This window comes from Lactuca serriola, chromosome 7, assembly GCF_051521515.1.
Source record: "Lactuca serriola cultivar US96UC23 chromosome 7, Lser_US96UC23_V15, whole genome shotgun sequence".
NCBI classification, from domain to species: Eukaryota; Viridiplantae; Streptophyta; class Magnoliopsida; order Asterales; family Asteraceae; genus Lactuca; species Lactuca serriola.
This window is the reverse complement of record NC_136414.1, coordinates 152,075,545-152,147,633: the sequence shown is the minus strand read 5'-3', so window position 1 is coordinate 152,147,633 and position 72,089 is coordinate 152,075,545. Positions and strand designations below refer to the sequence as shown.

The 72,089-nt window shown below is 38.7% G+C and overlaps 2 protein-coding genes across 2 annotated transcripts; both read right to left on the bottom strand.

Moving 5' to 3' along the window:
* Positions 1-15,835: 15,835 nt before the first annotated feature.
* On the bottom strand, positions 15,836-21,054 carry LOC145061406 (protein DWD HYPERSENSITIVE TO UV-B 1-like). Its single transcript, XM_079008862.1, has 9 exons — positions 20,581-21,054; positions 20,209-20,275; positions 19,882-20,135; positions 19,215-19,797; positions 18,472-19,107; positions 16,679-17,116; positions 16,334-16,585; positions 16,198-16,260; positions 15,836-16,121 (listed from the first exon to the last, which is right to left on the bottom strand). The coding sequence occupies exons 1-9, from the start codon at positions 20,610-20,612 to the stop codon at positions 16,035-16,037; spliced, it is 2,412 nt and encodes an 803-aa protein (XP_078864988.1). The 5' UTR covers positions 20,613-21,054; the 3' UTR covers positions 15,836-16,034.
* Positions 21,055-29,535: 8,481 nt separating this feature from the next.
* Positions 29,536-31,142, bottom strand: LOC145064458 (uncharacterized). Its single transcript, XM_079011907.1, has 4 exons — positions 31,021-31,142; positions 30,566-30,693; positions 29,983-30,201; positions 29,536-29,897 (listed from the first exon to the last, which is right to left on the bottom strand). The coding sequence occupies exons 1-4, from the start codon at positions 31,140-31,142 to the stop codon at positions 29,536-29,538; spliced, it is 831 nt and encodes a 276-aa protein (XP_078868033.1).
* Positions 31,143-72,089: the final 40,947 nt, after the last annotated feature.

Genomic DNA, 72,089 nt, shown 5'->3' with positions numbered 1-72,089 from the left:
ATGTCTACATAATAAGACAATATTACCATATATTGAAATAACATATAATCACATAAAGATATACACCTTACTCAACATGTTACAAGGTGAAATGAAATTGATAGCATTTTTCTGTTATTAACATTTTGATTTGCTGTTCTTAGAAAATTTTTAGAAAAATCATCAAAGGTCCAAATCAGAATCCAAAATTTATGAGGGTTTGGTAAATGAGTCTGTTTTTCCATAATTTTTCTCATGATTTTTGATGACCTCTAACTTGTGTGAATAAGTCCATAATCACAGACTGGTCCGGACTGATGTTTGAAATGATAGACAGTTTTGTAAAAATCACCATAAATTGTAGAAAAATCGTATGGAGATGAGCAAGTAGTCATTTTAAATCTAAGAACTGGAACTACTTGCACCTAAAACAGTTTTGAAAACAAAAATGTTTAGTTTGTCCAAAACAGTCCGTGAATGGAGCCCAACTTTTCTGATGAAAGTTGTTAGAAAAGTTTAGTTATATTCTTGGTGTTTTAACTTGTATTCCCCCACCCCCCCCCCCCTAAAAACTTAAGAAAACATGAAAATGTAGGGGTATGAACTCACCTTGAGTGATGTAAGTGGGTGGATGTTGAAAGAGAGAAGTGTTCAACTCAAGAACACTTGAAGATGCCTAGAAGATTTTCGAGAATCAAACACCCAAGTGATGGAATTTGTGTAAGAATTCTATGATATGAGTAAAGGGGAGTATAATAATCATAGAGAGGATGAATTATACTTACCAAGAGTGTGAGAAAGCTTGATAATCAGCCTTGAATCTCGAAATATGAGTGAGAGGGCTTGAGAGAAAAGTGATGTTTGATACTTGGTGGTAATGAGGAAAATGTGTGGAGTGAAGAGTGAAAGAGGGTTCTCCAGCTCTTTTTGGATGTGAGTTTGCTGGGGAAATGAGTGGGGTAAGGCCTTGAGGTGACTAGGAGTAGAGAGGAGTACAAGGATTGGTCAAAGGAATGGGCATGGGGTGGTGGTTTGTGTCAAATATTATGACAAGATCCACACTCCACCTCAAGATCTCACTTAAAAGATTTTATTCTCAAATAAATATTTTCATGGAAATATGCCCAGATTATGATTATTTAGGGTCTTATATGTTAAATTATGATTTCTGGAGAAAATCCCGCGTTAAAATAATTAAAAACGGACTTAAAACGAAGAATTAGCCAAAAACCGGGTGAAAAACGTAAAATCCGAAGTCTAGGGCCGGAGTCTCGGTCATCAGTAGCCAAAACCGGAGTGGCTTAGTCGCCTGGTGCGGTCCGAGGAGAAGGAGTTGCGGTCCGAGGGTCCTGACGCGGGCGTGGCTGCGGTCGGGGCTGCGGCTCGCTACTGCGGCTTGCCTGCTGCGGCTCGCACGCTGCGGTTCCAACCCAAGAGGGTCCGGCCTCTAAGAAGCTTCGGCCCTAGGGGGAGGTTTCGGGTCCTTTGGGGTATTTTACCCGTTCTAACCTCGTTTTAAGCGATTTTTGACACGGTTAAGGGTCGGGATGGCTCAAATGATCAAAATAAACCGAAAGGGGTTTTGAGAGAGATTTTGGGAGAGATTTTTCAACCTTGGAGAGATTTCTCATATGGAGAGAGATTTGGGAGAGATTTCACATACTTGGAGAGATTTCACATACAAAGAGAGATTTGGGAGAGATTTGTCGTTCTTGGAGAGATTTCTCATACAAAGAGAGATTTGGGAGATATTTCGCATAAAGAGAGGTAGATTGAAAACGATTAAGAGAGGTTTCGTGTGAGACACTTGTGAGTGTTTGGCTCCGCAATGCAAGGTCCATAAACCCCATTATGTCATGTTTAAGGATCTTACACACTCCCAATGAGTATGTAACAATGTTTTATCGGTTTGGTTCGTTACTTTCCACAGTTTTAGGTTAAGGAAATCTAGATGTACGAGCTTTTCGATTTATGATCTCCCATTAGAATATCGAGTTGTTTAGTAATTACATAACGTAAACCCTAGTACCCACGGGCTAATTGAGTCGACCGGTTTGACTTGTTGACTTCAGTTGACTTTGACTTGACCGGGAATTGACGGTTGTCACAGTTGTTAACATCAAGCTGGTGGAGTGGCCAGTTATTAATAACAGTTATAGTCAAGACAACCCGGACAGTTGCCGTCTTCACCACCGGGCTAAAAGTATGAGAAAAGTCGAGACTGGGAATTTGACTAAAACCTTGAGCAACAAGGCGAGCTTTATGTCGATCAATAGAGCCATCGGCTAAGTACTTGATCCGAAAAATCCAACGGCACCCCACCACATTCGTGTTAGCAGGACGGGGAACCAAAGACCAAGTTTGATTCTCTGAAAGTGCATGCATTTCGGAGCGCATGGCATCAACCCATTTGGAATCCCTAAGAGCCTCAATATGCGTTGTCGGGTCAGCAGAGGCAAACAGAGGAACATAAAACCCACCATCAGATGTATGAGAAAGGTCTGCCCAATGCCTTAGTTTAAAAATCCTAGATTTTGCTCGACTGGTCATGGGGTGCCCGATAGGAGCAACAGGAGTCGGTGTCGATGGAGTAGAGGGCGAAGAGGAAATAACCTCAACATCGGGTAGCGACGGATCCGAATCAGAACCTGATGCAGGTTCAATGTCGGAGCCGTGATCAAAGTCTGAGGCAGCGGAAGAGGAGTCCGAGGTAGACACTGTAGAAGCAGGATCGGGTTGGGGGGATCGACTGGTGATGACGACATGGGAGGATCATCGCATACAGTACATGGAGTTGGAGGCGAGGCTGGTGGAGCGGGGTTTGAGACAGCATCGGGCACGGATACACCCGGAAAATCATCCAAAAAGGAGTGAAGCGGTAAATCAACGATTGCAGTGTGCGTGGCAGTGGTGTCAAAAGGAAAACACGACTCATCAAACCGAGCATGGCGTGTGGTATAAATGTGTGAGGATCTAGGATCAATACATAAATAACCTTTGTATTGGGAGTGATATCCAAGAAAGACGCAGGGAATGCTCCGGGGAGACAATTTATGAGCCGAATAATCCCACAAATAAGGGTAGACCCGGCACCCGAACGGGCGAAAATTATCATAAGATGGAAACCGACCAAACAACATCTCAAAAGGAGAACGATAGCCAAGAACTTTTGAAGGCAAGCGATTAATAATATACACTGCAGAGCTAAAGGCGTGAACCCAATAAGAGGCGGGTATGTGACCTTGAGACATCATGGCAAGGCCTGTTTCAATTATATGGCGATGCTTGCGTTCGGCTCGTCCGTTTTGTTGCGGGGTGTACGAACAAAAAATCTGATGAAAAATGCCACGCGAGTTTAATTAGCCCTTCACATGATCGTTTAAAAATTCTGTACCCCCATCACTTTGAAAAACTTTAAGTTTGGTGGAAAATTGATTTTCCACAAAAGTGAGAAAGGAGACGAAAACATCATAAAATTCTGATTTGGCCTTGAGTGGATACAATCATGTAAAACGCGAATAATCGTCCACAAAAGAGACATAGTAGCGAAATGAATTAACCGATGAAACGAGTGACAACCCCCATAGATCACAATGCACCAAATCCAATATATGTAAAGCGCGTTTATTCTTATTAGAAAATGGCAAGCGACGAGACTTAACAAGTTCACAAGAAGAGCAAATATTCGGTTTCGGCAACACACTAGAAACAAATAAAAGTCCAAGTTTATTTAACATAGAAATAGTGTCAAAAGACACATGTCCCAATCTGGAGTGCCAAAGTTCAAAAGAGGCACGCGGCTTGGATCCGGCAAAAAACGCATAAGCTTTGGGAGAAGTGGCTAGAACATAGAGGCCACGATCACATTTTCCTTGTGCTAGGACCTGCTTCGTTGTTCGATCCTGAATAAAAAACGAAGAAGCGGAGAAAAGAACATCCACAGGATTGTCACACGTTAGTTTACTAATGGATAATAAATTTTTGGTGAGGCGGGGAACCACCAAAACATCCCACAAGTGAATACCATTAGCAATTTTAAAAGAACCAATAAAAGAGATGCGGAGTGTATTACCATTTCCAAATTGGACCGAAGAGTCACCACCATACGGCTCGACATTAGACACCGATCCGGCGGAAGACACCATGTGATCGGAGGCGCCGGAATCAACAAACCAATCTGGGCCGGAAGGTGTAACTTGACACTTGGCTAAAAAAGCTTTGGCGGGATCAACATCACGCCCCGCTGAAGGGGACGCAAAAGATTAAAGTTGAGGGCACTGGTTCGCATAGTGGCCATTTTGGCGACAAAGTTGACAATGAGGTGGTCGGCGTCCACGACCGTGACCACCACGAAACGAGCGACCACCCCAACCCCGACCACCATTCGAACCCGAGGAAGGAGTGGCGCCGGCAGAAAAAGCAACCGAGGGAGTGGTGTCACCTTGAATGGATTTGAGAAAAATTTCATGACCCTCGGCCCGAGCCAACAAGTCTCGAAACCCAAAAACAGCCCCAGAAGCACGAATGGCGGTGGAAAAATTCTCAAACGAGGCACCGAGACCGCAAAGAAACCAATGAGTTTTGTCAGCTTCCTCCACCCCTTGACCAATGGCAGCAAGTTGATCACAAACGGACTTGAACCAAATTCTGAAACGGTGGAGGAACCCTTGGTAAGATGGCGTAGTTGATCACGGAGGTTTTGGGCATGCTCTAAGGAGGAGTTGCCATAGGCGGCTTCAAGGGATACCCAAGTGTCACGAGCTGTTGAGAGGCCCGCAATCTCAGAAAAAGCTTCTTCTATGAGAGAAGCTTGAAGAAGAATGACATCCCTCTGATCGGTGGAGACCCACTCTGCCAAGGTCGGATTCAATGTCGGCTTGTTATCAACCAAAATGGAGGGCGGTGGGGACGGAACGAAGCCATCAACATGACCGAGAAGTTGTTGGTATTGTAAAAGAGGGATCATTTGATTCTTCCACAGAAGGTAATTTGATGAAGAAAGGCGAATGGTGATGAGATGCAAAATGGTGTTCATAGAGAGAGAGGAAGCATTAGAGTCAGACATGATGATGAAGCGATGATGAAGCTGAAGGGTGAGGAAAGCTGATGGGTGGGAGAGGAAGAAGAAGGGAGGGACGATTCTAGAGGGAGGGAAAAAGAAGATTGGGAGTTACAAGGCTCGATACCATGTAAGAGTTAATGAAAAATGTGAGAGTTAATGAAAAACTCTTTGTGAACGGAGAGTTAGATGATATAAATAGGAAAATAAGTTACAAGAACACCCCTCTAACTAATAAATAACTTACATGAACACCTATAATGGTACAAGAACTATATTTGTCTAATAGTCTTCAGGGTATACCACGAAGCATTGTCTCAAATCGTGATCCATTTTTTTGAGCCATTTCTGGAAAGAACTTTTTAAACAATTGGGAACACGGCTAATTCACTCCACCCCCTACCATCCTCAAACGGACGGACATACAGAAGTAGTTAACAAGGGTATCTCCACTCCTTTGCTAGCGATAAACCAAAAAAATGGCATTAACTGTTGTATCTCGCAGAGTTCTGGTATAACACACACACACACACACACACACAAAAAAAAAAAAAAAAAAAAACAAACACTTACGCATCCGAAACTAATTTCATATCATATGGTCTCATCCAAAAGACCCCTGACCCACCCCTCCCTTTCACCTTCAACCTCGACCTTTTCAGGCTCTTCTCGTATCTTTTCCATTGCTCTGTACATATCACTACCTGACAATGAAGCAATATTCGATAGTTCAGAGCTAACCATGCTCATTTTCGTTTCTATATCCATGTCTGCTTGTATTGCTTCACTCATAGTTTTATATGCTTGCTTGATCTTCTTCGCAAGAGAGATAGCAGAAGCGTTGACTTCCTCAAGTAAAGGGTCAACCCTGGCCCTTTTTCTTGGACGTGAATATTGAATACATTGTGTACGTCTTTTGTCATGTCTATGATCGCTGTGCGAAGCATGTTAAAGTACCATACAGCAGCCGACATCATTTGTGTCCAAACCATGCAGATTATTGCCTTTCTCTTTAGCCTACGTTTCTGTGTTGCTAAACTAAGTCCGATCATTTCTTTCTTTATCAACCTGTGAGCAGAATTATGTCATACTTTTTATGCATGTATAAAGTTCAAGAAGAAACAGAAAGGAAGGAATTAAGTAGAGTCAAAATGCAGTATATGTTGTAGTCTACATGCATCCATGGATAACCTAAAAATAATGTAGAATGGAATCCCTGATTAACTTAAAATGGACGGAAAAAACATATTTATCATATTGATCAACGACACAATTAAGGAACATGAATAATTAAATGCCGATAGTAGGAGAAATTGGCGAACCTAGAAAACTGAATCTCAGCGGATGATCAGAACGACAGAAGCGAGTAAGAAGAGATTAGTGTAAGGCTGCGTATGAAAAAGAGGTTTATGACTTGTAAGGGATATCATACCTGTTTACTGGTTGAATGAGGCCGAGCAATTCGCCGGAGATGGAGGAGAGGGAGTGCGAAGAAGGCCGGTTGACGGGAGATTAGTCAGTGTATATATGTATATCGGTTTGGGTACTTATCCGGTCCCAAACTATCTATGATTCACTTACAATTTTAGATTTTCACAAAAATATATATATATATATATATATATATATATATATATATATATATATATATATATATATATATATATATATATATATATATATATATATATATATATATATATATATATATATATATAGGGTTAGGTTCATTTGAGACCACTTATATTTTGTGAGACCGTGAGACGCATTTGTTTATTTTTTTTATTTTATTTTTTATTTTTTTTAGTTAATTCATGTTCCGAAAATAATATTTAAAAAAAGAATTTTTTGATTTTTCCATTTATTTTGCATTTTAAAATTATTTTTAGAATATGTACAGTGTAATATTCTATTTAGAATATTTCACGTATTTTTCAAAAAAAATAGAATTTTTTTTTATTTTTTTTAATTTTTTTTTTATTTTTTTTAGTTAATTCAAGTTCCGAAAATAATATTTAAAAAAAGAATTTTTAGATTTTTCCATTTATTTTGCATTTTAAAATTATTTTTTAGAATATGTCAGTGAAATATTGTATTTAGAATATTTCACGTATTTTTCAAAAAAAAAACGGATTTTTTTTTTTATTTTTTTTATATTTTTTTTAGTTAATTCAAGTTCCGAAAATAACATTTAAAAAAAGAATTTTTGGATTTTTCCATTTATTTTGGATTTTAAAATTATTTTTAGATTTGGTCTCACGGTCTCACAAAATTAGAATGGTCTCAAATGAACCTGAACCTATATATATATATATATATATATATATATATATATATATATATATATATATATCTAAAATCATTTTTGGTCATTTTTTAAGAATAATTACACGAATAGTCCCTATGGTTTGGGGTAATTTGCATGCTTGGTCTCTAAATTATTTTTTAACTTGGAAGGTCCCTATTGTTTGTTTTTGTTACGCGTTTGGTCTCTATTATTTGTTTTTGTTACGCTTTTGGTTCATATCTTACCTAAAAAAATTATTATTTAAATAGAAAAAATGATATGGTAGGCAATGTAAGGTTAGAGGGTGGGTTGGAAGAGTGTTTATTTAAATAAAATAAAAAATCAATGTAAAATTAGTCTTTTTAGGTAAGACAGGGACCAAACATGTAACAAAAACAAACAGTAGTGACCTTCCAAGTTAAAAAAATAAGTTAGGGACTAAAAACGCAAATTACCCTAAACCATAGGGACCATTTGAGTAATTTACTCATTTTTTAATTTTAATGATTTTTCACATTAGTTAGTTATAATTAATAAAATTTTCATTTACAAAAAGTAAGATGTAAATATAGTAAAACTAGTTAGAGCCAAATAAGATTGTAATAAAAAAAATATAAAGCTTAACTTATTAATAAGAAAAAAGCTTTTAAGTTATAGTTCAAATGTAATTACAAATATATATTTTTAAAAGAGTTGTATTATTAAAATTTATATAAAAACAAAAGTATGTTATTATAAAAGAGAAAATGACACATTAACCCAACAATATTTTTAGAATTTGTATAATCAATCATTTAATTTAATTTTTTATGTTTTATAAGGGGATAAAATTGGAAGTGATCTACCGTTTTAGTCATTGAAATTGCAACCTATTTCACCCTGTTAAAAAGACACGCCATCCAACAAAGGCACACCAGGGACGTAGATCAAACGGCATATAGTTTGTCTTCCAGTGTGAAGAGAGGAAGATATGCTTTTGAAAGGATTGGAAGACATGTTGTATCAAAGTCAGGGAAAGTTGTAACTTGTGATACATGCAAACAGAGAGGACACAATGACTATATGTCCATGGATGGAGCTTTATTAGGGCGAGGGGGGAATGTGCCCCCCCTCCTCATTCTCACTGATTTTTATACATATTATATCCCCCCCCCCCCCCCCCTTAAAAGCATATGTTGAAGTTCCGTCCCTGTCATTTGTTCCATGTGCCTTTGTTGGATGACGTGTCTTTTTTAATCGGGTAAAATAGTTTGCAATGACTAAAATGGCATATCATTTCCAACTTTGTCCTCATAAAACACCAAAAAAAAGTTGGCGGAGTGATCGACAAATTCCAAAATCATTGTTGGGCTAATGTATCATTAAATTGCATTTCATTCCATGATAAAAGAACAGATTCTAATTAAAGAATGGAAATTAACTAACTGGAAGAAAATTGCATTTTTCCATTAGTTATCTTACGATCCATATCCACTCATGCATAAATGGGCAACACGTCTGGTTTAGAAATTTTCCCTTTACAGAAATTAAATATCTTCATACATTTTGTTTTTATTTTTCTTCCTATCTATGTAAGATGATGATAAGTGTACATATTGAACATCTCAATCAAATTTAAATTAAATTAAATAACATATGTCACCGTCTAAAATAAATATGAAGATAATAGACACAAAAAATATAAAGTATATTATCTAACTTTTACGTATATGAATACTTGTTTTTGGTCTCTGCTTTTAAGATATCTTTATGTTTATATATGTGTCTAGTTTAATGTAAAAGATATAAATAATTCATTAATACAAAAGTTTATCATAAATGAGTTTAACTTTCTCATTATCGATATATTTAAGGAATATACCAATCTATGCATGGCGTAGAAATGAAGTTAATTTAGGAATGAGAAATTAAATATTCTCCTACTTTTTGTTCCTACAAATCCTCATAACCAATAAAATAGTGACATGTATAACATTTAATGATATTTTAATGTATTAATATAGCACATGTCATCATTTAATTGGATAAGAGGATTTGTATTAACAAAAATAGAAGGATATTTAATTTTTCTTTAGGAATATGTCACTCTCCTTAAAGAAGATAAAAAATCATTTTTTTTTAAAGAAACTTAAGAATATTATATTTGAATTTTGTTTTTCTCGGTTAATCATGCTTTCCCTTTATTTATATCCTCTCTATAGTGCTCAATTCATATCCTCAACAATACTCTAAAATTCAGACTGTTTAATTTGTATAGGACTGATTCAAGGTGATTTGAGATGGGTAAAAAATAGTCTTAATAGAAAAAATTTTAAATAAAAAATAATTAATTGCATACAACTTAATATTAAACGTTTTCTTATATAATAATATAAGAGTAAATTACACGAATGGTCCCTGTGGTTTAGCGTATTTTGCAAGTTTAGTCCCTAACTTTTTTTTAAACTCGGACGGTCCTAAGATCTATTTTTATTGCGCGTTTAGTCCCTCTCAAACCTAAAATGACTATATTACCCTTTTTATTTCATTTTTTATTGTTTATGGTTTATTTATTTATTTAAAAAATGATTAACGATCAAGATCCCATTTTCTTTCATTCTTCACCTTTATCACCTACCCCTCTTTCCCTTTCTACCCATTTTCTCTCTCACCGGCAGTAGAATGATGAACGGGGTAGAATGTCCAGATCATACCCGCCGCCTCCTTCTCACTTTCCATCGTCGTTGTTCCAAACTCTCATCGAGCCATTAATACTCGCCAACAATCGAAACTCTCTCATCGGCGTGAGTTTTGAGAATCCGATCATAAAAGACTGAAAGGATCTAACTGGAGCAATTGATTCAATTCAGATCCCCTTACTTTTAATTTCTTTCTCGTTTTCAGGATCTAACTGGAACAATTGAGCATGCTTATACATATTCATTCCATCTCTGCTTCTTTCTGCATAATGTTAGCAATTCTGCAAGCATAAAAAATGTCAAATGTTCAGTAGGAGTAATCATCATCTTGAATAAACAATAGATTATATTTATACCTCTCTCTAAGGTCTCGAACAACATCAAGAACTCCCATCAATTGTTTTGCCTTCACATTTTCATGGTTTTTCTCAATTTCAAGAATAGAGCTTAAGAATTTCACAACTGTCATGAGCTCAGCTTCAGTTTTGTTCAAATGTTGATCAATACGATCCAACAAATCTCTATATGAAGTCATCTCGGTCAAACTACTGATCAGATCTCTATCATTATCAAGATCTTCCAAAGATTCTTGAAGTTTGGTGGGAATATTATAGGTTTTATCTTGTAGTTCTTGATCATCACTAGAATTCAGCAAATCGTTTTCAAAAGGTGGAGACACAACCCTAACTGGAGGGGAAAGGGTAATCGGTACGGTGGGTGGGCAGTCTACCAGGTATGGATGAGTTTGTCGAATTTTTGGTGGGGAAGAGTTCGCCGGACATTTGGTGGAAAAGGTTCGTCGGACTTTTGGTGGGGAAGGGAGTGTTCACCGGAAAAATTTCAGAGGGTGGTGGACCCAGCTATAGTTATTTAAATATGTTTTTTAATAATAAATAAAAATAAAAGTAACATAATTATATAATCAAATAATATAAAACCAAAAATAAATTATTAAGGGCAATATAGTCTTTTTAGTTCTGAGAGGGACCAAACGCGCAACAAAAATGGATCTTGGGGATCGTCCAAGTTAAAAAGAAAAGTTAGGGACCAAACATGCAAATTAACCAAACCACGGGGACCTTTCGTGTAATTTACTCATAATATAAGTATATACATAAAAAATGAGTCTTAGAAATTTAGAGGCCATGGGTCATGATCCATGTTGCCCCACCCACTAGTCATTGGAGAGAGAGAGAGAGAGAGAGAGAGAGAGAGAGAGAGAGAGAGAGAGAGAGAGAGAGAGAGAGAGAGAGAGAGAGAGAGAGAGAGAGAGAGAGAGAGAGAGAGAGAGAGAGAGAGAGAGAGAGAGACACCTAATTTTATACTCGGTATATATTTTCACTTCAGCATTGTGGATATTTTTTGTCAAGTATCCATTTACGTCTTGTTCCCGAGTTTTTTTTGTAAATTCATTAAAAGAAATTGAAGGAAAATTTTGACAGAAATAAAGGGAGGTGAAGGAAAATATTCATTATTTTGTGTTCCCGAGTTCGAAGGAAATGAAAGGAAAACTTTTAGTTTTTGTGTTCCCGAATTATGAGGAAAAAAAAAAATAAAACTTAAAATTTTCTTACCCTCACTTTCTTCCCAAATCCGCCCAATTTTGAAGGAAATTTTGGAACGAAAATATGACTCCAAAATCCTTCCTCTCCCCTCACTTTGTTTCCATTAGTGAAGCTCAGGAACACAATTTTCCTTCTACACCCCTCACTTTCCCTCCGTATCTCCATTTAAAGTAGAACTCGGGACCAATGCGGTATTCTTTTATTCAGCAGATGCTTTAATATTTATTTCCTTCTTGGTTGATTCACTTAGAAGTGGGTTTCGTCTTTTCAACTTCTTCTTTTCTAGCCAGTACAACGTTCTTGAACACATCAAGCATCCATGGCGTGAACCCATCGTGAAATGTTGAAATACTTGGGGGCTATTTGAGACTACTCTTAATTTTTATAGCGGAAAATAAAGATAAGTTTTTAAATCCAAAATCCTAGTATATTAAAATGGTCTGATCATAGACCTATTATTCTTCATAATTTTGTTTCTGATTATGGTGCAGTGCCTTCCAAGTTTTTTAATTCATGGGCATCTTAAAATTCCAAAATCATGGACAAATTTAAGAAGGTTGAGGGCTCGATTTTGGAGCATAGAAGCCCCCATTTTGGGAGACTAATCTAAGATTTAAAAAAAAAAAAAAAAAAAAAAAAAAAAAAAAAAAAAGCGCGCTTGATAAGGCCCTAGGTCCTTATGTGTTTAATTTTTATTTTATTAAACTTTTTTGGTATTTTTTGAAGGATGATATCTTTTGCTTCATGAGGGATTTTTGGAATCGAAAATACATTCTTCCGTGATGTAATTCTTTCTTTTTTCACTTTGATTCCTATGATGAAGGATTTGTGTTTGGTGAAAGATTTTAGACCTATTAGTCTTATTGGTGTTATTTATCAGATTATAGATAAAACTCTTGTTAATCATCTAGCCTTGGTTGTGGCCTTGGTTGGTGTTCAACAACCCACCTTTATAAGACGATTCGGTATGGGCCTCGACGAGAAGCGACGAGACCCACGTGGCACTCCGCGACGCTGTCATAACGCGGTGAACACCCCCCCCCCCTAGCCGTTGCTATTAAATGAAGTGGTTTCTTTGTACAAGAAGGTGAAAAAGAAAGTGGCGGATCTAAAAAAAAATAACTAGGGTATGCGGTCTATAAATTTTTTTTTATAGTAACATGTGGCTATATGTGGCGAATACAATTAGCATGATATCGGTCCTTTTAACTAAAAAGTTTTTATGCTTTGTATAGAAACTTTGTAAAAATTAAGAAAGAAAAAAATAAACACTTAAAATGGATTAACACTAAAAAAACCAATAATTAGTTAAGTAATCATCATCTAAAATCTGTCAAAATCGAAATTTCATTATGGTTATGTTAACGTCTCGATATTTTTTTCTTTTCTAATTTTACATTTTGATAAAATTCAGATTTGTTAATTATACAATGTTAAATGATTTTTATAGTTTGATATATAAGTATTCTATATTTTGTAATACAAAATTCAAATAAAGAAAGCACACCTTATATTTAAAGGCTCAAATTTGATTCTAACCTAAGTTTCTTCTCACGACTCACAGTGATACATTCAACAAATTGCCGCTTTTTACCAAGGTTGTAAAAATCATTTGACAGTAGCTCGACGGTTAACTGATGTTAAGGGATTAATCGGTCTTGGCGGGGATTAATCGATGATTAATCGGGAAGCATAGATTATTAATAAAATATTAAAATTAATTAAATATTAATATATCTTAAGAAAAACAAGTACTTCAAAATTAGAAAATAAGAAAAATTATAATTTAGAAATTTGGAAATACGAAAATATGAACATTTTTGTATAATATTTGAAATTTTGGACTAAAAAAAGAAAGTTGGTTTTTTGAATTTTTAAATTTTTTTTTTTACTTTTTTTGACCTTTTTTTTATTTTTTGACTTTTTTCGACTTTTGTTGACTTTTGTTGACCGATTAATCCCGCCAAGGCCGATTAATCCCGCCAAACCCGATTAATCATAAATTTCTGATTATTGCCCTAATCTTCGACGGTTGGAGAACGCCAAACGATTAATCGCCGATTAATCCCGATTTCTGCAACCATGCTTTTTACATATCATGGAAAAAGATATTCTTTGGTTTTGCCACCAAATCAAACTACTAATGGGTATGCAAATATTGATTTAAGGTATGCAAACATAATACTTAATATATAATATATATTATTTTTGAAAAAATTAGCATATGTAAGAAAAGTTTAAGGGTATGCAATTGCATACCATTCTTATACACTACATCCGCCTATGGAAAAAGAAAACCATGATTTCTAAGATAGATCTGAAAAAGCTTATGATTCAACTCGTGGGATTTCTTATCAAGGTGATGTATTTTATGGGAGTCGATCCTAACTGGATTTCTTGGATCAAAGCTTGTCTTGCTTCCTCAAAGGCTTCGGTTTTGGTTAATGGAAACCCTACGGTGGAATTTCACTTAGAGAGAGATCTTAGACAAACAGATCCTTTATATCATTTTCTTTTTCTTCTTATCATGGAGGCCCTAAATGTTGCTATGTCTGATGCGATTACCTTGGAGTTGTTTAAACCTATAAAAATTGGTGACAATCAGATTTCAATTTCTCATCTTATTTATGCAGATGACGCCATCTTTATAGGTGTTTGGACAAGACAGAATGTTAAAAATCTTGTTCTTATCTTAAAATGTTTTTATGAGGTTTCAGGTCTTTCAGATAAATGTTGATAAATCAAAGATTTTTGGGGTCAGTGTCACTAATTTGGGGGTTCACGGTTTTGCAGCAATGGTGGGGTGTGAGGTTGATTTTTCCCGTGTAAGTATCTTGGTGTTCTGGTTGGTCTAAATATGTTGCGTATTAAAAGTTGGGAGCCTATTATTGATAGATTTAGATCAAATTTTAATGGTTGGAAATCTAAAATGCTTTCAGTGGAGGGAGGTATACTTTAATTCGCTCAGTGCTTGGCTCTTTTGGTATTTATTATTTTTTGCTCTTTAATATTCCAATAAAGTTGATGAGGATCTCGAGTCTTCTAGAGCTAAATTCTTTTGGGGATAGATCAAGATGAAAAACGTATTTCATAAGTTAAATGGAAGCTGATTTTAGCCTCTAAAACTAATGGAGGGTTGGGAGTGGGAAGCTTGAGGCTTTTAATGAAGCGTTGTTGTTAAAATGGAGATGGGGGATGGTCAACAATCGTTATGGGTTAAAGTTATTAGATCTATTCAGGGTTATAATGCACGGTTCGATCTTAGTAAATGTTTTTCAATTAAAGGTGTTTGGTTTTCTATTGTGGATTCAATTTTGAATCTTCATTGTAGACAAATTATCCCTCTATCTTCTCTTAAGAAATTTATCGGTGATGGTAGAAATACATTTTTTTGGAAGGATGTATGGATTGGAAATGATGCTTCAGAAGTAACTTACCCGAGATTGGTAGCTCTTGATGCTAATGTTAATTGTCTCATTGTAGATAGACCTAAAGGTGGGGATCGGAAATGGAGATGGAGATGTGATCTGAGAGGTCGAGCTCTCAGTGCACCTCTCAACTTTGTTAAAAGATTTGGATAATGTGACATTTACTAGCAATAAGGATGCTTGGGTATAGGATATTGTTAATAATGTTGACTTTTGTGTTAAAGACACAGGGGTTGTAATTGATTATTTGTCTTTGTCTCATTGTGTAGAGGAAACAAGATGGAATAAATTACTCGAGGGGTTCATATTTCGAGCTCTCATTGTCCTATATGTAGAGATCATGTTGAGACAGATGATCATTTATTTGTGGAGTGTAGGGTAGCAAAAACTTTGATTCAGAAACTGAGTCGATGGTGTGATAATGAAAACTCTTTGTTGATATGGGTTGGAGGTTTCAAGTCTTTGTTGGATGTGATGCACTTGTCGTCTAGTAAACGATTGGTGTTGGAGGCTATTTCTAGCACAACCTGGGTGGACTATTTAGAACTTCAAAAAAAGATGTGTATTTGATCTTAAGAGACCTAAACAAAATATATTATTTGATGATATTGTTGTTATTTCTTTTAATTGGATTGTTCACCGTAAACATAAATTCCTTATTTCTCGGAATTTATGGCTCCAAAATCCTATTATTTTATCATTTAAAACGATTAAATAACAAAATAAATGAATCAAACTACATATTTAATCATCTTTCAAGTCCACTTCGGTAAACTTGGATATGTCTATGTCGCGTTGCACTTTCTCGATTCAACTAACTAAATATGATACTAGCAAAATAAATATAAAAAGCCCATTACATATTACATATAGAAACACTATCCAACCAACATACACATTTCTCTCTTCTTATCTTCTCTAATACATTGATACAACAACCCACATACACACATTACTTTCCAATTCTACACATCACAATCATTCACATTCATATCCTCCATCATTTCTCATCCTACACAACATATATACACACACACTTCACGCTCCTCCCATACCAATTCCTACACGCATCGGCTCATCATCCAACAATTCCTTTTCTGCATCCTTCGAAGTCAACATGTTGACCTACAAATCAAACCATTAACAAATAACAGATAACAGATAACAACAGACAGTGTAAGGAAATGTATGGAAAACGAACCTTTACAATTTCTGGGCTTGAGCTTGGAGACAAGTAAGCCGCCAATACACTCAAATTAAAATCCTAAAAAAAATCGCAAGTCAAAGTATGAAGGAGAAAAAAAAGGATAAATAAATAATTAAATAAAAGAACTCACTCTAAATGGATCTCCTCTTAAAGATTGCACAAACATGGAAGATCCGGAACTTTTTCCCTCTAATGAAATGTCTCTAAGGCGTCTTCCAGTTTGAGCACAACAAATTCTCACCACGTGTTCATCACAACTCCCACTTAAAATATAATCTCTTCCATTCATATAATAAGAACGCGTATAATTCTGAGAGCTTCCCGTTGGTGCTATATCAAAGTCCAAATGAAGCCTTCCATCAACCGCCAATAATTGTTTAACCTATAATAAAATATAAATATTTTAATTATTTATTTTTTATATTATTCATTTTATATATATAAAATGATTAAATTAAATTTAAATTAAATTTACCTCATTGTCAACAGCGGAAGCAAGAAGATAATGATCATCATGAGAGAAACAAACCATGACATTTCCTCGACCACTAGAGGACGTGTAACATGGGTGAATGGGTTTTTGTCTTAAATCCCACATTTTAACATCATGGTCAAATGATGACGTGGCAAACATGGATGGTGAATGGTTTGCGAATTTAACGACATTTATGTGTTCTTGATGCATGTCGGTGAAGACTTGGAGGCGTTTAGCGGTGTTGATGTCGTATAAAGCAACGTGTTTTGAGTAGCCACTTGCGAGGAATAGTTCGTCGCTTGAGTTCACGTGGACTGAAGTCAACTGGTCAAACTCGTCGAAGGAATTTGATTCCGGAGTTCGGGGGAAACCGGAATCGGAATCGGAATGTTGGATGTCGTACAGTTTCAGTAAACCGTTGTCGGAACCGGAAATAAGCTGAAATATGAAAAAAATTAAAAATTAAAAATACAAGGCACAAATCCGTTATTGATAGCAAGTAAAATGGTTAATCTCGTGAAAGACTTTTTATTTTGTGTGATTAAACCTCAAATTTATATTTTGCCTGAAAAAGACCTTGTATTTTTTCATTTTTTTCCAAAAAATACCCTCGACCTTCTAACTTTTTCCGAAGAAACCCTCAACTTTTTTACTTTTTTCAGAAAAAAAATTCACATTTTACAAGTTTTTCGAAAGGGTTAATCTCATAAAAAATCTTATATTTTGTGTTTTTTCCGGATTAAACCTCAAATTTATTTTTTTCCTAAAAAAGACCTTGTAGTTTTTCATTTTTTCCAAAAATACCCTCGACCTTCTAACTTTTTCCGAAGAAACCCTCAACTTTTTTACTTTTTTCAGAAAAAAAATTCACATTTTACAAGTTTTTCGAAAGGGTTAATCTCATAAAAAATCTTATATTTTGTGTTTTTTCCGGATTAAACCTCAAATTTATTTTTTTCCTAAAAAAGACCTTGTAGTTTTTCATTTTTTCCAAAAATACCCTCGACCTTCTAACTTTTTCCGAAGAAACCCTCAACTTTTTTACTTTTTTCCAAAAAAAAATTCACATTTTACAAGTTTTTCGAAAGGGTTAATCTCATAAAAAATCTTATATTTTGTGTTTTTTCCGGATTAAACCTCAAATTTATTTTTTTCCTGAAAAAGACCTTGTATTTTTTCATTTTTTCCGAAAAACCCCTCAACTTTGTATTTTTTTTTTTCGAAAAGACCCTAAACCGTCTAAATGTTTCCAAATAAACCCTCAACTTTTTTAGCTTTTCTAGAAAAAACCCTCATGTTTTACAATTTTTTTTGGAAAAAAAATGACTAAAAGGTACAGATCGAAAAAAATGAAAAAAAAAATATGTCCTTATCAGGCAAAAAAGAAATTTGAGGTTTAATTCGGAAAAAACACAAAATATAAGGTTTTTTTTTATGAGATTAACCCTTTTTTTCAATCCGGCCTTTTTAGTCATTTTTTTCCGGAAAAAACTTGTGAAATACTAGGCTTTTTTAGGAAATAAGTAAAAAGGTCGAGGGTTTTTTCGGAAAAAGTTCGAAGATCGACAGTATTTTTCGGAAAAAAAAAACACAAAGTCGAGGGTTTTTTCGGAAAAAATAAAAAAAAACACATGGTCTTTTTCAGAAAAAAATAAAAATAAAGTTAGGGTTTAATCCAAAAAAAAACACAAAATATAAAATCTTTTATGAGATTAACTCCGAATAAAAGTGCATTACTATTATAATTTATAAGTAAAAAGAAAAGGTATTGATAAAGAAATGTAATGACATACCTTAGAAGGATATTTTTTAAGCCAACATAATCCAAGAACACTATTCATTTCTCCATGTGATGGAATAAACCTAACAATTTTCTCACTTTCATGATTCACAACCACAACTTCTCCATCCAAAGTTCCAATAACCATAAGACTTGGATTATTCGGATGATATTCAAATTGTCTTGGACGAAATTTTCTTCCATCACCTCTTTGTATTATCACATTGTTGCTACAACTTAAAGAAAGTGGATGCAAACAAGGCAACACTGCACACCCAACTTTGGAAGCATCAAGTGATCTTGGATAAGAATATTGTGACTTTCCATAAATACCCTTTTGTTTGATTTCGCGGTTTTGAAGTATGGTGACAACGTTTTCTTTGTTTGTTCTTTTGTATGGGAGATGCTCGAATTTTTGTGAGTAGATGATGGAGGCTTTTTCTTTTTCGGTTTTTTTTATTGGGATGTTATCGAGGACTTTTAAATTAGGAAATGAGGAGATTAAGTATTCTCTATAGTGTTTTTCATAGCATATTGGTGAAGGGTGATATGAAAGATGCTTTTTTCGGGGTATACTAATAGGTCTTGATATTGATGAACTTGGAAAAGATTCTTCGGTTTCTTCTAATCCCCATGTGTTTGGAAAAATCTGTTTTTTTTTATTGAATAATGTTATAAAGTTAGATTAAGATTAAAGATTAAGGGTATGTTTGGTATGATGAAAATATGGAATAATAGTATAATACTATTGCTAACCTCATTAGGAAGATCAAGTAATCCATTCCAAGCACTAGGTCCATATGTGAAATCTTCCAACAACTTAATTCCAGGATGAGTATTTGAAAAGTCAACTTCACTATCCGTTGACTCATCCGATTCACTTACAGTTTCATGAACTGTATTGTAATTAAAAAGTTCATCTTCCAAATTGGAAAACAAACTTGTGTCTTCTGTAGTTAAAAAAGGTGTTATCTTTTCAATTCCATGATCTAAAAGAGTTGAACTAGTGCTCTCATTATCTTTTGGGCCAAAAGATCGAGGGCATACCCTTGTATCATCACAACATAAGCAACTCTGGAACCGAAGTTCAATTAAAGATGGAAGTTTTGCAAGTGATGCACTTGTAGTCCATAGATTTGATACTTTTGTTTCACATAAAGAAAGGGATTTTAGATTTGGCATATGAGAAAAACAATCTTTCCCGAAATTTGTTAGTGATGCACTAAAATCAAGATTGAGAGTGCGAATCTGGAGAAACTTCCCAATCATATTGATCTTCCGGAAATGTGAAAACTTTAGGTTTAAAATTTGGCATGATAAGCCTCCTAATGAAATCCCCCTGTTGTAAACAAGCATGAATTGATGTTGATTTACATTTTCTTTTGTTTTTTTTAAAAAGAAAAAGGAGAAACAAAATACTTACATTAAGAAATCTTTGCCAAATGTCCTGTCTTGAAGATCCACAATGCGAAGTTTTTGGTTTATTGCATGTAGTAACAGTAGAACAGAATCTGCATCTAGAGAACATGATGACTTTTGAAGAATGTCAACTGTGTCTATCTCTGATAGATCAATTTGGAGAAAGATGTTGTAAAGTGGATGGAAGTCGATGCTTTTTAAGTCATCTAAGAAGATCACAAAGGTGGATTCTTCATTATTTGATTTCTTAATCTCAGCCTGCATCATGAAAATGCTAACTGATTGGTATACAGATAGAATTAACATAAAACTAATTTATGATGATGCGAACCTTAAAGAAAGCTGATAGAACTGCTTTATTAGGAACTGTTTCACAAGCATTGCAAGACTCAATATACCTACAAAGAAAAGCAAACTACATCAGAAATCACTCCGATGCTTTTTTTATGATCTTAAGCATTTCTGTAAATCAAGTTCGGTGAACTGATTTCCGATCGATCAGAGTGGAGCCAACTGTAAACCATCAGGAACAAAATTCACCGAATTTCATCAGATAACTCATTTATTCATTGTATCAAACATAATCTAAGCTGGTAGAGAAGGCTACAAGATGAAGAAAACGGAAATGCATAAAGAGGCCTCCACATGATATTTTTCAATATGACCAAAATTGATTTCAGTAAATTCCAAGGGAAAATATTACCTATCCTTTAAGGTTCTGATATCGATAGACATGGCGATGGCGTCTATCACGTCGCCGGACGGAGGAGCTCGAACTTCTAACGGCGAACACGGTTATCGGTCGGGGGTAAAAAAAAATGGAAGATGCACGCACCTTTGCTTCGGGGGAATTTTAGAACCACAGGAATTAGATCTCTAATGTTCTTAATCAATCCATAGAACAAAAAATTCGAATTAATGTGGCCACTCAACTAGATCAATTTCTCCACTTTGATCATCGAGTCTCCAATTCAAGCCACCGATTAATCAAACTTCCAAACGTTCCTGTTCTCTTTAGACCTCAAAACGCTTATTTGTTTCGCATCATCAAAATTTCACCTAGGGTTTTAAGCATCTCCACAGATTTTCGTTAAGAACTGACCATTGAATTAATCTTTCTAAGAAAGTTGCAAACTTGCAATATGTAATCGTTATAATTTACACATTTTAAAACACTAAGAAATAACCTAACATAAAAGTTTGTTCTGATCTTGTTTATAGGTATGACATGTTATTCATATTTTTGTAATTTTGATTAAAATGTTAATTTTTGTTATGATTTTTTTAAAAGTTTTTTATATAATTTTTTAAGCTTTTTTTTTTTTTTTTTAATTTTATATGGATTTATATATTAGCGTTTTTACCAATTTACTTTCTTTGAAAATATTTTTTTTTTACAATTTTATTCATCTTGTCCTTTGATATATTTGTTTTTATACGCATTTTTCAAGATTTTTTTTTTCTTTTCTATAAGCTAATGTTTTTTACAATTTCGTTTTCACAATATGTTCTTACTATTTTAATTATAACCTCTTACAAATAATATATGTTTATACTATTACATAACTAAAACAAATGTGTAAAAAAATATTTAAGAAAATACACTAAATCTATAAAGATGAAACAAAATGAACAACCATGCATGAAGTGAGTATGTATGGGTATATTGGAGAATGGTTGTAAAACAAAACTATGTTCATTAAAAAAAAACTAATTTTATAAAAACATGAAAGAACAAGGTTGTAAAAAATATAGTAAAAATTATAAAAGGAGTTTTGGTTATATATATATATATATATATATATATATATATATATATATATATATATATATATATATATATAATGATGACCAAAAGTTTGGTAAAAATTATTTTAAAAAAAATTTATAAATTTTGTACAAATTCTATGGTTGATTAATTTTAATATAATAAAATATGATATTGTAAATATAATATGTTTAACAAATTTGGTGTAAACCTTTCAATAAATTATTATGTATAAGGTTAAGAGGAGTGGGAGTTGTTGAGCCCTCCCACCCCTCCTCTTGGTTTTCGTCAAAGGGTTCATTAAGAAAGGGTGTTCAGCTGGTTAACGAGAAGAGATAAGAAAGAGAAAGCGGAGAAAATGTGTTCGTTATTTGGCATTTTTTTAAATGAAATAGAATCACCACCACTCCCTAATATTACAAGGTGGATATTTTTTCAATAAAAACAAGGTGGATATTTTTTCAATAAAAGCTCTGATTACACGTATAAATCTGAATTAATAATATGTTAACAATGTTTATACTCCTTCAACCATGATATTAATCAAAATGATCAAATTTATTAATTTATCTTGAACATATTGATGATCACATATTTTTAGCATATTCAAAACTTGGTTGAGTTTTTAGTTGATTATTAATTTATCTTTAACATACTTATGATCACATATTTTTAGCATGTTCAAAACTTGGTTGAGTTTTAAGTACAATATGAGTTGTAAAACAAGCTTTTCATACAAAAGTTGTTTCGTGAACTTTTTTCTTGGCAGAAGTACATGTTTTTATAATTTCAAAAGTTATTTTGAAGGTTTACTTTATACGTAAAGTTTTGAAATACAAATTGAAAACTAATTACAACTAGGGAGTGTTTGTTTGGCCTCTTAATCATTTCATAAAGTGACTGGCTCTGGATCATTCAGATTCAGAGCGTTTGGTTGAAAGTTTTTTAGCCTCTTAATCAACCAGATATTAAAAAAAAAAGTATAAGGAGTCTGGATGAAAGATTTTCCTTTGATGCCCTTACCCTAAAATCGTTCGCCTCTTTTTTTTTCTTCCTTCTACTTCAGTGAACAACAAAACACTCCCTCCACCGATTTCAGCTTGCAATCGGACGTCATTCAACACCGATTCGCCTCCACATGCGCTGCCTCCTTCCTCGCCACCTCCTCCCCTTTGCTGGTACGTTTCCAACTTCACTGGAGCGATTTTTTTTCTTCCTTATTCACTGGAGCGATTTTAAAATTTTTTTCTCTCTTAAATTTGTTTCTGGAAACGAAATCTCAATGTGTTGTTGGCATGTTCTTGCTGTCTTGCTATGTTGGCTGATCAATTTGTTTTTGGGTGAATGATTTGTGTGAAATCTAATTGAGTTTTAAGCATATTGTTGTGGTTGTGGTTTGTTCTTGTTGATTTGTTGTTGATATGTAATTAAGGGGTTGTTTGTTGATTTGTGTGAAGTCTGAATTTTGTGCCATATGTGTTCTTGCTAAGTTGCGGCTATGATTTTGCTTGATTTTTCTGTAATGTTGCTGGATTTTATTGTTTAAATATGTTCTTGCTGAATTTTGAATACTAGATATGGCACAAAAAAGGCCTAGAATTAATTGGAAACGGATAGAAGGTGTTGAAAAAGCATTTCTTGAAGCTTGTATTCAAGAAATTACGACTTACGAGCGTGAAGGGAGTAGTTTGAAAGCAAGCTCATGGAAGAATGTAGCTGAAAGATTGAAAACAAAATACAATTTTGTAGTTAATCAAAAACAGATGAAAATTTGATACGACTATCTAAAAGCAAAATTTGGTGCTTGGTTGAAATTAAAAAACAAAACATGCAACATTTATAACCCTATAACTAACACGTTTAACATGGAAGAAGACGAATGGCAACTAGAGATTAAGGTATTGTGATTTTTTATTAGAAGTAATATTTTATAATATTTATAATATTTTCAAGGAGTCGAACAGAATGGTAGAAACTTTGAGAACTTCTCTACTAGTGTACCCTGATCTTTGTGTTCAGTTGTTCGATGGGTCGGTTGCGACTGGCATTCATGGATGGGGGCCATCTTCTACACTTCCTCACCCTTCTCATGATTCGTCCGACATTAATTTAAGTGACTTTGATGGTATTAATCAATGTTTTAAATAACGTAAGACGTGGTTTGGTGGCAAGGTAAAAGTTAAACCATGACAAGCCTTGACGTTTTTCAAGGCGTGACTATATTATATACATTAAAAGATATAAATCATATAAGAACAAATTACACGAATGGTCCTTTAACTTTATAGTTTTTCCCTGATATAGTCCCTACGAAACTTTTTCCCTTGAGATGGTCCCTACGGAGCAAACCTTGCACACAAATGGTCCTTATGACTAACTTTGTTAACAGGTTCTGTTAAGTTTTGTTATATGACAAAATTACCCTTTGTTTTTTGCACACGGCTGGTCCTCTCTCTCTCTCATGGTCGTCTCTCTCTCTCTCATGAACATAATCACAATCTCCACCCTCATCTTCTTCCTCTCATCCTTTCTTTTTCTCACACAAACAAATATCGACCCACCACCATCGGCCATCACTCTCTTTATGGACTTTGAAGAGGACACTATGTTTACTGTTGACGTAGGTGGAGGAAGTGATGACCAAAGCGTACACTGCATTCTATGGGGTAACCAAGACAATGAATATATGGATAATTTACGTAATCAGATTGCTAATCAATTACTTTAAAGTTGCATGTTGAGGATTCTGTTTAATTTGGATGTTATATGATGTTTAATTTGGATGTTGTATGAATTTTAATTTGTATTTTATTTTATGTTTAATTTGGATTTTATATGAAGTTTTGTATTTTATTTATAATTATTTATAAATTCAGTATCATTCAACACAGTTGTTCAATCCAACCAAACAGTAACAAATAGTTCAGAAGGTTAAATTGATCATTTTCACCATTAAGAGATAGACATTCAGATGTCTGACCAAACATCAAATTATCATTCAGATACGTATTTATACAGAGCCTCTATATCATCCAGACATTTGTATCATCCAGATGCTACCAAACAGCCTCTTAATCTTGTTATAACCCAACTAACTTTACCTTTGTTTTAAAACGTGAGTGCAATCATTATTTTTATACATTGTAAGTTTCCAAACTTTAGTTTGAGCTTTTAAATAAGAGTACGACCTCATATTTTACCCATTTATTGGTTTCAATAGACATTATGTTAACATAGATTTCAATATGTTCTAAACGGCATGGATCGGTATTGTCCACGTAGATGCCCACATGTAATTTGAATGAAAAATACATGATTTTTGTTTTCTTTTGTAAATTTAAGTATTAGACATTACAAATTCATTATCTTCTTCAAAACTCACTACAAGAAGAACAACGTATACAAACGACACCTTTCTAAACGACATATGTCGTCGACAAGCCAAGCTATGCATACGACATGTCATCTGTACAACATTTTCCAATTTTGACCATATTTCTTTGACCAGAAAAGCTATGTCGACGACACGTCGTCTGCATAAACTCATCGGAAAGGGGCAAAATATTGGTGGTATATCGAAAACCTATGCCGACGACATGTCATCGGTGTTATTAAAAAAATATTTCCGATTTATTTATATTCATTGTCGTAGAAAATCAAGACATTGTCGTTTTCGTCAACCTATGTTGTACAGGGTATTAAAAAACGATTACGACTTATTTTTAACCCGTGTTGTAGAAAAGTAAGACGATGTCGTTTCGTAATCCTATACCGACGACATGTCTTCGGGAAAAAGTGGGATCGATCTGCGTGAAATGTTTGTCCAGACGATATGTCGTCTAGAAAACCCTTTTATTATTATTTTTTAATGATGTAAAGTGGAACGACGTAGTTTCGTGTTACATATGTTAACGACTTGTCGTCGGCATAGGGTTTCCCTGTAATAAAAGTCGCAATCTGCATTCATTTTGCAGTCACTGCCAATTTCTTTTCCCTCTCAAGCTTCGGCGACGCAGACGATTTCCAGCCACTCTCATTCATCGGCGACCTAAATGTATGGTTCTTGGTCCTTATTTTCTTCTTGATTTGTAATAGCTTGAGTTTTTACTCTGATTTTGGGGGATTTGTTTCCAGTTGTTGGAGCCATAAATCACAACCTTCATCACCGTCGGCAACAACCTTCACCACCACCGAAGAAAACGATTTATGGTGATTCAGCTATCTTCATCATCGATTTTGAAGTAAGTTTTGTATTTTTTTTCCTATTAACACACCACAGTACGTGAATCAAGTTTATGATTTTTTTTCTGTCAATACACCATGATATCTAAAATGTTAGGTGCTACAAGGTATGATTGTATGAAATTAGATGTATTGCTTAATTGTTTGAAATTAGAAATAAAATTTGATGTATTGTATGCTTAATTGTATGAAATTGAAATATGAAAGTCGAATTGTATGTTTAAAATGAAATAAAAATTAAAATTAAATGTATTGTATACATGTATGATTATGTGATATTTAGGGTTAAAGTGATAAAGTTCTTAATTGATAAGTTATAGTTTTTGTATTTAGATGCTATTGTTTGCATTGTAAAGTGTTGCATTGATAAGTTGAAGTATTTGTATTTACATGGATAATTGCATTAGAAGTTTATTATGTTTTTCTTTTCTTGTTAATATGGTTTCAAAGTGTTTAATTTTGTTAGTAACTTAATGTTGGTCATTACGACTTTAGCTTAATTAGGTTATTAATAGTAACGTATTTTTAGTAATTTTAAATTAATTATAAAATAAAGTTGAATTAATTTTAAAAAATCAATAAAAAAATATCAAATTAATTGTAAAATCAAATTAAATTAGTTTTAAAATCAAACAAATATTAATATTAAAACAAAATAAAATTAATTTTAAAATCAAATTAAATTAGCTTTAAAATCAAATTAATTTTAAGATTAAAATCAAATCAAATTAATTATAAAATCAAATTAAATTAATTTAAAAAAAACTAATAAAAAAAGAACATATTAAGTTAATTATAAAATCAAATTAAGTTAGTTTTAAAATCAAATTAATTAACTATGAATTCAAATTAAATTAATTATTAAATCAAATTATTATTAATATTAAAGTAAAACTAATTATAAAATCAAATTAAATTAATTTAAAAAATTAAACTAGTAACAAAGAAGAAAATATTAAATTAATTATAAAATTAAATTAAGCTATTTTTAAAATCAAATTAAATTTAATTATAAAATGAAATTAAATTAATTATTAAATCAAAATAATATTAATATTAAAATAAAATAAAACTAATATAAAATCAAATTAATTAATTTAGAAAATTAAACTAATAACAAAAAAAATATTAAATTAGTTATAAAATACAATTAAGTTAATTTTAAAATCAAATTAAACTAATTATAAAATCAAGTTAAATTAATTATAAAATCGAATTAAACAGTATTTTTTTAAACCAAAATATTATGTAATATAATATTAAAAGTACGATGTTATAATAGAAAAAAAAAGTATGATGTTATAATTAACAACATTATGATACTTTTGTTAATTATAACATTATATTTTTGTTTATATTTTATCATAACATTGTACATTTAAAATTATGATTTAAATAACATACCCTATAATATATTTTTCTTGTTAAAACACGTTGAATCATTGATTTTTAGTTTAAGTTTCTTACATAAGGAGTAAACGGTACACCATTCTACGGTCAACTGGAAGACATCATAGAGTTGCACTATTTACATGGTTACTCAGTTGTACTCTTTCGTGGTAAATGGTTCAATGCAGCATTAGGTAATGGATGCTTAATTAGTAAAAAGAATATAGTTGTTATCGATACCAGTCATGAATGGTATATCAGTAAAACATGGTATGATGATCAACAATACATCTTAGCTACTCAAGCTAAACAAGTGTTTTATCTCTAAGATCCTACTCGAAACAATAACTGGAGGGTTGTGGAAGATGTTCATCATCGAAAACTTTGGGATCATCCAAGTATCGATGTTAATGAGATAGATGTGGTGAGTGACACTCGATATAATAATTTTTCCTTATTTTTCGATTTAGGTGATGATGATGATGATGATATATACTCTATTGACGATGATGATATGTACTCTTTAGATAATGATAACGATGGTGAATCAATTGTGGCTACTACTATAAATGATGAAAGTTTCTTTAATGATGACGATGATGGTGGTGGTACGTACTCTTCAGATAATTATGGCGATTTCATAAACGATGACGAATTCATTAATGATGATGTTGTACATGTATATTGTTCTAGTGATGATTCTGATTGATGGTATGTTATGGTTGTTATACATTTGATTGTTTAAAATTGTTTATTAGTTTTTTTAAAGTATGTTTAGTATATTTTCTAATATTTGTTAAACAAATGGCTACACATGTTATGAGGGGGCATGGAGGAGACGGCAAGGAACGGCCTCCACATGAGCTCGCAAGCAAGATACCGGCGGGTTGTCAATTTTGTAAGTTGCATGAAATTCTTAAATATATTGGATATATTTTTAAAGTTTTAAATTTATAAATTTTCAATTCTATGTGTCAATATAACAAACCCGACGTGTCGGCGTGGAAATGGAAGATGCTTAAATATGCAAAAAAAAAGTTCAATGTCAACGGTCAAAAACCTTTACATGTGGAAGTTGATAGCATCGGGGGGGGGGGGGGGGGGGGCTATATATTCATAAATACAAATGACAAAATGTTGATAATGTTTATATCAAACTTTGTGGCAAATCATGTACCATTCCATTATAGGACTTGGAGACGTGTTCCTTTCCATTACTATACAGCTATGTATCATGAGATTGAAGTAAGTACAGTACAGACTTTTTATATCTGAAAAATTTTATACTTTTTAAATATATTTTTTTACTAATTAAATTTGTTTTTTATTGGAGAAATATTTTGATCTTGATATGTATCAGGGTACATGTATGTGGGAAGCCATTCGAGCGGCTATATAGAGCAATTTCCAAAGAGCTTATAAAGAGCAAAAATATCAAGTGAAATTTTATTTTAATAGGGTTGGTGGATATAAGGATGTGGAAGGTGCAAGACAATGTCTACCGGATGATATGAACGACGAAGCTTGGGATAAGATGATTGATCTTCTTTTTTTGGATGAGGGTAATAGGAAGCAGTGCGAAAAAGGTAAAGAATGTAGGTCCAAACTTCCATTTACAAGTTCTCATGAAAGTAGAATATATGCAAATAGACGACGTGAGGAGGTAATTAAATTTATTTGTATTATATAAAAAATTTATTAACACTTATATAAATATATTAATTGTTTTTGGTTTATGATAGAGCGAAAAAGGACAAGACCCGCAACATATAGAAGGTTGGAGACATATACGATTTAAAGAAAGTCGGGGTTGGTGTACACCGCAAGCAGAAGTAGTTTGGGTAAGGGGCCGTTTGATAGTTGCTGACTGAGAAAGTTCTAACTGGAAAAGGTCTGTATGGGTAAGAAATCATGACTGAGTAAGAAATTTTGTTGTTTAATTGTACATCTGACTGAATGTGCTGAGTGATGAAAAATAACCATTTTACCCTGCTGTTATATACAGTGATGGATTAAGTTGCTGAATAATTATAAAAACATACATATTGTCATACAAAATGTAAATTACACACAAATAAAAAATGTCATACAAAATGTAAATTAAACATAAATCATTTAATATCCTAATAAAAACATAATGAAATTTAAAATAACATAATAATTTAATGTAAAGTAGGTGAAAGAAGTTGATTTGCAATCTGATCACGCATATATTCAACGACTTTTGGACCCCATTCTATGCCTTGTATGTTTTCTCTATCAATTCCCCCCACCTTGGACGTCAGGAGTAACCATAGTGTCCTCTTCAAAATTTGTAAACAAGTCATCTTCTATATTGTGTTTCCTTATAAAATTATGGACCTCGACACAAGCAATGACTATGTCTCTTTGCTCTGTAAAAGGATAAGGAGTCATTTGTTTTAAGATTGGGAATCTCGCCTTCAATACACCATAAGCACGCTCAATAACATTTCTAAGTTGTGCATGAGCATAATTGAACCTTTCTTCTCTAGTTAAAGGTTTGCCTCTTCGAAAATCGGCTAACCAATGCCTAGTATTGCGGTATGGAGCCATAAACCCACGAATATTTGTATATGCGGCATCACAAAGGTAATATTTATCTGCAAATGAATGTGACACATATTATATAATGACACCTATTATATAAAGAAGATAGATAATAAAAATTATATAAAGATTACAAACCTGGCGGAGGAAATGGAAATCTAGAAGTCGAATTGAATGCGACTTCTTTCAAAACTCTTGAATCATGTGCTATACCCTCCCATCCAGCCCAAACAAATGTGAATATCATATCAAAATCACAAATTCCTATTACATTTTGAAAATATTCTCCTTTTCCTCTATAACGAGTTTGTTGATCAACGGGTACAACCGCATGTACAAGAGTTCCATCTAATGCACCTATTGCTCCGGAAAAAATAAATTTTAACCGTCTATGTTGTTCCGATTTATGTCTTGTTGGATTAGGAGTTGTTGGTACTATAATTTCTTTTGCAAAACACATCATTGTTGTTAGGACCTCGTGAAAAACATTAATGAATCGTTTGTGTGGAGTGATGAAATCTCCCCTTCACCGTGCGAAAACGTTCATTATGTCCTATAACATGTAAGAATATAGTCATCTTCTCTTCAATGCTTATTGTCCTACTAGCTTGCAACCAATTTTTTTGGGTAAAATGGTTGCATAATAAAGCAAATGCCTCTTGTGTAAGACGCATCATATTAAAACATTGTGTAGGGTCTCCGTACATCAAATCTTGCGTACACGAATACCCGCTTGAATCATTATCTCTACTTCTATGAATTCTGATTAGCCTGTGTCGGTTTGACCTCAACCAATAAAACACAAGTAAAAGAAAAACTACAACTTCACCATCAGAAACCATATTTAACCTGTTACAAACAATTAGGTAACATGTTAAAGTAACAAAAGTCATATAACAAACGTCATATAAGAAAAAACTAGTAAATAACAAAAGTCATATTCAATTTCCAGATATCATCCAAAGTAACAAAAGTCACATAACAAAAAAAAAAAAAAAAAAAAAAAAAAAAAAAAAAAAACTAGTACACATCATCCAAAGTAACATCCAAAAAGTCATCAAACATAGGATCCAAAAGTCATGCAACAAAAAAACTAGTAAACATCATCAAAGATAACTATACTTCCTACCCGCACCCATAATCCACGACTCACAACTAGTATGTGAAAGTTGTAACCAAACTTTTCTAACATCGGCACTTTCACAAAATAGCAAAAGAGCGGTCATGTGTCTTTCATCTTCTTCTCCCCGTTCCATTTTGTTTAATTTCTCCATACACGCATCAACATCCTTATCCATTTCACTTTTTTCAATTCTTTCATTTTTTTTCCATTAACGACCTTGCAAGCTTTACAATCTCCTCTTCAACTTCTAATGCCCTTGCATCTCTCTTTTTTCCACCAACTCTTTTTTTCCCACCAACTTCCGTATTTTTTGAACGCCCTGAAGATTCTTCACTTGCACCTACATGTTGGGTTGAGGTTTCCATTGGAACATCATCATTAAAATCATGGGCAATAAACTCTTCTACAAGACGAGGGAGTATAGAAGATGGCCCCCAACTTTGAAAGCCAGTCGAGGTAGACCCTTCAAATAGTTGGGTGCAAAGATCAGGAAATAGCATGGGTTTAGTTTCCAATGACAACACGAACTTGTTCAATTGCTTACAATTTTTTATAAATATTAGTAGTTTTTTAAAAAAATAATTATAATAGTATTTGTTATAAAAATATTACCTTCCCCTCTTCCTTCCATTGTTCATCTGTCAGGTTAAATTTATTTTTTATAGGGTCATATATATTGCCGGTTTTGTTTTTCAGTTTCACCCAAGCAACATACTTTGATTTGTAGTAGTCAAAGTGGTTTCTCATTTGCTTCTGATCAACCTCTTTACTGTGTTCGTTCATTAATTTTTTGCGTACTATCTTCCATGAACTAGCCTTAAGCCTAGAACCCTCATGACCATTAGTGGTTAGTTCATGGATACATGCATCAAGAAAAGTTTTGTCCTCACTTTCGCTCCAAACTAACATCCTAAAACATTAATATTTAAAGTAATTTATCATAAGTTTTATTAAGATCAAGAAAAATTTTAACATTAAAATAATTTTCTACCAATGAATCAACATCATCTTAAATAATAATAAACAATTAAGGTAAACATAGCTTATAAACAAAAAAATTTCCAGCTTTCATAGCTTATTAAAAAAAGAAAAAAAAACCTCAATGCATTGCCAACATAGCTTGTACACAAAAAAAGATTTCAAATTTTGTTCCAACCCAATATTGCCATCATAAACTTTCATATTTCATAGCTTATAAACAAAAAAAATCTGATTCTTGATTTCATAGCTTATAAACAACCATGTTTCAGATTTCATAAATTTGAGCAAAGAATGATTCTAATTTCATAACATTTAAACAAATAGTTTTAGATTTCATAACATTACAGCAACATGTGAAAGAGTCGATGTTTGACTTTTTAGAATCAAATGAATTGCTTTTGAAGTCAAAGTTGAGGGAAATTTGTCATTGTAGCATTAAACCATTGTAAAATAAATGTAGAACTGAAATTGTTTAGGGATTGTAAAACAATTGTTTGGGATGAATTTTGATTCTAAAATTAATTAGTTAGAACTTTGACAATTTATTGAAGAGTTTAATGTTAAACAAACACAAAGAACAAATAAATTAATGTTGAATAACTAGGAGAACCTTCTATTCAGCAAAGAAGCAACACCATGATTTAAAGATTGATTGATTCGACATAAAAAGGTAAAAACATCCAGAAATTAAACACATTTAACACAACAAACACGAAAATCCTCTAAAAACGCCATGTGGATAATCTCTTCAATCACATTCTATGCATATCACAAGAAAAAAAAACCGAGAATCGAACCTGTTTTGTTGTGTTTCTCGTCGAAGCTGGAACGGAGGGAAGTCTTTGGCCGATAGTCAGACTGGGAGGGATGGCAACGATCTCCTGATTTGTGTGATGGCGGCCAATTTCTTTGTTGTCTCTCTGTTAGGTCACGATGGGAATAAAGAAACAAGATGGCATGGAGGTAATTTTTTGAGTCAGCAACGCCTCAAGGTCTGACCGAGAATCATTTGAGCCAGTTGTGTCTGATTGAGAAAGCTACCTTATCAAACCCATATTGTTTGACCGAGTCAGCCCAAATCGTTGACTCGGTCCTAGTCAGACATAAACAAACGGGCCCTAAGTAATAAACAAAGTTAATAAGTTATTTGATAATTATGTTATTATTATTATAGCTAGTTTAAGGAATATTATTATTATTTTAGTATATAAATTTAGTTATTTGTTTTAATTAGTGTATTTTTATTGTTTTCTTTATTTTAGAAAAACATTATGTAACATCCGGATTTCCAGGTATATTATTTCATGTGTTTAATATTGAGGTTTATTGAGTGACTCGACGAGTTGTGAGTCCAACTCATCGAGTTGACAGTGTGGGATTAATGAATGGACTCGATGAGTCAAAGAGCCGACTCGCCGAGTTGGTGCTATGTTGTGAAACCCTAATTTCCCGAGGTTGGGGCCTATATAAGGGAACTTATGCCCTCATTTCTGCCTCACCAGCTGCCTAACCTTTCTGTGTGAAACCCTAAACGAGTGTAGTGAGCTAAGAGAGTCTCCAAGTTAACCTTGAAGGATTTTAGTGCATCTTAGAGGAGGAAGAGGAATTTGTTCAGCAAGGAACAAGAAGGAGTTGTTGGGGTTCATGCCATTTCATCCAGAGCTTCAAGAGGAAGGTAAAAAGATTGAATCTTTCCCCTTTTATTTGGTTAGATCTCATGAGTTGAGAAGTTAGGGTTTTCATCACATTTTATTTAGGACTTCGAGCATACTAAATTATCAAGAGGTTTAAAACCTCAGACCTGAAACTTGTGAGGTCCCTAGAGCCCAAAAGTCCCAACTTTATTCATCCATTTGAGGATTATGGTGTTTAACACCTTGTGAGAACACGTATTGGTAGATTGGAGCAAAACCACAATGCATGAGCGTAAAGATCTAAGTTGTACGTGACAACTGAGTCTTGAGATGCTAGATCTAATGTGTGGAGTAGTAGATCTACTTAGAATCGTCTGAATGAGGATTGAGTTTGAATGGACTCGTCGAGTCGATGAGCCAACTCGACAAGTCGGTGAGGGTTTGTCCCGATGAGCTTGATCATGCGATAACTCGACGAGTTGGGGGTCAACTCGACGAGCTGAGCTGGGCCTCCATGAGACTTCTGAGGAAATGAGTGGACTCGACAAGTCACATGGGTGCACTCGGCGAGTCGGGTCAAACATGGACTGTTGACTCGAGTTTGACTTCTGTTGACTTTAGGGTTGGGTCAATCATGAGTAATGGAGACCATGGAGGGGTAAATGGTCTTTTATCCACTTTAAGAGTTAGAGAGAGAAAAAATAGCCTTCGGTTATTAGAGTCGTGAAAATAGTATTAATTAGAGATATTCATCCTTTGTGTTAGGCGAAGGCTAGTTCGAGATTCGAGTACGAGGTTATTTGCTTACTTGCTTGCAAGGTGAGTCTTCTCAGTATACTTACCATGAGTGGTATCTTTGTATGATTGAGATGTTTTATGTGCTTACATTGTGTATTGTGATATCCTGCATTATTTCTTTGTGATTTATACTGTGTATTATTCAGAGCTTACAGAGTTACGAGCGAAGGGTCCATCAGAGTTGTGGGACCAAAGGGTCCCACTCATACACATTGACTGGAGGGTCTTACTGTGTTATAGCCTCGAGTGGCTAATGAGATGTGTGTGGTATTTTAGGGAACTCACTAAGCTTCGTGCTTGCCGTGTTGTGTGTTATGTGTTTTAGGTTTTTCTCAGTATCACGGGAAGACACCAACTTGATTGTACACACCAGTGAAAGAGTTATGTTTTGAGGATCCTGGATTTTAATCAAACAATTATGGAGTTGCGATTTGTAAATTAAATAACTGAGATTTTTGTGAAATGTGTTATGAGAATTATATGATTTTAAATGAAAATTTTGTTTGAAAATTTACGGTGTTACAAGTTGGTATCATAGTCTTGCTTTGAGGGATTTAGATGCACCTTCGGGTATGTCAAGACTTAAATTGGGGATTTGAGAAAAAAAATTTCAAAATAAATGATTCTTCTAAAACGAGCAAGAGTTTCTAAGAGAAAACAAGAAGGAGTAGTGTGTGCAATCAACCACAGCCCGAACGATGATTTCCCAAAATACACTTACTTATTTGTGTTATGAGTTATTATTGAGATATTAGTGATGCATGCTAAATAATAGGCTAGGTAATTCATATGTTAAGGCTCGAGTTGCCTGATTTGTGATGCCTTAGCCTAGGAATTGTTGATGTCTATGATGTGCTTTGAGTATGTGTGAAGTAAGAGTATCCAGCAGGAATCTTTTAGAGAGAGCTTTGAGTAGAGGAGTAATCTAGGAGAGATACCTGGATGAGCATTGAGGGAGCCTACTGAGGGAGTAGTTAGATACCTGCGAGAGGTAGGGTTGCTTGAGTTCGGTGATGTGATTAGAGTAAATAGAGTTGTAACGTAGAGTGGTCTTATGTGCTGGTGGAGATTATTCGATGCCCGAATGTTGTTTGCTTCGTGCTTTGTGGAACTCTTGATGATGGGAGTCAACTACTAAGTGAATATGACGATATTCAGGAGGTAGATGGTTGGCATCATAAGGAGTTCTTCAACAGCTGATGAAAAAGAAGTGTGAGAACCTACAAAGAGCCTAGGGAGTGACCTTAGTCGGATGAGTACACTGATAGAGGAGAGTATTCGTTGGGGTGTGACCAGGTTTAACGGGATTGGTGACAAGAAGTTTGAGCAGCTACTTAGGAAATCTGGGACGATCCGTGTTGAAAGTATGGGTAGATGTGGCAGGTAGTATGAGCCCGTACTATTGAAAGCAGAGGAGCCGTACTCGAAACAGAGAGAATTCTAGAGGTTCTAAGTAGCAGAATGAGAGGAGATAACATGGTTTGGGTACCATGATTCGTAGCAACATGATAGGAGATAACATTGTTCGGGTACCATGATTCGTAGCAGAATGAGAGGAGATAACATGGTTGGAGTACCATGATTCGTAGCAGATTGAGAGGAGATCACATGGTTCGGGTACCATGATTTGTAGCAGAATGAGAGGAGATAACATGGTTCGGGTACCATGATTCGTAGCAGATTGAGAGGAGATAACATGGTTTGGGTACCATGATTCGTAGCAAAATGAGAGGAGATAACATGGTTTGGGTACCATGATTCGTAGTAGAATAAGAGGAGATAACATGGTTCAGGTACCATGATTCATAGCAGATCGAGAGATGATCACATGGTTCGAGTACCATGATTCGTGGCGGTTCGTGCTTCTGGTTTTACCAGTTATCTAGTTGTGATTGATTACACTGGGAAGAGTTGTGATAGAGTGTAGGGCCTGAGGGCCATGTTGAACGAGTCTCAATAGAGCATACCTTAAGGGGGAAATCGAGTTAGTGTCCGAGAGATTTTTGGTGAGATGCTAGTTGGAGTCACAATAATCAGGGATGAGTAAAGATGATGCTTATTGGAGGATCGCGGTCTGAAGTGAGCAATCAATTAAAAGATGAGGTGTCATCTTCTGTGTCAAGAGTTGTGTTGTCCCCGTTTCCTGGGAGAAACAAAAGAGATGACGAGCTTCCGGCTTTCAGAGTATGGGGGTAACCCCCGTGGGGTAGCATAGAGTTGTAACCTTTTCACCAGAGTATTTTGGGCAGTATGTTTGCTGCGAGGCATTTCTTATACCATGAGAAAGTCATTGTGGGTCTATGATGGAAGAGAACATGGAGGTAACTTTTGAGGAGGCATACTTTTAGCGGCGGTTTTAAGTGGTTAAGAGGAGTATATCGGGGCGGTAGCCCTCGTTATCTTCGTTGTGTATCGAATGTGGAAGTGGGGTCTCTTGCATTTATGATGATTCCCGTGATGGTAGGCCGGTCGAGGAGTCAGAGACAAAGTATGTGATAAGTGCATTATTTCCAGACCGAGAGTCAGGACTAATTCAGAACAACTGGGGTATCCGGCTGTATATCGATATGAGGCTTCAAGATGACTAGAGGCAGTCACGTTGGGAGGATTCTGAGATTCTTGTCTGAGTTAAAGGATATTTAGAGTTGCTTGGTTCCATCAGGAAGATCATTGAAGTGATTATATGGTATGTTCCAAGAGTCAAGTGTAATGTACTTGGTGAAACAGTCTATGGAGTAGATTTTTGGTATGCCAATTGGTGATGGTTCGAACCCCGAGTGAGGGATAACTGATTATTCTATTGAGAGGACCAGCGATCCGTTCAAAGTGCGGTTAGAGAACTGGTTATGGAGATTCGTGGTGTGGACACATGAGACCTGGGTTATTAGTGGGTGAGGAGAGGTGCAAGGCGGGGTGATGTATGGGTATGTGCTTAAGGAAGGGGGAGTGAATCCATGGCATGTGGCTGTTGGACAGAGAATTTATTATGGCTAGGGATTTTTTTTGGGTTTGCAATTATTGAGTTCGAGGCGGTTGGGTCACCGAGTTGCAATAAATGAGATTTGCGGGTATAGGTATAGATTGTAATCTATACTCCAGGAGGGGCAGCAGTTGATTTATCAACCAATTTCAGAGTCAGTGTGAGTAGTTCATGCGGCCGGTGATCAGTAGAAGGTGAAGCTTTGGATTTCGTCAACGTGTTTTCAGTCACTGATGATTCCTCTGTGTTTCAATTTGTGATATGGGAATATTCTAAAGTTACAAGTTGTGTGAGAAGAAGATCGGTTGTGAGATTCTCAGAGGGTACATTGCAGTATCTGGGTATGATGTCGTGATGATAAGATCATTGGTTGAGGCAAAATATCGTAAGGTTCTGTGATGGTGTACCAAGGTATCCGAGTATGATGTCCTGAATTTCGAAGTATTTTGAGTCTTGAGTTTGAGATGGCAAGTGGTATATCAAGTATCAATGGTTCCAGTAGGAGCCCTTCGTGTAACGACCATAAAATTCGAGCCAAATTAAAACATTTTAATTCATTCAAAACCATTAAGTTCATACATTTGTTTTCAAAATAGTTTAAACGTCAGAGTATTTCCCAGAACCATATCACATAAGTCATAAAACATGAGGAGCGGTACGATCACGCCTTCGCCTTGCCACGGTCTCCCGAAGTACCTGAAACAATACACTGAAACTGTAAGCCCGAAAGCTTAGTGAGTTACCCCAAAAATACCAACCACAATACCATACACATAACATATCATTACATAATTAGAACAACCATGCATATCGAGTCTACAGTATGACTGGTCCGCCCGCATCGGGCTCACTCTCTCCCCGAGTCTACAGTATGACTGGTCTGCCCGCACCGGGCCTTCAGTCCGCTTGTTCCACTCTCTGAGTCTACAGTATGACTGGTTCGCCCGCACCCGACCTTCAGTCTATCTGGTCCACTCTTCGAGCCTCGGCACGTTTGGTCCGCCCTCTTGGGGCCTTCAGCCTATCCAGACCGCTCGCCGGGCCTTCGGTCTAACCGGTCCGCCCTGGGTATGTTGGCCTACAACACAAAGCAGGACTCGCCTCAACCCAACCCCAGTCCAACAACCACATGCACATAAACGTATAATCATATAGAAATTCACAACTAACCAACCGATATAGCAGATCACATAACATAGCAACATCTTAACCAGGATACCGACCTAACGAGTCACTAACATAGCATCATCCTATATACCAGGATACCGACCTTAACTAGGTCTCTAACATATACCATCCTAACTACCAGGATACAGACATAGCAAAGCAATAACATAACAAACAACTACCCGGATTCCCATCCGATAAAGGGCCGACCTTGGTGCCTTAGACCCTGTCGATATAGTGAGGATAACTCACTTGCAACTGCCGACTTGAAGAAATAAGACCACGTTGCTCCGACCACCAGCACGAACTCCACCACTGATCATTACCAAATAACCAAACTAATAAACACCAATAATTACCAAAATACCCTTAGAAGTCAAACTGGTCAACCCTTGGTCCAAGTCAAAGTCCTCAGTCAAAGTCAACCTTCCTGGTTGACCCTACTCCTCGAGTCAACCCGTTAACTCGTCGAGTCCCTATGTTCAGAAATTCCCATGCCACGAATCAACTCGCCTAGTCGCCCCAAGACTCGTCGAATCCAACAAGCTCTGAGTCCCTTCTTGCTCAACTCACCGAGTCGTCCCTCGACTCACTGATTCATAGCTCAACCAAAAAGGTTAGGACTTCATGACCAGACTCGCTGAGTCCAAGAACAGACTCACCGAGTCCAAGGAAATCTTCAACAGACTCGCCGAGTTGTTCTTCCAACTCGCCGAGTCCATGCACATATTCATACAACTCGTCGAGTGCACCCATGTGACTCGCCGAGTCCAGACGTGACATCTTCATCCAGATGATTTCAGACCATTCCATTGTTTCCAATACATAGATATGGACTCCTAGGGCCAGATTCACACGTAAAGTTTCCAAATTTAAGTGCATGCAAGGCTCAACAAGCTCCAACAAGCTAAAAATGAAGGTTTAAGGCAAGGACACTCTCAATCACACCCCAAAGCTATGACTTTCTGATCACATGGCTCCACACCAACCTAGATCTGAAGTTGCAACCTCAGATCTAGTCTCTATACCCGAAATAGATCCCAACCATGCTAAAGAACCCTAAATCACACACACCATGGATGAAATAACAAGGAAATTGCTTAAGGTAAGGTCCTCTTACCTTAGAGATGAGTCTAAACTGATGTAGACTTCAGATCCACAAGCTCTCTTGATGCTATCCTCAAATTCCTCCACCTTCTCTTCACCAATTCTTTCTTCAAAGCTTCAATCTTCTCAACAATGGAGTCACACACGAGATGAGGGTTTCTGGATCTCAAATGGGTAGCAAATAGGTTGAAGGTGGGTTATAATGTCCTTTATATAGGGCACAACCCCCAGATTAGGGTTTCTCATTCCAGCACGGACTCGTCGAGTCCAGCCTCCGACTCGGCGAGTCCGGTCACTTAACATGTGCCCGACACACCCTTAGACTCGACAAGTTCCAGCTCCTACTCGCCGAGTTCCTCTTTTCCAAACTTACAATTTACCCCCTGAACTCTTGATTCTTACTTGGGATGTTACAATTCTCCCCCACTTAAATTAGGCTTTGTCCTCGAAGCCTTCTGCAGCACACAACTCCAGATAATACTCCCACAATGCACCTCCTGGTATCAATCGACTCAGGTCCCTCTGAACACTGCTATCAAACCTCTATAAAGTCCAACTCTTCCCTCCCATAGTTACGACAACTGATTCAAGCCGGCCACCGACTTCTTTCTCTGATAGCAACCCTTATTAACCAATGATCACCCGATGATACTTTCATCACTCCAAATCACAACAATCACTTGAATTTTACAATGCTAGATATCACCCTGAACCACCAGGTCCTGACCCGGTACCAAGCTGCTACCCTTTCCTCGACTGGCATATCCTTTATCGAATTCACTTCTGGGACTTATCTCGCTTTCATTTCCGAATCCAACTCGTTTCTTTCCGAGCTGACAGGATGACGCATCCTTCAGCTCCTGAACAACTCACATGAGCTTTCCCCTGCAATCATATACGCATGCTGAACCTGATCTAACATCCTCGAGCTGGAAAAAAACCCGACACACTGATGATACCTCCAGACATCCCCATGATGAATTACCGCTACATACATAATCTCCTGATCACAACCATACTGAAAATCCAAGACTCCATCCTTGCATCCCTTCCGAACTCCTCTGGTTCTACACCACTGGAAATTCTTCCGCGACCTCAACGGACACCCAACCCGGATGTGCTTCCATACCACTGGTACAAACACAATAATCAACAACCATAATTGAAATACTTTCAATTATCCATCCACACTACTGCTTCTACTGCAGTGAACCAACACTCCTTCTCGGAGCTACATACCCTTCCCTTTCCTTATCCAAGGAAACCTGCTCGACGACCTTGCCACAACAACAAGTGCCACGGTGCTCACTCCCCACTCTACGCTATTCCCTTGTAGAGTAACCGCTATTCCATACATCACACACACTCTGAATCTGCTCGCAAGGACTCTCGAGTCCATGCACTGCCTTCCACTGACATGATCAATACCCGGGGCCAGACCTACTGTTTGCTATTGCATCGCAAAATACTCAATCCATCTCCTCATATATATCTATCAACACATACAGAGTCCTCAACATGACTGGACCGCCTTACCAGGCCTTTAGCCAATCTGGACCACTCTCAGAACCTTCAGCATGTCTAGACGGCCCTCCAGGGTCTTTAGCCTGTTTGGACCATTCTCCGAGCCTTCGGCCTGAATGGTACACCCACAGACCTTCAGTCTCCCCGGACCGCTCAGACTATCATACGTCATCCCGAACTATCCTTCCTGGGAACCTCTCCCGTACATACTGTTCTAGCCTTCTAGGGGTTCCGAACTCTAACTCCATACCATCTACTCAAATCCCGGCCTAATCCTAGGCCTCACAACCACCAATCACCTTTTTTTGAAACCTTGGTTTGTATCCCGCCCCATTTGTCTGCCACTTACTCATACCAGCCCACACTCTTGGCTAACTGAAACACTGCTGAGTCCCAAATAGTTAATCAACCTCTAATGCTTGTCGATCCTCCTGAGAATTTTCCAATTCTCCCCACTTAGAGCACTGACTACCAACCACCGGTGACTCAACTGGCATAAATCAATCATTCCTACTCAACATACCCCTCTCATCCATGAACTGATTCCCCCTGAAATGAGCAACCTCCATAAAATCACTTTCCGGCATCGCACATCACGAACTCTAAGGAAGTTCGACTCTCCGTTGAACACTCCTCAAATCACAATTGCTATACCCGATAACAAGACTATACAACCAAATTCTGACCATCAATCCCTTGGATGCTAACCGCCTACAACTCCTAGTTACTAACACTCCCAACCAAACCATGAAACACGCAGAACGGCGAATAAAATACAACATTACATAAATAACCAGATAACCAGACAACAACGAAACGAAAACATACCCGCAACTACATCCGGCTCTGCCCTGACCTCCTCTGCTGTGAGCTGAAAAGCACGCCCCTGAGCCCTCGGAGGCTCCGCTCCACCCTGACCTCCACCCGTAATCCTCAAAGTGGTCGGTGTTGGAGCCTGCACCGGTCTTGTAACAAGCTATGGATAGTTGACTCTCAAGTGTCCAATCTGATGACAGTGATAACAGATCCTCAGATCCTGAACCGGGGCTGATTAACGGCAATCCCTCGCATAATGCCCCTCTTTCCCACACTTGCGGCATGCACCACCGGACCTACAAACTCCGGTATGACCCTTCCTACACTTCTCACAAGTGTGGCTACCCTGACATCCCAACCTGGAATCAACGGTCTTGGACCATTTCGGCGCCGGATGCGACTGCACCGGGGCCTGCCTCTGCTCTCGCAATTGTAACTCAATCTCCAACTCACGCCGCCGAGCGGCCTCCTGCAACTCCAGCAAGGTCTCGCACCTCTGCGTAGACACGAACTGCCTAATATCCCTCTTGAGCATACTCAGATATCGGGACATCTGAGCCTGCTCCAAAGCAAACTCCAGGCAAAACATCGCCCTCTCAGTGAACATCCTGGTGATCTCCGTCACCGACTCTGAATCCTACTTCAGCTCCAAGAACTCCTGAGCCAACCTCTCTCTCTCTCAACTCGCGGAACATAACGAGTACTGAACATCTCCCGAAACTGATCCCATGTAACCGCGGCCCGCTGCGCATCCGAATAAGATCCCGTAGTCAACCTCCACCAATCCTTCGCCCCGAGCCTCAAAAGGTTCAGAGCACACCTCACCCTCTGATCAGCAGGGCATGAACACGTGAAGAAACAACCCTCCACGTCTGACAACCACCTCATAGCAACGATCAGATCCTGAAATCCATCGAAAGTAGGGGGCTTCGTATTATCGAAGTCCCGATACTAAAAACCTCGACCGGCTCCTCCCCTTTCCGCTGTTACAGCTGTTGTAGCTGCCGCGACAACTGCCTCTGTAAGAGCTGCATAGCGCTCATGTAACAACGGAAATTTTCAAACAAATTTTTCATTTCAAAATAAAGTGTTTTCATCCAAAACAAGGCATAAACATTCCACGTGTCATATCATAATACAAATCATATGAATCCTAAGATCATAAATCATCTATCAGTGTGTACAGATCACGCCGGCGCCTTCCCACGGTCCTCGCTAGTACCTGAAACACATACACAACAACTGTAAGCATAATTGCTTAGTGAGTTCCCCAAAATACAACTTACGCACATACGCCTTTCCAGGCCCTGACCTTTCGGTCCATGCATCTCAGGGAACTTCTGTCCCTGGTGGGTAAACCTTCCGGTCCTACCCACGCCGACCCTTCGGTCCATATTATAACGCCTTCCGGCCCATAACATAATCGCCTTCCGGCCCATAACATAATGCCTTCCGGCCCACATAAATCATACATAGCACATATAACAATTAACTTATCACATATAGCACATATGTATCATATCATATCCGACCTTCCGGTCACATAGACAAACCCTTCCGGGTACAGTATAGTGAGAAGACTCACCTCGTGAATATCGATAGCTAGAAAATCCCAAAGTCACTCGTGCTCGATCCGCCGAGCTACAATCTCCCTATAACATCATACATCTCTTGTTAACACTTTTATCTTCTAAGTTTGACTATCCCTAAGAAGTCAAACATAGGTCAACTCTGGTCAACGGTCAACGGTCAACTTGACCGGACTCGGCGAGTGCGCAAGGGCAACTCGGCGAGTCTAGACGTTTTCGCCAACTCCCTAGGATTCCCTTCTTACACGTCGAGTGCTTCCCCTGACTCGACGAGTTCCACTTGGGAGAGTCGCGGGGCCACCCCGACTCAACTCGCCGAGTCTCAAGAACAACTCGGCGAGTCCCAGCTCGACTCAGTCCACCTGTCGACCTTCTCTAACTCGCCCTGACTCACTGAGTCAACCCATGACTCGACTGGATCAATCACTGGCCGATCCAAGGCAATCTTCAAGCTACTCGCCGAGTCTGCTCATCGGACTCGGCGAGTCCATGCCATGCAATCACTCAAACTTGCTTCTAAGGTCAGATCTATTCCAACAATTCATAGATCTGACCTTCCTAGACTGATTCACCACGTAAAGCCCCAAACTTGGTGCCCAAACAACCTCTATATGGCTATATATGAAGGATTATCAACAAATATCACTACTCAAGGTCATAACCTCCATTGCTCTCCATAAAGCTTGATGAATAAGGCTCTCTGGACCTCTATGGATCCAGATCCAAGGCCTCATCACTAGCAAGGGACTATTTGGCCAACCAATCAACCCAACAAAGGTCACAAGAAACCCTGAAACCAAATATACTTCACAAAACAGAAGATGAGCCGAAATCATACCTCTAGATCGAAGATCTAAGCTTCAAATCCACAGAATAGCAATCTCCTTTGCCTCCTCTTGGCTAGAACCTCCCTCTTCTTTGCTAAACAACACACAAAGGTCAAGAAATGCTTCCCTTCTCTCTCAAATCGCTAAAGCACTCTAGGGTTTCTCTCTATGGACGGTTGGGTACAAATGACGGCCATAAGGCCCTTTAAATAGGTCCCAAACCCGAGAAATTAGGGTTTCATTAAACAGCGCGGACTCGCCGAGTCCATATCCTGGACTCGCCGAGTCCAGACGAATCCCGCGTCCAGAATCGCGACCCTACTCGGCGAGTCTGAGCTCCAACTCGCCGAGTCCCCTCTCAAAACATAAAAAAAAACAAAACAATAAAGATACCTAGAAATCCGGGCTGTTACAATTCTCCCCCACTAGAACTAGACTTCGCCCTCGAAGTCTCGCTCTGAAAATAGCTCCGGATGCTGCACCTGCGTCTCGCGCTCCGGCTCCCAGGTCATCTCCGATCCCTTCCGGTGTTGCCACTGAACCAACACCAGAGGTACCTCCTTGTTCCTCAGAACCTTGATCTACCGATCCCTGATGGCCACAGGCCTCTCGGCATAATTCAGGCTCGCATCCACCTGAATATCCTCTAATGGAACCACTGCCGACTCATCGGCTACACACTTCCTCAATTGCGACACGTGAAAAGTGTCGTGGATCTGCCCCAACTCTGCTGGCAACTCCAAACGATAGGGTACCCGGCCTACCCTTGCAATCACACGAAATGGCCCAATATATCGGGGTCCCAACTTGCCCCTCTTCCTGAATCGAATCACTCCTTTCCAAGGAGAGACCTTCAGGAGAACGAAGTCGCCGACCTGAAACTCAAGCTCGGACCGGCGTCTGTCTGCATAACTCTTCTGTCGGCTCTGGGCGGTAAATAACCTCTGTCTGACCTGCTGAATCTGCTCTGTCGTCTGAAGCACGATCTCTGTACTGCCCATCACTCTCTGCCCAACCTCTCCCCAACAAATGGGGGTCCGACACCTCCTACCATACAACAGCTCAAAGGGTGGCATACCAATGCTCGAATGATGGCTGTTATTGTAGGAAAACTCTGCCAAGGGTAAATACGCATCCCAGCTACCCCCGAAATCTAACACACATGCTCGAAGCATGTCCTCAAGTGTCTGAATCGTCCGCTTGCTCTGGCCGTCTGTCTGGGGATGATATGCGGTACTAAAATGCAATCTAGTACCCAACTCCTCATGAAATTTCTTCCAGAATCTAGAAGTGAAGCGCACATCACGTTCCGAAACAATCAAGATCGGCACCCCATGCCGAGATACCACTTCCCTCACATATCTCTCTGCTAACTTCTCTGCTGAAGAACTCTCACTGATGGCAAGGAAGTGAGCGCTCTTCGTCAACCTGTCCACAATCACCCAAATTGCATCCACTCCTCTGGTAGTTCTCGGCAATTTGGTGATGAAATCCATAGTGATCTGTTCCCACTTCCATTCGGGAACCTCCAATGGCTGCAACTTGCCATGCGGTCTCTGGTGCTCGGCCTTAACCCTGCGGCAGGTCAAGCACCTCTCAACGAACCATGCGACGTCCCTCTTCATACAGGGCCACCAATACTCTTTCCTCAAATCCAAATACATCTTCGTAGCCCCCGGATGGATCGAAAATTTCGATCGATGAGCCTCTTCCATCAAAGTAATACGCGTACCGCCCACAAACGGTACCCAAATCTGACCCTGAAACGTCATAAGCCCTCGTCCATCCATAACGAACTCTGAAACCAAACCAACAACCCGCTCTCTCTTCTGCATCTCCGGTCGCACAGCCTCGGCCTGTGCCCCACGAATGGCATCCAATACCGGAGCTATCACGGTCAATCTCAAACATACATCTCGTAGTGGAGTGCTCCCCGCCCTGCGGCTCAACGCATCGGCTACCACATTAGCCTTGCCTGGGTGGTACAGAATCTCACAATCATAATCCTTGACCACATGCAATCACCTCCTCTGACGCATATTTAGGTTGGGCTGATCCATCAAGTACTTCAAACTCTTATGGTCCGTGTATATCGTACATCGAACCCCATACAAGTAGTGACGCCAAATCTTGAGAGCGAACACTACTGCCCCCAACTCTAGATCATGCGTGGGATATCTCGTCTCATGAGGCTTCAGCTGCCTCGATGCATATGCTATCACATGACTCCTCTGCATCAACACCGCGCCCAGCCCCAAAATCGATGCATCACAATATACTACAAAATCCTCCATCCCTTCCGGGAGAGCTAATACCGGGGCTTCGCACAACCTTTGGCGAAGTGTCTCAAAGGAGGTCTGCTGCTCGGGACCCCATGAGAATGCGACACCCTTCCGGGTCAATCTGGTGAGCGGCACTGCGATCTTGGAGAAATCCTTGATAAATCTCCGATAATATCCTGCCAACCCAAGGAAGCTCCTGATTTCAGATGGTGACTTCGGCACCTCCCAACTCATCACCGCCTCAACCTTGGCTGGATCGACCAGAATCCCTTCCTGGTTAACGAGGTGTCCTAGGAACTGGACCTCCCGCAACCAGAAATCACACTTGGAGAACTTTGCATAAAGCTTCTCCGATCTCAAAACCCCAAGGACCTCCCTCAAATGCTCCTCATGCTGCTCTCTAGATCTCGAATACACCAGAATATCATCGATAAATACAATCACCGATCGATCCAACATCGGCCTACATACCCTGTTCATGAGATCCATGAACACAGCCGGGGCATTGGTGAGCCCAAAAGGCATCACCACAAACTCATAATGCCCATATCGCATCCTAAACGCTGTCTTCTGGACGTCCTCATCCCGCACTCTCACCTGATGATATCCCGACCTCAAATCGATCTTGGAGAACCAAGATGCTCCCTGCAACTGATCGAATAAATCGTCAATCCTCGGTAATGGGTAATGGTTCTTGACCGTCAGCTTGTTCAACTCCCGGTAGTCAATGCACATCTGGTGTGAACCATCCTTCTTCTTGACGAACAAGATAGGTGCTCCCCACGGCGAGCTGCTCGGCCGAATAAATCCCTTCCCCAGCAACTCCTGGAGCTGCGAGGACAACTCTTGCATCTCTGGAGGTGCAAGGCGATAAGGCACCTTAGCGATAGGCGCAACCCCCAAGATCAAACCAATACCAAACTCCACTTGCCTCACAGGAGGCACACTCGGCAATTCCTCGGGAAAGACATCTGAAAACTCACGTACCACCGGTACCTCCTCAACTGAACTCGGTCTCTCAGAAATCACTCGCGTATCCATCACATACGCCACAAAACCCTTACAGCCCTGCTGTAGACACTGCCTCGCCCTAGCGGCCGAACAAAAGGCTGATCCCGAACGTGTACCCTCGCCGTACACCGAAAGAACTCCCCCACTAGGGTCTCGTATAGTCACCAGCTGACGCTCGCAGTCGATGACTGCGCCGAATCGGCTCAACCAGTCCATGCCCACAATGACACAGACATCCCCCATCGCAATAGGAATCAGATCAATCGGAAACTCGACCCCGAAAATCTCTAACACACATCCCCAGAGAACCTCCGTGGCACAAATCACCCTCTCGTCAGCTATAGAAACTCTCAGAGGCCGACTCAACGGCTCACGACTAACGCTGATATGTTGACTAAAGGCCAAAGATACGAAAGACCGACTCGCACCCGAGTCAAATAACACTAAAGCAGGCACAGAGTTCACAAGGAAATTACCTACGTATATCATAACATAAGCATAACATCTCAACATCAAAATAAATACATGAAATAAAGCATACCTGCCACAACATCGGGCGCAGCGCGGACCTCCTCCGCAGTCAGTTGAAAGGCTCTCCCACGAGCCCTCGGGGCCTCGGCCTTCACCGGTCGAGTCTCAGTAGCCCTGGCAGCAGGTGCAGATCCCTAAAGAAGCTGAGGGCACTCGGCCTTCCGATGGCCGGTCTGGTTGCAATGAAAGCAAACCATAAACCCCTTGGGGCAATCCCTAGCGATGTGCCCCTCCTTGCCACACTTGTAGCAAGCACCAGATCGACATGTCCCCTCGTGACCCTTGCCGCACTTTCCGCAAGTGCGGCCCTTCGGACCTCCCGTCCTCGAATCGGCGGACTTAGTCCGCTTGGCTGCCGGCTGAGACTGAGCCGGCCGCCGATCCACCCGTTGAGACTCGGCCTCCTCCCTGGCCTGGGTCTCCAACTCGATCTCGCGCTTCCTGGCATTCGCCTGAAGCTCAGCAAAGGTATGATATGTGGAGTTTGACACAAACTCCCGGATATCCCTCCTCAACACACCCAAGTACCGGCTCATCCGAGCCTGCTCTGTGGACACCTGCTGTGGGCAGAACATCGCCCTCTCATGAAACTTCTGCGTGATCACCGTAACCGAATCAGTACCCTGCTTGAGGGTCAAGAACTCCTGAACCAACCGTTCCCTCTCCACCGGGGGAACGTACTCGTCTCTGAACATAGAGGTAAACCTCTCCCACGTCACAGCTGAAATCTCTGCCAAAGTGAAGTTGCCGTCACGAACTTCCACCAATCCTTCGCTCCCAGACGGAGCTGGTTCAAAGCGAACCGTACCCTCAGATGCTCCGGACACGAACAAGTGTAGAAGCACCCCTCGATATCAGCGATCCACCTCATCGCAGCGATCGGATCCTGCGTCCCGTCAAACTCAGGTGGCTTCGTGTTGCTGAATTCCCGAAACAGCAACGAGTCACCTCCCTGTGGCCTGGCAGCGGCCACAGCTGCGGTAGCTGCAGCGGCGGCAGCCTCAGTCAACGCGGCGTACCGCTCATCAAAAGTCTCCATCAAAGTGGTCTTAATAGACCCAAACATCTCCGGAATCTCGGCCCGAATCGCCGCAGCCACCTCCTCATGAATCATCTGACGAATCTCCTCATCACTCACACTGCTCGTACTCGGTTTGTGGCGTGGTCCAACCATGATGTCTCTGAAATACAACATAAAACTATCAAAGACTCTATCGAGTATAATCGTACTCGATAACGCAACCCTACTCAGTCTCCGATATCTAGGGATTCTTACTTGGGTTGCCCACTGACCCGGTGCCTTCGGTAGTACGGGCCCAATACTACCGACCACACCGCATCAGCATTCATCCCAAGTCTTCCTCCCCAAACCCCGGATCGTGAGTACTCTACTTTTGTTATGCACTAACTACCCGCACGCTATCAAAGCATCTCATATCGATAGACTTCCCTAGACTAAGGCATCACAAATCAGGCCACTCTAGTCCTATCATGAATACCTAGTCTTCTAGCATGCATAACAATTCATATCATATCATATCTCTTAACATAACATTGTAAGGTATTTTGGGGATCTTTACCGTTCGGGCACTGACTGATCGTACACACTGCTTCATTCTTGTTTACCACAAAATCATTTATAAAAGTTTATGCCTTTATTTTAAAAGTTTTCCTCAAATCCTCGGTTTGAGTTTAGTTACCCTCGAAGGTGCACCCGAATCCCTCAAACCAAGGCTCTGATACCAATTTGTAACAACGGAAATTTTCAAACAAATTTTTCATTTCAAAATAAAGTGTTTTCATCCAAAACAAGGCATAAACATTCCACGTGTCATATCATAATACAAATCATATGAATCCCAAGATCATAAATCATCTATTAGTGTGTACAGATCACGCCGGCGCCTTCCCACGGTCCTCGCTAGTACCTGAAACACATACACAACAACTGTAAGCATAATTGCTTAGTGGGTTCCCCAAAATACAACTTACGCACATACGCCTTTCCAGGCCCTGACCTTCCGGTCCATGCATCTCAGGGAACTTCTGTCCCTGCTGGGTAAACCTTCCGGTCCTACCCACGCCGACCCTTCGGTCCATATTATAACGCCTTCCGGCCCATAACATAATCGCCTTCCGGCCCATAACATAATGCCTTCCGGCCCACATAAATCATACATAGCACATATAACAATTAACTTATCACATATAGCACATATGTCTCATATCATATCCGACCTTCCGGTCACACAGACAAACCCTTCCGGGTACAGTATAGTGAGAAGACTCACCTCGTGAATATCGATAGCTAGCAAATCCCGAAGTCACTCGTGCTCGATCCGCCGAGCTACAATCTCCCTATAACATCATACATCTCTTGTTAACACTTTTATCTTCTAAGTTTGACTATCCTTAAGAAGTCAAACATAGGTCAACTCTGGTCAACAGTCAACGGTTAACTTGACCGGACTCGGCGAGTGCGCAAGGGCAACTCGGCGAGTCTAGACGTTTTCGCCAACTCCCTAGGATTCCCTTCTTACACGTCGAGTGCTTCCCCTGACTCGACGAGTTCCACTTGGGAGAGTCACGGGGCCACCCCGACTCAACTCGCCGTGTCTCAAGAGTAACTCGGCGAGTCCCAGCTCGACTCAGTCCACCTGTCGACCTTCTCTAACTCGCCCTGACTCACTGAGTCAACCCATGACTCGTGGGATCAATCACTGGCCGATCCAAGGCAATCTTCAAGCTACTCGCCGAGTCTGCTCATCGGACTCGGCGAGTCCATGCCATGCAATCACTCAAACTTGCTTCTAAGGTCAGATCTGTTCCAACAATTCATAGATCTGGCCTTCCTAGACTGATTCACCACGTAAAGCCCCAAACTTGGTGCCCAAACAACCTCTATATGGCTATATATGAAGGATTATCAACAAATATCACTACTCAAGGTCATAACCTCCATTGCTCTCCATAAAGCTTGATGAATAAGGCTCTCTGGACCTCTATGGATCCAGATCCAAGGCCTCATCACTAGCAAGGGACTATTTGGCCAACCAATCAACCCAACAAAGGTCACAAGAAACCCTAAAACCAAATATACTTCACAAAACAGAAGATGAGCCGAAATCATACCTCTAGATCGAAGATCTAAGCTTCAAATCCACAGAATAGCAATCTCCTTTGCCTCCTCTTGGCTAGAACCTCCCTCTTCTTTGCTAAACAACACCCAAAGGTTAAGAAATGCTTCCCTTCTCTCTCAAATCGCTAAAGCACTCTAGGGTTTCTCTCTATGGACGGTTGGGTACAAATGACGGCCATAAGGCCCTTTAAATAGGTCCTAAACCCGAGAAATTAGGGTTTCATTAAACAACACGGACTCGCCGAGTCCATATCCTAGACTCGCCGAGTCCAAACGAATCCCGCGTCCAGAATCGCGACCCTACTCGGCGAGTCTGAGCTCCAACTCGCCGAGTCCCCTCTCAAAACATAAAAAAAAAACAAAACAATAAAGATACCTGGAAATCCGGGCTGTTACAGCTCATCAAGGTACTCAACCATGGCGGTCTTGATCGACCCAAACATCTCCGACAACTCAGCCCGGAACATAACAGCAACCTCATCGTGCAGGATGTCACGAATCCTGGCATCCAATTCATCCATACTCATCTGACCAATGACCCCAGGTGGTACCAATCCACCCTAATCACCCTCTCCTGATCCCGATCCCGAACCGGATCCTACCCCGAGACGTCTCGTAATCGCCATACTGCAAATACGCCACAAGAATATTAGGTATTTCTCATAATAACCCCGAGGACTAGCTCCCAACAAAACCCTAGGGGTTGTGACTTCCTTGATACGCGTATGGGTCCTGTGCTTTCAGTAGTACAGGCCCATACTACCTTCCACACCTACCCATATTTGTATCAAGTATCACCACAACACCCTATTAATAGCATATAATGAACACTCGATTCCCACTCCTAAAGGAGTACCACTAACTCATAACCGACCTATTGGTTTCACGTAACCCACCCATCCATGAAACTTCCACCAACCCTGCAGCACTAGTGTATGCTAGCCATACATAATGTTGGACCCCATAGACTTTCGAATATCAAATCTACCTAAGCTCCCAATCAAACAAGAACAGAACATAAGGCCAAATCAAACATTCTCAGGCTATAAGATATTAATTATATATGGTCATGATGCATACACTAAATAACTACAGTAATGATGTGAATTTCATACAAAGGAAACCCTAGGCTAGCAGACATCATATAATCAGGCAATTCTATCATGCAATCCCTGAAGATCCCTAGCCTAGTACTAGCATGCTGTTCTAACATATCACATAATCAAATAACTTGTATGGTATTTTGGGGTCTACCTACTGGCTCCGGCTGAACGTACCCTCTGCATCCTCCTTTACTTAATTTGAAAACCCTTTTGAAAACTATTTTCGAAAAACTCTCTTAGATTTGAGACTGGATTCACACGAATGTTCCTCCAATTCACTCAAGCCAAGGCTCTGATACCAACTTGTAACGACCATAAAATTCGAGCCAAATTAAAACATTTTAATTCAATCAAAACCATTAAGTTCATACATTTGTTTTAAAAATAATTTAAATGTTAGAGTATTTCCCAGAACCATATCACATAATGTGACATCCCCAATTTCACGGCCAGAAAAGACTGATTTTGTTTATACTTGTTTGAAAATCAGAGTAACATTTTACATAAAAGTGTTTGCGGAATTTGTTCCCAAAATAAAAATATGATGAAGATTTATCAAAGCATTTCTGTAGAAATTTATTTCATTAAAAAGACTCGGGATGTCATGTTCGATACAGATCAAAAGCATAAATAGTACATTATAAGCCTTACAACAGTTATTTACAACTACTGACCTATAATCCAAAAATCCCTGATCGTCATCCAAATTATGCTCTGGGTCCACTACCTGTAAAACAGAAAGGTGAGTGGGTCAGGCTTGGGAGCCTGGTGAGCATATAGGGTTTTCAACCCACAAATAATAATAAATTTATTAATTTTATCGATCAACAATAAATTTATTAATTTCATCAAACCAAAAATAACCCTGATTACCCATTCCCGTTATCCTCACTTTACGTCCCTAAACACCTATACAAGGGACCTAGTCTAAGGATTTTATCATCGAGATGGACTTTACTGCTAAGGGGATTCCTCAGCCATATATATGTCTGTAAGGCAACCATGAGGGGGATGGAGTACACCGGTGAACATCAAGTCCACAAACACCTACAGATTGCGAGCCTGCTAGTGTTCCACTAGACTGTCTAGAAGAGTCCGTGGTCGTCATCCATACTCCGCTAGATGACTTGAACAACAACAACATCGAGGCCTCTCATTAATTTATCACACGGCAACTATTTCATCTACCCATGTTATACCCAACATATTTGTAGATAATATATATATATATATATATATATATATATATATATATATATATATATATATATATATATATATATATACAGTTTAAATCATTTTAAAACTTGTATAAACATTCATGCAACAACCATCTCAAATAAACAATCAATATATATATACATATCAGGTATTTATGTAAAATACTTCATATCTATGTGTAAGATGAAAGTGACTATATACTCACTTGATTTGATGATAATCGGGCAGCACTTCGTTTCTTAAAATGATCGTTTCTCATAAAACCGGGTGTTTTATTGAGAAACCGGGCTCTGCGAGGATCGAGCTCCAAAACCGAAAAGATAAAATTTTCCGGGTCTTCGGGCACTTCGGGATGTGTTTCGAGTGTTGGAAATGATACCAGGGCTTCGGGAGAAGTCAAAATAGTCAAAATATAAGTTTAGGGGTGAAAAATGACAATTTTCTCATTCTAGCCGGGAGATCTCGCAACCCTCCTATTTATAGGGTGCGAGGCCGAAGACTGGTGGCTAAGAAGGCTCCACGTAGCGGCTGCGAGGCTCGGATCCGGAGGGAAGACGTGGCTCGTGCGAGCTTCGAACACGCGGCAGAAGATGCGAAGGCCACGAGGCTCGGACGAGGCCCGTGCGAGCTTCAGACACCGGATGCGACACGCGTCGGACGCCTACTGGACCTCGCTTTAGACACCGCTCCTGCTCAAACACGCGGCGATGACTCACCAAGATCGAATACGTGGCGCGCCAGGAACAAGGGTGACGTGGCCGGCTCCAATCCATGCGAATTTCTTGGAAATTGCACCCAAACCTTCTAAAATCCATAACTTTCACATACGAGCTCCGTTTTTGACTTTCTTTATATGCATGCGTAGGAAAAATTACGCTCTACAACTTTCGTTTACACTTCGTCGGCTAATTTTAACTTTAATTTTTATATTATTATTTTTAACGGACCGGGACAGGAAAATCCGTTAAAAATTCATAACTTCATCATCCGACGTCCGTTTTCGTCAATCTATTTACCGTTGTACTACTATTGACGAGACATTTGATTCTCGTTTAGGTTGTGTTGGCTAAAAATCACTCGATCAAAAATTTGAGTTTTTAACTGTCTACTGCTAAGTTAAAACTTAGAAAAATCATAACTTCCTCATACGAAGTAAGATTTGGGCGTTCTTTTTATGTACGCTCTCAGCTTAACGAACACTACGACTTTCGTTTAGATTGCTTAGGCTAAAAAGCACTTTATCGTAAACTCACTTTTTACGCTTCCCGGTGCCGTGCCGATTCCGTCGCGAAACTTCGACAGGTCATAACTTCTTCGTTATAACTTGGATTTCGACGTTCTTTATATCTCCGAAATCCTTGTTTCGGCCACTACAACTTTCTTAAAAGATATCGGCTTTATCTAATATTTATTTTCAACGCTTATTTTTATTATTAATTAATTAAATCATAATAATTAAACAAATAAGCACATAATTAACATAATATTCACATAATTCCTCTTTATTTACTTCAAAATGAGTTACAAAGGTTGACCTAGACTATTACACCATTATTAATGCTTTTAGCCTAGAAACACCGGCGTTACAATTCACTCCCGTTAGGATGATTCCGTCCCCGGAATCACCCATCAGCAAACAAATGTGGGTAGCGACTCATCATGTCACTCTCCGTTTCCCAGGTGAGATTTGGCCCATTCGTATGTTTCCATTGGACAAGCACTAAATCGACCATCTTGCGTCACAACTTTTTAGTCTTACAGTCAACGATTGCCTCTGGTTCTTCGATTAGCCTCGTGCTTTCATCCAGCCTTAACTCAGAAATTAGAATTATGTTGGGAACATCTCCCGTGAACTTCCTCAAATAACACACATGGAAAGTGTTATGTATAACATCTAGTTCTTCTGGTATTTCTAGCTTGTAAGCTTGATTCCCAATTCTCTGAAGAACTTTAAACGGTCCAATAAACCTTGGACTCAACTTTCCCCTTTTACCAAATCTTATAAGTCCCTTCCACGACGAGACTTTAAGCAAAACTGAATCACCAACTTCGAATGTTATCGATTTTCTTTTCTTGTCAGCATAGCTCTTTTGACGATCCTGAGCTGCTAACATCCTTTCCCTAATCACTTTCAACTTTTCAACAGTCTGATGGACTATCTCAGGTCCTATAAACTGCTTTTCTCCAGCTTCAAGTCAACATGACGGTGTTCGACACTTCTGTCCATACAAAGCATGATAAGGTGCCATCTTGATGCTCGAGTGGAAACTATTATTGTAGGAAAATTCTACCAAAGGTAAATGTTCATCCTAGTTACTTTGGAATTCCAGGGTACATGCTCTCAGCATATCCTCCAGTGTTTGAATCGTTTGTTCGCTCTGACCATCAGTTTGCGGATGGTACGCTGTACTTAGACACAATTTCGTACCCAATTCTTCTTATAGACTTTTCCAAAACCTCGACGTGAAACGACTATCACGATCCGATGCAATAGTTAAAGGCACACCATGAAGTCTTACTATCTCCTTCACGTAAGCATTAGCAAGTTTATCCATAGACCATTTCTCATTGGCTGCTATGAAGTGTGCACTTTTCGTAAACCGATCAACGACCACCCAAATCATGTCGTGACCATTCTTCGTTCTGGGTAGTTTAGTCACAAAATCCATGGTGATGTCTTCTCATTTACCCATGGGTATAGGTAAAGGTTCTAAACTCCCATACGGTTTCTGATGTTGTGCTTTAACTCTCGCACATGTCACACACTCGGCCACATACTTTGCAACATCGAGCTTCATCGTCGGCCACCAATAGTAGGGTTTCAGATCCCTATACATTTTCGTGCTACCGGGATGAATCGAGTACATGGTCTTGTGAGCTTCTTCTATCAGAAGATCTCTTATTCCTCCTGTCTTAGGTACCCAAATTCGATCTTGGAATACCTTCAGTCCTTGACTGTTTATACCAAACACTAACGTTTTGCCCAAACGTTCTCACTTTCGGTCATTCTTCTCTGAAGCTTCTTCCTGAGCTTTCTTTATACTCTCCACAATTGTTGAGACAACTTCAATTCTCAACGCTCTTGGCCTTTTCTTTACAAGGGTTACCTTCTGACTGAGAGCATCAGCGACAATATTGGCTTTACCGGGGTGGTAAAGTAACTCATAGTCGTAGTCCTTAAGTAGTTCCAGCCAGCGTCGTTGCCTCATATTCAATTCCTTCTGGTTAAAGAGATATTGGAGACTCTTATGATCAGTGAAAATTTTGCACTTTATGCCATAAAGATAATGTCTCCATATCTTTAGGGTGAATACTACCGCTGCCAACTCCAAATCATGAGTGGGGTAGTTCTTTTCGTGCTCTTTCAGTTGTCTTGATGCATATGCTATCACCTTATCCCACTGGGTCAGAACACAACCTAACCCAACTCCAGATGCATCACTATAAACTACGAAGTCTTCAACTCCTTCTGGCAAAGAAAGAATTGGTGCTTCACATAATTTCTTCTTTAACTTCTCAAAGGCTTCCTTATGCTTTTCACTCCAAGTATAAGTAGCTCCTTTGTGGGTCAAAGCTATCAATGGAGCAGCTATCGAAGAAAAGCCTTGGATAAACCTTCTGTAATATCTAGCCAATCCCAAAAAGCTTCGAATCTCCATGGGACTTTTCGGTTGTTCCCACTTCATTACAGCTTCAATTTTTGCTGGATCAACCATTATTCCATCTTGGTTGACCACATGACCCAAGAATTGGACTTCCTGGATCCAAAAATAACATTTGGAGAACTTAGCATACAACTTCTGCTGTTTCAGTACTTCTAACACTTCTCGCAAGTGTTTACCATGCTCCTCCTGGCTTTTTGAGTAAATCAGAATGTCATCTACGAACACTATCACAGATTTATCGAGGAATGGTTTACAAACTCTATTCATCAAATCCTTGAAGGCTGCTGGAGCATTGGTTAGTCCAAATGACATAACCAAAAACTCTTAGTGTCCATATCTTGTTCTGAAAGCCGTCTTCTCAATATCCCGGTCTCTCACCTTTAGCTGATGATATCCTGACCTTAGATCGATCTTCGAGAAATATCTCGAACCTTGCAATTGATCGAACATGTCATCAATCCTTGGCAACGGGTACTTGTTCTTTATTGTTGCCTTGTTCAGCTCTCTGTAATCTTTACACATTCTCATGCTCCCATCCTTCTTCTTTATGAATAACACCGGAGCTCCCCAGGGCGATGAACTAGGTATTATGAAACCGTTGTCCAATAACTCCTAAAGTTGAGTCATAAGCTCCTTCTTCTCCGTTGGTGCTAATCAGTATGGTGATTTTTCTATTGGTGTTGTTCCTGGTAACAAGTCTATTCTAAACTCCACTTGTCTATCAGGGGGTAATCCAGGAAGATCTTCGGGAAAGACTTCCGGAAAGTCACACACCACTGGTATCTTCTGTACCTCTTTCTTTTCCTTTTTAGCATCGATCACAAATGCTAGATATGGTGTACATCCCTTGGCCAAACACTTTCTGGCTTTCATTGTGGAGATGATTCCAGAACTCACTCGACGTTTGTCCCTATACACCATAAATGACTCTTTCCCTGGCGGGTTTACTTTTACTATCTTCTTCCTACACAATATTTCGATATCATTGGCACTAAGCCAATCCATTCCCAACACAATGTAGAAACCATTTAACTCAATAGGCAATAATTCCTCGTGGAACTTATTCACATTCAAGTCTATGAAGATGTTTTTCATGTGATAGCTAACAGGTATAAACTTGCCACTAGCAACCTCGACTATTAAAACATTATCTAGTCTATCAACAGGCAAAACTAGTTTTCTACCAAATTCATGCGCAATAAAGGAGTAGTTGGCTCCAGAATCAAACAAAATTTGGGCAGGCAATTCGTTTACGAGAAAAGTACCTGAAGCGACATCCACTTCCTCCTTTGCAACTTCAAGTGTCATTTGGAAGGCTCTGGCTTTTGGCTTTGGTGGGAGATTGGGCCTTGCTTCCCCTTTCTTCTTTGGGCAGTCCCTTGAGATGTGCCCTTCCTCACCACACCCATAGAAAACTTTCTTTATGAGGGTGCATTCATTGGCATAATGACCAGGCTTTCCAGATTTAAAACATGTAACCTCTTCGCCACATTTCCCAGCATGCTTCTTCTTACACTTGCTGCACCATTTTGCTTCTCCTCCTCCTCTTCTTGAACCAGAATTCGAGAATTTACTTTTCTTGTTGGGCCTTGAAGGCCCCTCAAACTTCCTCTTCTCACCAACATCTGTTCTTTCTAGACCCTTCTCCCTGATCTGGGTCTCAACATTCTTAGCAGCAGATGGCGACTTTCAATGTGGTTGCTTTCTTAACCATTGGACCAAAATTCGCTGGTAAACCATGTGCAAACTTATTGACCTTACAGAGTTCAGTTGGAACTAAGTATGGAATAAGCTTCATCTTTTCTGTGAAACTAGCAGCGTATTCAGTAAAGCTCATTTTTCCTTTCTTCAAATTCTGAAACTCATTATTGATTTCCAGAAGATCCTGCTCAGAGCAGTATTGCAATTTCAGTTGTACCACAAAGTCTTCCCAAGACATCTTGCTAGCTTCTCCCTTGGGCATCGAGTCAGCTAGTAACTTCCACCAACTCAATACACCATATTTTAACAGAGGAGTTGCAAGTGCGGTCTTCTGTTTGTTGCTGCACTCACAACTCTCAAACATTGTCTCCATTTTGGAGATCCAATTTATCACTTCCACTAGTGTCGGACTTCTGGATAGACACGGTGGTTTGGATGCCATGAAATCTTTGTATTTGCATCCACGTCCATCACCTCCTCCATCCTGGTTGTTTTGTCTAACAATCGGTGGGTTGGCTTGACCAATAGTCCCACTATAGTTCCATCCTACTGATTGCCCTTCATTCAAATCAGGATGTTCAACAGGTATCGTAGTTTCTTCCCTATTATGTTGTAGTAATCGCCTTGTCTCCTCCATTTGGCAATCCAACATCATCTGCATCATTGCTTGTACCCCAACCATCGTCATTGGCTCAGGTGCAACTCCTGCAACAGGTACTTGCTCAAGTACTGGGGGTTGATTTCTATTCCCAATTGCATTCCCAGCTCCACTGCGGGTTCTTGCCATCTTGATCTATACACCGAATAGAGTGAATTTAGATCTTTATTCATTATAGATTTCGAAACGTTTACATGCTAGTTCTAATATCGTAGTCATACGCTTAGAATCCTACACACATAAGGTTTCCAGATCCGGTCGACAACAGACCATAGATCCGAACAATTAAAGGCATATATGGTAAACATATAGCATTTAGCACATAAAAGCATTTTAGGCAACTTTCCTAAAATATACTAGTACTCGTGTCTTAAATATGGTAGACACTCATCCCACAATCATCACTTAGCATTCTAAGTTTAAGTCTAGAAATCCTACAAATTCCTAGTTCGCTTAAACTAATGCTCTGATACCAACTGTGACATCCCCAATTTCACGGCTAGAAAATACCGATTTTGTTTATACTTGTTTGAAAATCAGACTAACATTTTACATAAAAGTGTTTGCGGAATTTGTTCCAAAAATAAAAATATGATAAAGATTTATCAAAGCATTTCCGTAGAAATGTATTTCATTAAAAAGACTCGGGATGTCATGTTCGATACAGATCAAAAGCATAAACAGTACATTATAAGCCTTATAACAGTTATTTACAACTACTGACCTATAATCCAAAAATCCCTTATCATCATCCAAATTATGCTCTGGGTCCACTACCTGTAAAACAGAAAGGTGAGTGGGTCAGGCTTAGGAGCCTAGTGATCATATAGGGTTTTCAACCCACAAATAATAATAAATTTATTAATTTCATCGATCAACAATAAATTTATTAATTTCATCAAACCAACAATAACCCTGATTACCCATTCCCGTTATCCTCACTTTACATCCCTAAACACCTATACAAGGGACCTAGTCTAAGGATTTTATCATCGAGATGGACTTTACTGCTAAGGGGATTCCTCAGCCATATATGTCCGTAAGGCAACTGATGTGTGTAAAACCCACTAGTTTTAAACCTACTTTTAATTATCAAATAACACACAAAAGGCAGTGAACCTATCAATTGTGGTATAGCTAAATAAGCAGGGTATCGAACACAGGGAACGACAAATTAAACTAAAAACTAATTTAATCTAAGTTAATTAAAAAGCAGGGGTTGTTCTCTAGTTTTACAAGACTAGAAACTTACTAATTATTACTAATTTAAGCTAGAAAATAACGATTTTAACTAGATTCAATAATTGGAAAGGAACTTCTGTTTAGTTCAACTCGGTTAACTCTATGGTTGATTTTCAAGGTAATAGTGCAATGGATTAATTCTTTCGTTGGTTACCGATTCAAGTGATTAGGTTCATGTTCACTACCCTAATCCTTAGCAAATAAACTAACTCAAACAGTGGCCAGTTGTCTAATTTAATTATATTTACTAGATTAATTATTCGGGTTAAGTTAGACTTGCAATAGTTAATTAATTTAGTCTTTTTAATTAACCTCTTGTTTGATAGTCATCTTACAAGCTTGCACATGAATTTACTCAATTTTCTTATTAATTCTAGTTTCATATTCATTAATCCTAGACATATAACTATGTGGTCACAATATATCATATGAGGACAATAATCAATAGATGTTCATTCTAATCAATTATCTTCCTATTAACAGAAAATTAATTATTATTCACACACAAGGTTCTTTAGCAAGCTAAAATAACAAAAATTCACCAACTTGGAATTAATCCTACCAATCAATCAAACCATATTGTCAACTTTGTATCCCCAAACAGAAGTCTAAAGGTTTTAGCTCATAATTAAAGTAAATAACAGCAAACAATCAAAGTTAAATTGCTTAGTCATGATGAATAAACAAAAGAATGAATGGGATGATGAAATTTTGCCTTAATTACTCTCCGGAATTGAATTCTAGCTTCCTTCGTCGTCTTCTAGGGTTTTTCAGGCTTCTCAATCGTAGCAAGATACTTCTGAATCGTCTCAAAACTCTTATCTCTCGATCTGTGGAATTATCTTTAAATAAGCGATCCGACTCGTCGAGTCAAGTGGTGACTCGTCGAGTCCCTCTCACATTCCCCGTATTGCGATAACTATCTGGGATCCCGAGTCATTATCCTTCTGATTCCTCGACCGGACTCGTCGAGTAGCTATCTGACTCGACGAGTAGAAGCTTTTTTTAGTGTTTTTCCTTCTTCATTCCACTCTCGAGCTCCTAACCGCTTCTCTTGCTTCCTTTTACTTCCGAGCTTCATCTTTGGACTGAAAAACATAATTTAACACTTTTAAGTACCTTTTGTCCATAATATGCGATAATTTAGCTAATATATGAATAAAAACTATACTAAATACACACTAAATATGCACATATCAGCAACCATGAGGGGGATGGAGTACACCGGTGAACATCAAGTCCACAAACACCTACAGGTTGCGAGCCTGCTAGCGTTCCACTGGACTGTCTGGAAGAGTCCGTGGTCGTCATCCATACTCCGCTAGATGACTTGAACAACAACAACATCGAGGCCTCTCATTAATTTATCACACACCAACTATTTCATCTACCCATGTTATACCCAACATATTTATAGATATATATATATATATATATATATATATATATATATATATATATATATATATACAATTTAAATCATTTTAAAACTTGTATAAACATTCATGCAACAACCATCTCAAATAAACAATCAATATATATATACACATAACATGTATTTATATAAAATACTTCATATCTATGTGTAAGATGAAAGTGATTATACACTCACTTGATTTGATGATGATCGGGCTCAACTTCGTTTCTTAAAATGATTGTTTCTCATAAAACCGAGAGTTTTATTGAGAAACCGGGCTCTACGAGGGTTGAGCTTCAAAACCGAAAAGATAAAATTTTCTGGGTCTTCGGGCACTTCGGGGTGTGTTTCGAGTGTTGGAAATGATACCTGGGCTTCGGGGGAAATCAAAATAGTCAAAATATAAGTTTAGGGTGAAAAATGACAATTTTCTCATTCTCGCCGGGAGATCTCGCAACCCTCCTATTTATAGGGTGCGAGGCCTAAGACTGGTAGCTAAGGAGGCTCCACATAACGGCTGCGAGGCTCGGATCCGGAGGGAAGACGTGGCTCGTGCGAGCTTCGGACACGCGGCAAAAGATGCGAAGGCTACGAGGCTCGGACGTGGCCCGTGCGAGCTTCGGACACCGGATGCGACACGCGTCGGACGCCTACTGAACCTCACTTCGGACGGCTCTCCTGCTCGGACACGCGGCGATGACTCACCAAGATTGGATACGTGGTGCGCCAGGAACGAGGGTGACGTGGCCGACTCCAATCCATGCGAATTTCTCGAAAATTGAACCCAAACCTTCTAAAATCCATAACTTTCGCATATGAGCTCCGTTTTTGACGTTCTTTATATGCATGCGTAGGTAAAATTAAGCTCTACAACTTTCATTTAGACTTCATTGGCTAATTTTGAGTTTAATTCTTATATTATTATTTTTAACGGAAAGTGACAGGAAAATCCATTAAAAATTCATAACTTCTTCATCTCACGTCCGTTTTCGTCAGTCTTTTTACCGTTGTGCTACTATTGATGAGACCTTCGATTCTCGTTTAGTTTGTGTCGGCTAAAAATCACTCGATCTAAAATTCGAGTTTTTAGCCGTCTACTGCTAAGCTAAAACTTAGAAAAATCATAACTTCCTCATACGAAGTCAGATTTGGGCGTTCTTTTTATGTACGCTCTCGGTTTAACGATCACTACGACTTTTGTTTAGATTGCTAAGGCTAAAAAGCAATTTATCGTAAATTCACTTTTTACACTTCCCGGTGTCGTGTCGGTTCCGTCGCGAAACTTCGACAGGTCATAACTTCTTCGTTATAACTTGGATTTTGGCGTTCTTTATATCTCCGAAATCCTTCTTTCAGCCACTACAACTTTCTTAAAAGATATCGACTTTATCTAATATTTATTTTCAATGCTTATTTTTATTATTAATTAATTACATCATAATAATTAAACAAATAAGCACATAATTCACATAATATTCACATAATTCCTCTTTATTACTTCAAAATGAGTTACAAAGGTTGACATAGACTATTACACCATTATTAATGCTTTTAGCCCAGAAACACGGGCGTTATACATAAGTCATAAAACATGAGGAGCGGTACGATCACGCCTTCGTCTTGCCACGGTCTCTCGAAGTACCTGAAACAATACACTAAAATTGTAAGCCCGAAAGCTTAGTGAGTTACCCCCAAAATACCAACCACAATACCATATACATAACATATCATATCATAAACAGAACAGCCATGCATATCGAGTCTACAGTATGACTGGTCCACCTGCACCAGGCCTTCAGTCCACCCGGTCCACTCTCTCTCCGAGTCTATAGTATGGCTGGTCTGCCCGCACCGGGCCTTCAGTCCGCTTGGTCCACTCTCTGAGTCTACAGTATGACTGGCCCACCCGCACCGGGCCTTCAGTCTGTCTGGTCCACTCTCCGAGCCTCGGCACGTTGTGTCCGCCCTCTTGCGGCCTTCAGCCTATCCAGATCGCTGGTCGGGCCTTCGGTCTAACCGGTCCGCCCTGGGTATGTTGGCCTATAGCAGAAAGCAGGACCCGTCTCAACCCAACCCCAGTCCAACAACCACGTGCACATAAACATATAATCATATAACAATTCACAACTAATCAACCGATATAGCAGATCACATAACATAGCAACATCCTAACCAGGATACCGACCTAACCGGTCACTAACATAGCATCATCCTATATACTAGGATACCGACCTTAACCAGGTCTCTAACATATACCATCCTAACTACCAGGATACAGACATAGCAAAGCAATAACATAAAAAACAACTACCCGGATTCCAATCCGATAAAGAGCTGGCCTTGGTGCCTTAGACCCTGTCGATATAGTGAGGATAACTCACCTGCAACTGCCGACTTGAAGAAATAAGACCACGCTGCACCGACCACCAGCATGAAATCCACCACTGATCATTACCAAATAACCAAACCAATAAACACCAATAATTACCAAAATACCCTTGGAAGTTAAACTGGTCAACCCTTGGTCCAAGTCAAAGTCCTCAGTCAAAGTCAACCTTCCTGGTTGACCCTACTCGCCGAGTCAACCCGTTAACTCGTCGAGTCCCTATGTTCAGAAATTCCCATGCCACGAATCAACTCGCCTAGTCGCCCCAAGACTCGTCGAATCCAACAAGCTCTGAGTCCCTTCTTGCTCAACTCACCGAGTCGTCCCTCGACTCACTGATTCATAGCTCAACCAAAAAGGTTAGGACTTCATGACCAGACTCGCTGAGTCCAAGAACAGACTCACCGAGTCCAAGGAAATCTTCAACAGACTCGCCGAGTTGTTCTTCCAACTCGCCGAGTCCATGCACATATTCATACAACTCGTCGAGTGCACCCATGTGACTCGCCGAGTCCAGACGTGACATCTTCATCCAGATGATTTCAGACCATTCCATTGTTTCCAATACATAGATATGGACTCCTAAGGCCAGATTCACACGTAAAGTTTCCAAATTTAAGTGCATGCAAGGCTCAACAAGCTCCAACAAGCTAAAAATGAAGGTTTAAGGCAAGGACACTCTCAATCACACCCCAAAGCTATGACTTTCTGATCACATGGCTCCACACCAACCTAGATCTGAAGTTGCAACCTCAGATCTAGTCTCTATACCCGAAATAGATCCCAACCATGCTAAAGAACCCTAAATCACACACACCATGGATGAAATAACAAGGAAATTGCTTAAGGTAAGGTCCTCTTACCTTAGAGATGAGTCTAAACTGATGTAGACTTCAGATCCACAAGCTCTCTTGATGCTATCCTCAAATTCCTCCAACTTCTCTTCACCAATTCCTTCTTCAAAGCTTCAATCTTCTCAACAACGGAGTCACACACGAGATGAGGGTTTCTGGATCTCAAATGGGTAGCAAAGAGGTTGAAGGTGGGTTATAATGTGCTTTATATAGGGTACAACCCCTTGATTAGGGTTTCTCATTCCAGCACGGACTCATCGAGTCCAGCCTCCAACTCGGCGAGTCCGGTCACTTAACATGTGCCCGACACACGCTTAGATTTGACGAGTTCCAGCTCCTACTCGTCGAGTTCCTCTTTTCCAAACTTACAATTTACCCCCTGAACTCTTGATTCTGACTTGGGATGTTACACTTCGGCTATTTGACATCAAGCGAGATTACCTAAAAATGGGAATTGTAGCGAGAAAAGGAGTTTTGTCATGGCGGTTGTAGTCGGGAGTAGTGATGCTTATTTTGTATGGGTGTGTGCACCTATCTATGCTGGGCACAAAGCATGATTTAGTGAATGCAGTGTGGCGTCGACTTGAGGATGAGATCGTAGGTGGTAAGAGAAAGTTTTGTAAGACTAGGGGGAGCTGTAGCATCCATGAGTTAGTACGAGAGAGTATGGTGATACTGTGGGAAGTCGTAGTATTCACCAGTCTGCAAGAGGGTGTGGTGATCTAACGGGGAGCCGTAGTATTCACCAAACAACGATCGAGCGTTGTGAAACTGCAGGGAGCCATAGCTTTCACTGGTAAGAGGGAGAGCGTTGTGAAACTGTGGGGAGGCGTAGCTTTCACTGGTCAGAGGGAGAGTGTTGTGAAACTACGGGGAGCCGTAGTTTTCACTGGTCAGCAGAAGAGTATTGTGGAACTGCGAGGAAACCGTAACTTTCACTAGCCAGCGAGCAAGAGAGGAGTATTGTGAATCTACGGGGAGCTGTAGTATTCGCTAGTCAGATTATGACGCAGAGGAGTTCTTAGGCTTGGGTAGCCTTACCACTTGAGTCTTCTGGAACCTGGTTGCCATACGAGGGGCAAGACCGGGATCTCTGTGTCGGTCGAGGATTGTTGTATCCCGGGTTGGGGATGGATTATCGTAAGCGGAAGGAATTGGAGAGATGGTGTGGGCATAAATTCATGAATCGCGGGTATGGTTCGAGTATTAGATTGGAAATGAGTGGTCCCAGTTCTGCGTCGGGCCAGACTCTCGAGTTTGAGTTGGCTCTAGTGGTGTATTGAGAAGGAAAAATGAGATACCGGACTTAGAGGTGGGTTCCATTTAGAAGGGTATTGTGTGTCATCTGATGTCTTAGACCTGTGTGGGTCAGTTCGTTTGTATGGAAAAGACCGCGAGACGTATGGAGATAATGAGTAGTAGATGACAGAGGTCGAGGGTGAGATGACTTCAGTTGGGGTTGTAGTATTCGCTTGGGGTAAAGCGAACTTTATGACTTGTGTGTCACACTGGGCCAAGATAGTTAGTGTGAGAAGGAAGTCAATGAGACATTTTGGGGTATGCAGTAGGTAACCTTTGGAGGTTCAACTGTTGGGTCGGGAGTTGACTTGGTGCTTAGTGTTGAAAGGGATATTTAAGAAGGGAGTCGGGGTTTATGATGGTTAGATGTCAGAGGATACTTTTGAGAAAGCATGATCATTTTCTTGTGTCTGAGGACAGGGTGTTGAGAGTTCATTGTTCAGATGTGTTTTGATTGCAATACAGTGGATGGGTCCCTAGTGTGATGTGATCCTTTCGTTCCTTGGAGTATGATCTGGATCGTTTAGTATGTCTGGTAAGAGTGATCGGTAGCCAAGTATTGGTCATTGACTTGTTTCTATCAGTCGCAACGAGAGAATCAGAGGGGCAGCAAGTTATCGGGGCCTGTTATTCAAGGACTGAATAACATGGTGATATCTTAAGAGGGCGGTTTGGCAGTGAGACAGGCCACTAGAGTTTCCAGATTCTGGAGAGTCAGAAGGGGTATTGTAGCGGCAGGGGGTCTGTCCTTTTCCGAGTTTGGGAGTCCCTGTTTGGATTCAGGTGTCCATAGAGGAAGATAGCTATGTGGTATGAGATCCTTTCGGTGGTGCTTTTTGGGTTATTGGGTTCGAGCTATGTGTTGTTGAGGAGCGATTTCGAGGGCAAAATCTAATTCAAGTAGGGGATAATTGTAACATCCAGATTTCCAAGTATATTATTTCATGTGTTTAATGTTGTGGTTTATTGAGTGACTCGACGAGTTGTGAGTCCAACTCGTCGAGTAGAGTCGAGTTGGCAACGCAAGATTACTGAATAGACTCGATGAGTCAAAGAGCCGACTATTCGAGTTGGTGCTGTGTTGTGAAACCCTAATTTCCCAGGGTTGGGGCCTATATAAGGGAACTTATGCCCCCATTTTTGCCTCACCAACTGCCTAACCTTTATGTGTGAAACCCTAAACGAGTGTAGTGAGCTAAGAGAGTCTCCAAGTTAACCTTGAAGGATTTTAGTGCATCTTAGAGGAGGAAGAGGAGTTTGTTCAGCAAGGAACAAGAAGGATTTGTTGGGGTTCATGCCATTTCATCGAGAGCTTCAAGAGGAAGGTAAAAAGATTGAATCTTTCCCCTTTTATTTGGTTGGATCTCATGAGTTGAGAAGTTAGGGTTTTCATCACATTTTATATAGGACTTCGAGCATACTAAATTATCAAGAGGTTTAAACCTTAGACCTGGACCTTGTGAGGTCCCTAGAGCCCAAAAGTCCAACTTTATTCATCCATTTGAGGATTATGGTGTTTAACACCTTGTGAGAACATGTATTGGTAAATTGGAGCAAAACCACCATGCATGAGCGTAAAGATCTAAGCTGTACGTGACAACTTAGTCTTGAGATGCTAGATCTAATGTGTGGAGTAGTAGAGATACTTAGAATCGTCTGAATGAGGATTGAGTTTGAACGGACTCGTCGAGTCGATGAGCCGACTCGACGAGTCGGTGAGGGTTTGTCCCGATGAGCTTGATCATGCGATAACTCGGCGAGTTGGGGGTCAACTCGACGAGCTGAGCTGGACCTTCATGAGACTTCTAAGGAAACGAGTGGACTCGACGAGTCAGATGGGTGCACTTGACGAGTCAGGTCAAACATGGACTGTTGACTCGAGTTTAACATTAGGGTTGGGCCAATCATGAGTAATGGAGACCATGGAGGGGTAAAATGGTATTTTATCCACTTCAAGAGTTAGAGAGAGAAAGAATAGCCTTTGGTTATTAGAGTCATGAAAATAGTATTAATTAGAGATATTCATCCTTTGTGTTAGGCGGAGGCTAGTTCGAGATTCGAGTACGAGGTTATTTGCTTACTTGCTTGCAAGGTGAGTCTTCTCAGTATACTTACCATGAGTGGTATCATTGTGTGATTGAGATGTATTATGTACTTACATTGTGTATTGTGATATCCTGCATTATTTCTTTGTGATTTGTGTTGTGTATTATTCAGAGCTTACAAAGTTAGGATCGAAGGGTCCATCAGAGTTATAGGACCGGAGGGTCCCACTCAAACACATTGACCGGAGGGTCTTACTGTTTAACCTCGAGTGACTAATGAGATGTGTGTGGTATTTTGGGGAACGCACTAAGTTTCGTGCGTACCGTGTTGTGTGTTATGTGTTTCAGGTTTTTCTCAAGATCACGGGAAGGCACCTGCTTGATTGTACACACCAGTGAAAGAGTTATGTTTTGAGGATCCTGGATTTTAATCAAACAATTATGGAGTTGCGATTTGTAAATTAAATAATTGAGATTTTTGTGATACATGTTATGAGAATTATATGATTTTAAATGAAATTTATTTTTTGAAAATTTACGGTGTTACACATTCAAAGAGAGAAGATGTTGATGCAATCAGAGCTCGGGGAGAATGAAAAGTTAAATGAAGAATATTGTCTTGCTCATGCCCTCGGTGAGAGATGCAGGCATATTTGCGGAGCTGGAAGGAAACCAAGCATCAACAATAAATTATTTCCAAATGAACATACCAAACGTTTCAAAGCTTCCACATCCCAATCTTCAGATAATCCCCAAGTTATTTTATTAACCCAACAAATGCAAATAATGCAACAACAAATGCTACAAATGCAACAAATGTATAATAACACTTTCGCGTCCATCATTCCTAACTTCCAACCACACCCAATGCCACAATTCTAGTTTAATCTCATTATGTTTTCACAAAATAACCTCGAAACAACCAATGACCTCGATGATGATGATGATGATGATGATGATGATGATGATGATGATGATGATGATGATGATGAGGAGGAGGAGGAGAACTAGAATGATAATGAGAACAATGTTTGTTAAAACTTTTTTTTTGTTATTTTGTTATGTGGTAGAATATGAATTTGAATTTTAAAGGTATGTTATGCTTACTAAGTGTTCGATATTATTCTGCAAATATCCTTTTTGGATTTATTTTAAAAAACAGATTTGATATATATAACAAAAGTTGTGAAATATATATATATATATATATATATATATATATATATATATATATATATATATATATAAAAGGTTATACCGATGACATATCGTCGGTATAGCTTTATAACTGTAAAAACGGTTTTACCAATCCCGACGATAAGTCGTCAGTATTACTAGAACGGAAGTTGGCAGGCACCTACTTTTCCCAACGACAAGTCGTCGGTATTGTTGTTACTTTCCCTACAACGAGTCGTCGGTATGGGTTTAACTTTTCCGGACGACAAGTCGTTGGGATAGAATCCGAATAAAACTTTTTCTTATTTCATCGAAAATCAATCACGACGACCATTTGACGACGACATGTCTTCTGGATTAGTTATTCTGTACCGATGACTCCTGTCCGGACGACATTTTCAACTTTTACCGATGGAGCTATGTCGACGACTTTTTACAAACGAAATGTCGTCGGTACAATGTCCATAATTATCATCTGCATAGGGCTCGATCATTGTAGTACCTCTCTCATCGCTTTATTCTATCACCTAACCTTAACTCCCTGGTCTCTTTCTTTCTCTCATCCATTACAACCAAAAAGAAATAACAGTTGCTTTGGATTTTATAGACAAACCCACAGCTTAAAGATGAACCCAAATATTGGATTTTGAAGATGTGTTAGATTTTGATGTTTTGCACTTGCTCATCATCTTCTTCCTCGTGTTTTTCCCTTCCGAACCCCAAAATGTCTCTCCTGTGTATTTTCTTTTCTCTAAATCAAGAATTGAAAGAGAGACTTTTTTTGACATGTTTGATTATTTAATATCGTGAACAAAATGGAATCGATATTTAAGTGAAAACTATTTGTTTGAAAGAGATCTGGAATATAAATGGAGGAATAAGTTGTAGTGATGGTGGTTAACTATGGTTTTATGGGTGGGTGAATGAATGATGATCATCGGAGAAGACAAAAAGTACAACCATAAATCACGTTAAGGTGAATTTGACGCATCAATAGTGGGTGGTTGTAGCAATTCGATAACCCATATCTTCACCGATGTTTCACTTCAGTTCACCGGTAACCACGAGTGGTGTCAATGGATGATGGTTCTATTTGAATGATCGTTTGTAAACACTTTCCTTCTGTTCTCATTTAAATGTATGTGTATGTTGTATATCTTTGTTTTACAGTGATTATTTATGGATTGATTGTAATTAGCATTTAGAAGGGAAAAAAATAGAGAATGACAAGTGTTAGTTGGATAGAAACTCCCTTTGAAAATGCTTACCAATCCGTTTATAAGTTATAACGGTGCCAATGTTAAAGTTGTAGAGCAACAACGTTAAAAAATAAGAGATTTAATTTGGAAAGCCTATTCATTATCATCGGTCCAAGAAGCTTCCCAACATTAATTTATGAAGCTTCCAATGTTGGGTCCGCTCATGGACAAGGAAATATAGCTTCTTAATGTTATCAAGTTATAGCTTCTTAGTATTATCAAGTCCAGTTTTATTTTTTGAGATTCATGTATATCTTCCTTTGCCTCACCAATTACACATGGTTTGCTTAAAACTTGTCATTTATAGTGTTATATCCCAAATTGGCTCGACCCTAAAGGGATGTATGGTTTGCGACGATATAGAACCCCCAAAAAATAAGTCATGAATTTTAGTCAAATAGTTTAATTAGTATAATAAAATGACAAGTCAAATATATATATATATATATATATATATATATATATATATATATATATATATATATATATATATATATATATATATATATATATATATATATATATATATATATATATATATATATACCATTTTATACAAGACAATTCAAAAAATTACATATTTTTCCCTACAACTTTTATTAATATGCATTTGTGATTTGACTCTTGTTAAGTAACTAGCATTTGAGTACATACTACGAGTATGATGGATAAACACAAAAGTTTACAAAACAAAGGGGTAACTGATAATT

Bases quoted from the DNA above. Each gene is read 5' to 3' on its own strand.
- LOC145061406 (XM_079008862.1), bottom strand. From the start codon at position 20,612: ATGTCTATCGATATCAGAACCTTAAAGGATAG. The intron at 19,798-19,881 runs GTAAGTATTTTG...TGTTTACAACAG, and splicing joins TTTGGCAAAGATTTCTTAAT to GGGGATTTCATTAGGAGGCT. The intron at 17,117-18,471 runs GTATGTCATTAC...TTCATATTTCAG, and splicing joins TTAAAAAATATCCTTCTAAG to CTTATTTCCGGTTCCGACAA.
- LOC145064458 (XM_079011907.1), bottom strand. From the start codon at position 31,142: ATGGATAAGGATGTTGATGCGTGTATGGAGAAATTAAACAAAATGGAA. The intron at 30,202-30,565 runs GTACGCAAGATT...CCGGAGCAATAG, and splicing joins TGATTCAAGCGGGTATTCGT to GTGCATTAGATGGAACTCTT. The intron at 29,898-29,982 runs GTTTGTAATCTT...ATTCATTTGCAG, and splicing joins ATTTCCATTTCCTCCGCCAG to ATAAATATTACCTTTGTGAT.